Consider the following 71,722-nt stretch of genomic DNA (forward strand, 5'->3'; position numbering starts at 1 on the left):
TGAAATCAATGCACATTCGGAGCGACTTGTCCTTCTTAGGAACCATGACGACATTAGCGAGCCACTCGGAGTGGTATATCTCTCGGATAAATCCTGCCGCCAACAGTCGAGCCACTTCTTCACCGATGGCCTTTCTCTTCTGGACGGCGGACCGCCGAAGATGCTCTTTGACTGGTTTTGCAGACGAGTCGACTCTTAGGCGATGCTCAGCCAGTCCCCTGGGAACACCTGGCATGTCAGCGGGCTTCCATGCAAAAATGTCCCAGTTCTCACGGAGGAACTGGATGAGCGCTTCTTCCTATTTTGGGTCGAGTGTTGTGGAGATGCGGGTCGGAGCTGCTTCGGGGTCGGTCGGGTGAATGTGAACAGGCTTCGTCTCACCGGACGACTGGAATGCAGACTCTGTGGCGGGCTTCTTGGATCGCAGCAAGTCACTCGGATCTGCGTTTTGCTTGTATTCTTCGAACTCGACCGCTGTCACTTGGGAATCGGCAATCTTGGAGCCCTTCTGAAAGCACTCCTCTGCCTTTTTCCTATCACCGGTGACAGTGATCACACCTTTGGGACCGGGCATCTTCAATTTGAGGTACACGTAACATGGTCGAGCCATGAACCGTGCATAGGCTGGTCTCCCCAAAATGGCATGATATGCACTTTGAAAATCCACGACCTCAAACGTCAACTTTTCTTTGCGAAAATGCTTCGAATCACCAAACACCACGTCCAAAGCTATCTGGCCGAGTGACTCGGCCTTCTTCCCTGGTATAACTCCATGAAAGCTCATGTTACTAGTGCTCAGTCGGGACATCGGAATGCCCATACCTTTCAATGTGTCTGCATATAACAAGTTCAGCCCACTTCCACCATCCATCAGCACCTTTGTCAGTCGAGTGCCTTCGACAACTGGATCGACCACCAAAGCTTGCCTCCCAGGGGTGGCAATATGAGTCGGGTGATCAGATTGGTCGAATGTGATGGGTGTTTGAGACCACTTCAGATAATTTGCCTTTGCTGGGGCAACCATGTTCACCTCTCGGTTAATCACTTTCAGTCGACTTCTGCTTTCCACATCTGCAAAGATCATCAGAGTGGAGTTGATATGCGGATATCCTCCCTCACTGTCCTCTTTGTCTTCGGCCTTGTCCGACTCCTTCTCCTTGTCCTTAGACTGTTTTCCCTGAAACTGCTGGATCAGGAGTCGACATTGGCGAGTGGTGTGCTTTGGGTAAATGATATTCCCCTCTTCGTCTTTCTTCGTGTGAATGTGACATGGCATATCCAACACGTCGTTCCCTTCTTTATCCTTTACCTTCTTGGGGTTCCAGGATCCTTTTGGTTTCCCCTTAAACTTTCCTTGAGTCACGGCCAGAGCCTCTCCAGGAGCTGCCGGTTCAGCCTTCCGCTTCTGTTTCCGACTGGTGTTTCCCTTTTCCGACTGACTCGGCTTGTGCTTGCCGCTTCGGAGTCGGTCTTCTTCTTCGCCGTTGGCGTACTTGGTAGCAATCTCCATCATCCGACTCAAGGTCATGTCACCGGTTCGACCAAATTTCAAACTCAGTTCTCTGTTCTTGACGCCGTCTTTGAAGGCGCAGACTGCCTGATGATCAGAGACATTTTCCACAGTGTGGTGCAAAGTGATCCACCTCTGAATATACTCTCTGAGAGTCTCATTAGCTTTCTGCACGCAGACTTGCAACTCTGTCAATCCAGCTGGTCGCTTGCAAGTCCCTTCAAACGTTCTGACGAACACTCGGGACAGATCTTCCCAAGTGTAAATGCTGCTAGGAGGTAATTGAGTCAACCATGCCCTGGCAGAACCTTCCAACATGAGGGGCAAATGCTTCATGGCCACCTCGTCGTTCCCACCACCAATCTGAACTGCCACTCGGTAGTCTTCAAGCCAAGTTTCAGGCTTAGACTCACCAGTGAACTTGCTGACTCCTGTTGCCAACCTGAAATTGGGGGGGATAACTGCGGCTCTGATAGCTCTGCTGAAACATTCAGGACCAGAAACATGCACTCGACTGCTTGTGGGTACATCTCTGTCGAGTGCGCCTCGATGGGCTCTGTTCCGGTCGACCAACCCTTGCACGATAATGGATCGCGCGTCGAAGCCTGGCTCTCTGGGGTCAACTGGAACCCTACGCCCTGTACTGTACTGACGCCTATCATCTGGCTGCCGAGGAGCGTAAGACCCACCCCTCGGAGGGGAATAGGGCACTCGACGCCTATCATCTCGGTCGAGTCTGTCGCCATATTGATCTCGCCGATTCTCACGCCCTTCGCGCCGCGGAGGCGATCTGGGGCTGTGAGCCGACTGAACCGTATTCACAGTGACGGATCGACTGTGAATTCTGTTGCGCGACTGAGACACGGCTGAATTCTGATCTCCTGCTGCCCGGAGCAGATCCCTGATCTGCAGCAAACCTCTGCCAGCTTCCGACTGCGAAGGCTGAATGGACTCTGCTATACGGGTCGCAGCTGCTAAATTCTGAATTGGGGTTCGATATACCTGAGTCGGCGGGAAGAGTTGACGTCGACTGGTGTCGGGAACTCGTTGCCGCGCGCGCTCGTCGAGTGCTCGCTGAAGGTTCTCCAGTCGAGTGCGCTCGGCCAAATTGGCCAGACGCGCCTCCTCCAAGGCACGAGCCTCGGGGGTTTCTCCTGCGATGGGAATACGCAGGGGATCCTCGTTCCTGCGGCGAAGTTCCTCTCTTTGCAGAGAGTCGAGTGGCTCGGGCTGGTACTCTTCGTAGCCTCGTGCAGGGTCGCCGCCGTCACCTGCTCCACCACCACGGGCGAAGCCAGGAGGGACTGTGGGGCCCATCGACCATCAAGATTTCCGCCGCTGGATCACTGCTTCCGCACTCGGATGCAGTCTCTACGGAGCCAGTCGACTGATCGAACAAGCCGTAGAGAGATTCGTTGGGCTCGATTGCCGCAACTTGGGTAGTGGCCGATTGGCGAGCCACCGCGTGACTCACCCATCGCTGAAGCCTCGACCGGCCTGAGCGCTTGCGCTGGCGGGAGACCGGGAGGGTGGACGATGGAGGAGCCGACCGATACTGGGTCGACGGTTGCCGCAGCAGAACGCCGCGGACACATGCGCGAAAATGCGTCGCACCGCGGACGGGGAGCGCATCTACGTCGAGTGGAGCCTCCTGGAGCCATGCGGAGTCGTCGGCGATGAAGGTGAGAGTGCCGAGACGGATCTCTTGACCCTCGACCAAAACTCCAGCAGACACCATGATGAAAGTACTCGGAAGAATCGCAACTTCTCCACAAAATCGCTAAAACACCTGCCCCACGGTGGGCGCCAACTGTCGTGGTTCTAAGCCTGACAGTAGAGTGGGGGTAGGTATGGAGAGGCAAGGTCCTAGCTATGGAGAGGTTGTAAGCACAAAGGATGTACGAGTTCAGGCCCTTCTCGGAAGAAGTAACAGCCCTACGTCTCGGAGCCCGGAGGCGGTCGAGTGGATTATGAGTGTATGACTACAAGGTGCCGAACCCTTCTGCCTGTGGAGGGGGGTGGCTTATATAGAGTGCGCCAGGACCCCAGCCAGCCCACGTAGGAGAGGGTTTAAGGTGAGTTAAGTCTGGGGCGTTACTGGTAACGCCCCACATAAAGTGTCTTTACTGTCATAAAGCCTACTTGATTACAGGCCGTTGCAGTGCAGAGTGCCTCTTGACCTCCTGGTGGTCGAGTGAGTCTTCGTGGTCGAGTCCTTCCGTCAGTCGAGTGAATCCTCGTTGGTCGACTGGAAGGCGACCTCTTCTAAGGATGTCCTGGGGTAAGTTACTTGGATCAGGTCCATGACCCTACCCTAGGTACATAACCCCATCACCCTCTACCATCGAGATTGGTGTTAAACCTGAATAATTGTTATTTGGTGTTTGCGTTGAGCATAGACATGATTGGATTATGACTATCACAATACGGTTATTCATTTAAAGAGAATAATAGTTACTCTATTTATTTGAATAATACCTTCAATGGTCTTGCACCTAAAATGAATGGTTTATTGAATCTCGATCGTAGTGATACACATGTACATGCCAAAAGATATAAGATAGTAATGATAGTACCACCTACTTGTGGCACTGCCACGTAAGTCATATCGGTATAAAACGCATGAAGAAGCTCCATGTTGATGGATCTTTGGGCTCACTCGTTTTGAAAAGTTTGAGACATGCGAACCATGTCTATTGGTGTATATGCATGAAGAAACTCCATGCAAATGGACCGTTTGGACTCACTTGATTTTGAATCACTTGAGACATGCAAATCATACAACATGGGCAAGATGACTGAAAGCCTCGGTTTCAGTAAAATGGAACTAGAAAGCAACTTGTTGGAAGTAATACATTTTGATGTGTGCAGTCCAATGAGTGCTGAGGCATGTAGTGGATATCGTTATGCTCTTACTTCACAGATGATTTGAGTAGATGTTGAGTATATTTACTTGATGAATCACGTGTCTGAATTATTGAAAGGTTCAAGTAATTTCAGGGTGAAGTTGAAAGATCGTCGTGACAAGAGGATAAAATATCTATGATATGATCATAGAGATGAATATCTGAATTACGAGTTTGGCACAGAATTAAGACATTGTGGAAATTGTTTCACAACTGATACAGCCTGGAACACCATAGTGTGATGGTGTGTCCGAACATCATAACTGCACCCTATTGGATATGATGCATACCATGATGTCTCTTATCGAATTACCACGATAGTTTATGGGTTAGGCATTAGAGACAACCACATTCACTTTAAATAGGGCACCACGTAATTCCGATGAGATGACACCGTATGAACTATGGTTTAGAGAAACCTAAGCTGTCATTTCTTAAAAGTTTGGGGCTGCGACGCTTATGTGAAAAATTTCAGGCTGATAAGCTCGAACCCAAAGTGGATAAATGCATCTTCATAGGACACCCAAAACAGTTGGGTATACCTCCTGTCTCAGATTCAAAAGCAATAAAGGATTGTTTCTAGAATCGGGTCCTTTCTCAAGGAAAAGTTTCTCTCGAAAGAATTGAGTGGGAGGATGGTGGAGACTTGATGAGGTTATTAAACCGTCTCTTCAACTAGTGTGTGGCAGGGCACAGGAAGTTATTTCTGTGGCACCTACACCAATTGAAGTGGAAGCTTATGATAGTGATCATGAAACTTCAGATCAAGTCACTATCAAACCTCATAGGATGACAAGGATGCGTACTACTTCAGAGTGGTACGTAATCCTGTCTTGGAAGTCATGTTGCCAGACAACAATGAACCTACGAGCTATGGAGAAGCGATGGTGGGCCCGGATTCCGATAAATGGCTCGAGGCCATAAAATCCGAGAGAGGATCCATGTATGAAAACAAAGTGTAGACTTTGGCAGAACGGCTCGATGGTCGTAAGGCTGTTGAGTATAGATGGATTTTAAAAGGAAGACGGACAATGATGGTAAGTATCACCATTAAGAAAGCTCGACTTGTCATTAAGATGTTTTCCGACAAGTTCAAGGAGTGTACTACGACGAGACTTTCTCACTCGTAGCGATGCTAACAGTCTGTTGGAATTATATTAGCGATTACTGCATTATTAATGAAATCTTGCAGATAGGATGTCAAAACATTGTTTCCTCGACGATTTTTGCGGAAAGGTTGTATGTGATACAACCAGAAGGTTTTGTCAATCCTGAAAGATGCTAACAAGTATGCAAAGCTCCAGCAATCCTTCTAAGGACTGGAGTAAGCATCTCGGAGTTGGAATGTATGCTTTGATGAGATGATCAAAGTTTTTGGGTGTATGCAAAGTTTATGAGAAACTTGTATTTCCAAAGAAGTGAGTGGGAGCACTATATAATTTCTGATGAGTATATGTTGTTGACATATTGTTGATCAGAAATGACGTAGAATTTCTGGAAAGCATATAGGGTTATTTGGAAAGTGTTTTTCAATGGAAAGCCTGGATTAAGCTACTTGAACATTGAGCATCAAGATCTATAAGGATATATCAAAACGCTTAATAGTACTTTCAAATGAGCACATACCTTGACATGATCTTGAAGGTGTTCAAGATGGATCAGTCAAAGAAGGAGTTCTTGCCTGAGTTGTAAGGTATGAAGTTAAGACTTAAAGCTCGACCATGACAGAATAGAGAAAGGACGAAGGTCGTCCCCTATGCTTAAGACATAGGCTCTACAGTATGCTATGCTGTGTACCGCACCTGAAATGTGCCTTGCCATGAGTCAGTCAAGGGGTACAAGAGTGATCCAAGAATGGATCACAGGACAGCGGTCAAAGTTATCCTTAGTAACTAGTGGACTAAGGAATTTTCTCGATTATGGAGGTGGTAAAAGAGTTCGTCGTAAAGGGTTACGCCAACGCAAACTTTAACACTAATCCAGATTATTCTGAGTAGTAAACTAGATTCGTATAGTAGAACAGTTATTTGGAATAGCTCCAAATAGAACGTGGTAGCTGCATCTACAAGATGACATAGAGATTTGCGAAGTACATACGGATCTGAATGTTGCAGACCCGTTGACTAAAACCTCTCTCACAAGCATAACATGATCAAACCCAGAACTCATCGAGTGTTAATCACATGGTAATGTGAACTAGATTATTGACTCTAGTAAACTCTTTGGGTATTAGTCACATGGGGATGTAACCTTGAGTGTTAGTCACATAGCGATGTGAACTGGATTATTGACTCTAGTGCAAGTGGGAGACTGTTGGAAATATGCCCTAGAGGCAATAATAAATTGATTATTATTATATTTCCTTGTTCATGATAATCGTTTATTATCCATGCTAGAATTGTATTGATAGGAAACTCAGATACATGTATGGATACATAGACAACACCATGTCCCTAGTAAGCCTCTAGTTGACTAGCTCGTTGATCAATAGATGGTCACGGTTTCCTGACCATAGACATTGGATGTCGTTGATAACGGGATCACATCATTAGGAGAATGATGTGATGGACAAGACCCAATCCTAAGCCTAGCACAAGATCATGTAGTTCGTATGCTAAAGCTTTTCTAATGTCAAGTATCATTTCCTTAGACCATGAGATTGTGCAACTCCCAGATACTGTAGGAATACTTTGGGTGTGCCAAACGTCACAACGTAACTGGGTGACTATAAAGGTGCACTACGGGTATCTCCGAAAGTGTCTGTTGGGTTGGCACGAATCGAGACTGGGATTTGTCACTCCGTATAAACGGAGAGGTATCTCTGGGCCCACTCGGTAGGACATCATCATAATGTGCACAATATGATCAAGGAGTTGATCACGGGATGATGTGTTACGGAACGAGTAAAGAGACTTGCCGGTAATGAGATTGAACAAGGTATCGGGATACCGACGATCGAATCTCGGGCAAGTATCGTACCGCTAGACAAAGGGAATTGTATACGGGATTGATTAAGTCCTTGACATCGTGGTTCATCCGATGAGATCATCGTGGAGCATGTGGGATCCAACATGGGTATCCAGATCCCGCTATTGGTTATTGACCGGAGAACGTCTCGGTCATGTCTGCATGGTTCCCGAACCCGTAGGGTCTACACACTTAAGGTTCGATGACGCTAGGGTTATAAAGGAAGTTTGTATGTGGTAACCGAATGTTGTTCGGAGTCCCGGATGAGATCCCGGGCATCACGAGGAGTTCCGGAATGGTCCGGAGGTAAAGATTTATATATGGGAAGTCCTATTTTGGTCACCGGAAAAGTTTCGGGTTTTATCGGTATTGTACCGGGACCACCGAAGGGGTTCCGGGGGTCCACCAAAGGGGTCCACCTGCCCCGGGGGGCCACATGGGCTGTAGGGGTGTGCGCCTTGGCCTATATGGGCCAAGGGCACCAGCCCCAAGAGGCCCATGCGCCAAGAGATAAGGGAAAGGAAGAGTCCTAAAGGGGGAAGACACCTCCTAGGTGCCTTGGGGAGGATGGACTCCTCCCTGGCCGCACCCTTCCTTGGAGGAAGGGCCAAGGCTGCGCCCCCCCTCTCCCTTGCCCCTATATATATGTGGGGGTGGGAGGGCAGCCGGACCAATGTTCTGGCGCAGCCCTCCCCCTCTCCCAAGTCCTTCTCCTCTCCCGTGGTGCTTGGTGAAGCCCTGCAGGATTGCCATGCTCCTCCACCACCACCACGCCGTTGTGCTGCTGCTGGATGGAGTCTTCCTCAACCTCTCCCTCTCTCCTTGCTGGATCAAGGCATGGGAGACGTCACCGGGCTGTACGTGTGTTGAACGCGGAGGTGCTGTCCGTTCGGCACTAGGATCTTCGGTGATTTGGATCACGTCGAGTACGACTCCTTCAACCCCGTTCTCTTGAACGCTTCCGCATAGCGATCTACAAGGGTATGTAGATGCACTCTCCTTCCCCTCGTTGCTGGTTTCTCCATAGATAGATCTTGGTGACACGTAGGAAAATTTTGAATTTCTGCTATGTTCCCCAACATTCTGGGCTTTGGCCTTGGCAGACTTGGCATCTTCAATGGCCGCCATGAGCTCAGACTCTCGCATCTTCGAGTCAAGCTCCAAACTCTCATGTTTTTTCATGAGAGCCTGGAGCTCTTGCCGCACCTTGCCAACCTGCGTCTCATGCTTCTCCCGCTCGATGCGCTCCGTAGCCGCCCTCTTTTCGGCCTCAGACAACGCTTGCTTAAGGGTCGCCACCTCAGTTGTGGCCCCTACAATAGCCGCGTTAATCCTGTCACTTTTTGCAATTGCACCTTTCACATATTTCAATAAGGTATTTCTTACCTTCCTTCTCCTCGAGCTGCTGCTTGGCTAGGCCGAGCTCTTGCTCGGACTGCTCGAGGTTCTGCTTCAGCGTATCCACCTCCGCAGTCAGTGCGGCGGAGGCCAGTAGCGAAGCCTGCATACGCATATTGACTTGATTATGTTAGACTCCTGCGATTGTTAGATCCTCTATTCGGCTTTTCTTTCTGAACGCCGAACAGAGCATCAGGGGCTACTGTCTATGCGGTAATATTTTTACATATTCTTTACTTACCTCAAAGCCTGTTAGAAGGCTGGCACAGGCTTCAGTCAGTCCGCTCTTGGCGGACTGAACCTTCTGGATCACCGCACTCATAATAGTGCGGTGCCCCTCGTTGATGGAGGCGCCGTTAAGCGTCTCCAGCAAATTGTCCGGTGCCTCCAGTTGGACGGAGGTCACCGGCTCGGTAGGCTTGCTCCTCTTGGAAGGAGGCTGCCTACCGGAGTCCGAAACCGTTGAAGGTTCCGACGCGATGTCCGGCTCAAGGCCGGACTTGGAGCCCTTGGGGTTTCTATCCCCTTTACGCCTGGAGTCTGGTAGGTTGCCTTGCGGCGCCTCCAGGACCACCTCCTCCTGGCTTTGAACCTGTTGGGACGCCACCTCGGCGCCGTCCGTGGTGGGGGGAGGAAGTCGTCGGAAGCGAATTCACATCCGACGAATCCAGGGAGCCGCTCGACGACTCGTCGAGCCCGGCCTTGGGCGGACTGCACAATCATGTTCGACGTAAGGAAAAGTTGTGCAATGGGGGAATACTATGAATCACTCGGGTATCCGGATACTTCCGATCTCGCCAGGGGCTTGGCCCTGTGAGGCCACTCCTCTTCGCCGTCGTCGGCGTTGGTGGAGTAGTCCGGAGGAGGGGTCTTCCCCCTCTTGGACCCTTCAGCCTCCCCGGTTGGGGCGGCCTTCCTTTTCTTCCCTCCCCCCGCTGGAGGGGGAGAGGTCTCTTCTTCCTCCTCCTCGTCTTCATGGGAGGAGTGCGCCTTGGAGTCGTCGGATGGTGAATCCGACACCTCCTGGCGCCGGGCGCTCTTTCGAGTCCCCATGGCCTTCTTCTTGGCCTTCTTCTCTGGCACCACGTAAGGTGCCGGAGCCAGCAGCTTCGCCAAGCGAGTGTCCGTTGGGCCTTCGGGCAAATGAGCCGGACAGTTGATCTGTCCGGGCGTCTCCTGCCAATCCTGTCAAAGGTAAGGGAACTTAGATCCCGCATGGAGTCACACTATGAAAAACTAAATACCCTGTAAAAGGTGAAAACAGCTTACCGCACGAGCGTGACGCTGCGTGCTGAATCCGCGATCCTCGGTAGCGGACGCGGGGGCCTCGGCGCCCTTGAAAAGCACCTTCCGGGCATCTTCGTACGTCGTGTCGAAGAGCCTGCTCAGAGTTCGGTGCCGCGCCGGGTCGAATTCCCACAGGTTGAAAGCCCGTTGTTCACACGGGAGGATCCGGCGGATGAGCATAACCTGGACTACGTTGACAAGTTTGAGATTCATGTCCACCAGGGTTTGGACGCATGTTTGGAGTCCGGTTAGCTCTCCTTTTTTACCCCACGACAGGCCCGTCTCTTTCCAGGAGGCGAGCTGCGTAGGGGGTCCGGATCGGAACTTAGGGGCTGCGACCCATTCAGGGTCGTGTGGCTCGGTGATGTAAAACCACCCCGACTGCCCCCCCTTTAGGGACTCCACGAAGGAGCCCTCGAACCATAGGACGTTGGGAATCTTGCCCACCATGGCGCCTCCGCACTCCGCTTGGGTGCCGTGCACCACCTTCGGCTTAACATTGAAAGTCTTGAGCCATAGGCCGAAATGGGGGCGGATGCGGAAGAAAGCCTCGCACATGATGATAAACACCGAGATGTTGAGGACAAAATTCGGGGCCAGATCCTGGAAATCCAGGCCATAGTAGAACATGAGCCCCCAGACAAATGGGTGGAGAGGGAAGCCCAGTCCACGAAGGAAATGGAGGAGGAACACCACCCTCTCATGGGGCCTAGGGGTGGGGATGAGCTGCCCCTCTTCGGGAAGCCGGTGCGCAATGTCGTTAGACAAGTATCCGGCCTTCCTCAGTCTTTTGATGTGTCCCTCCATGACGGAGAAGACCATCCACTTGCCTCCCGCTCCGGACATGGCTGGAGAAGGTTGAGGTGGGGTGTGCAGACTTGGGCACTAGAGCTCGAGTGTGCGGAAATGGATAGGCAAATGAGGAAGAAGGCGTGGATGAAAAGGTGGATCCTTATCCCCTTATATGGGCGGACGCGACTATGCGCCCCCATCAGCCTGGTAAAACTCGCTTATCTCCCAAGCGCCGTAGTCAATGGCGCGGTTGGGTTACCCACACCCGTATTGATGAGAATCCCGGAATAAGGGGACACGATCTCTGCTTTAACAAGACGTGCCAAGGAAACCACCTCGCTAAACGCGCCAAGGTGGGACAGTAAAATGATTCGAATAAAGATTGGCCGTGGTGTGATGTCACGCTATGGAATACGTCAGCAGATTAGATTTGTGTAAATATTATTCTCTCTATGGCAATATGTGGAAACTTATTTTGCAGAGCCATACACTACCTTTGTGTTCAAAATCTTCTATGAAGTACTTGGAGGAGGAACCCGCCTTGCAATGCCGAAGACAATCTGCGCGCCGGACTCGTCGTCATTGAAGCCTGGTTCAGGGGCTACTGAGGGAGTCCTGGATTAGGGGGTGTCCGGATGGCCGGACTATACCTTCGACCGGACTCCTGGACTATGAAGATACAAGATTGAAGACTTCGTCCCGTGTCCGGAAGGGACTTTCCTTGGCGTGGAAGGCAAGCTTGGCGATACGGGTATGTAGATCTCCTACCATTGTAACTGACTCTGTGTAACCCTAGCCCTCTTCGGTGTCTATATAAACCGGAGAGTTTTAGTCCGTAGGATGAATGACAATCATACCATAGGCTAGCTTCTAGGGTTTAGCCTCTCTGATCTCGTGGTAGATCTACTATTGTATTACCCATATCATCAATATTAATCAAGCAGGACGTAGGGTTTTACCTCCATCAAGAGGGCCCGAACCTGGGTAAAACATCGTGTCCCCTGCCTCCTGTTACCATCCGACCTAGACGCACAGTTCGGGACCCCCTACCCGAGATCCACCGGTTTTGACACCGACAACGACCATTGGCCAGACGCTCAGGCCCAGGTGGACAAGTACCCGGGTGCTAGCCACAGCGGGTTCGACGACAGAGCCGAAGCGGAAATTAGTTACTTGAGGTGGACGCTCTGGCAAGAGCGGGAGCGAAACCGCCGGGGCCTCAAGTACTACATAGTCGCGCTCTTACTCATGCTGATCGCTCTTCTTTTCTACATCATGGTTTAGATAGAGATGATGAAACTTGTGTGTGTGCCATGACCATGCAGTGCACTTATTTGAGACATGACATGACTTGTGTATCGCTATTTTCGAGATGTGATGATATTTCTGTTGAATGATGATGATGGTATGACGGGACTACTGTATGTGTATGATATGATGAGAATAGTGTATGTTTATTATAATATGATGAAACTACTGCACAAATACATCACAAATACGTAAAGGAGGAATAAATTTGTGAAAGCGGGAATACTAACAGTAGCGCTGGAAGGCATCTAGCGGCAACGCTGAGTTATCAGCAGCGCTTGCTTTGCTGCAGCGCTACAAATAGTTAGCAGTAGCACTGGTCCTGACAGCGCTACTGCTAACCATACTTACCAGTAGCGCTGGTCAGGGCAGCGCTGCTGCTACAACTTAGCTGTAGCACGTTAGCAGTAACGCTGGACCCAGTGCTACTGCTATAGGTATTTCAAGCGCTACTAGTAGGCTTTCTCCTAGTAGTGGTGCCAATGTCTTTTCAAATCAATAAGCAACAACCGACCTATAAAAACATATCAATCCCACGCACCCTCCCACCACCTAGAAAAAAGAAGCGGCACCACGTGATATTGTAGCATCAATATAGTAGTACCTGCGACCACACACATCGAAATTTCCCCACATAAATATAGGTTGGTTAGTGGATAATTCAGAATCACACCACGAAAGACCCATCAAATCACCGCAATAAAAATAAAAATAAAACACACCCTATCATCTCCACCACCCGCCGAACTAAATATTTCATTTGTTCCAAAATATAAGGGGTATTAGTTTGGTAGAAAGTGAAATTTCTTCAACTTTGATCAAGTTCATAGCAAAAATATCGACATCCACAATATTAAACAAAAAAGTATGAAAATTTATTTCATGATAATTTTAAAAATATCGATTTTATATTGTGGATTTTGATATACTTGTCTACAAATTTTATTGAACTTTAAAGGTTTAACTTTTCAAAAAAGTAATACACCATAATATTGAAACAAAGTGATTTTTTTAAGAAACCCAACAACACTACTCAACCCTTCGAGTGATTTGAAAATTGCCACCTTTAACAATGTTCAGTGATTCCGAGCTAAACATTCGGAGGCTCCGAGTAGTGTTAAAGATATATATAAAGGTCAAATTTATAGTCCTTGGTATTTATGCCCCCATATATCTCTTCGAGGGGTACGCCAAGAGCGTACCTAAGCTTTATAGAAGAAGAAGGATATAATTACAAGAGGAGTTCTTGAGGCTCACACCACACGCTGGTGTAACCAAAACGCACACCTACTCCCAAAGTACTCTACTACTCACACAACTGTTGAACACTCTGGGCACCTGCCGCTAGCCATAGTCTTAGCTCCTGATGAATCCTAGTCGATAGCTCCCATTCATTGATAATGTCTCTACCTCTGAAGACTCGTCCGTTGCGTTGTTTCCAAATACTCCAACAGATCAACATGACTAGAGAATCAAACCCCTTCCTGATCCCTTTGGCATGTGTTTCCGGGATCTCGGCCACCAATCTTGCAGCTGCTCAGACACCAAAGGTAGAAGCTGCATATCTAAGTTGGCCCACCTAAAACATTGGAACCACAGTTGCCTCTAATAGACACACTGCAGCATAATATGCTCAACAGAATCCTCTTCCTGATCACACAGATAATAGACCGAAGTGGCATCTTGCAATCCATGCCGAAACCTTCTATCCGATGTCCATAGTCTACGCTGCAACGCCAACCAGCAACCACATGAACAAATGGCATGCCAGGGGGCCCAACACTTCCACAGTCCCTTCGCATAGCCAAAAATGATGGCCCCCTCATTCATGATCCGGTAGGCCGAGCCCGCCGAGTATTGGCCCGAGGCAGTCCACTTCCAGATTGCCTGATCTCTCACACTAGCGTCCAAGATTAGCTCGCTGAGTATCTCCCGGAGACGTATGAACTGCACCAATCCTTCAGTGGATAGCTCCCCTTTAATATCATTGATCCAATTGCTTAAGAGGAGTCCTTCCCTCGCCATTCTCCTATTAACTATCTGAGTCCTTACCTTCCCGAACACCAGCGGAGCAATCTCGGCAATCCTCAATCCACTAACCCATCTATCCTTCCAGAAGAGCACTCGATTCCCATCTCCAATTTTCCAATGAACCAAACTTGCAAAAGCCGTTTGCATCTCCTTGTCAACGGACATGGCCAGGCCCTGCCATGGTTTTGAGGGATCTGTACGCCTGAGCCATTCCCATCTAAGACGGAGAGCGATCCCCTGTGTTCTAAGATCAATGACGCCCAACCCTCCCAGCTCCTTCGGTCTACAGACCTCTTCCAAGCCACCAAACATTTGCCCCCATGTATCTCTTCCGAGCCAACCCAAAAGAAAGCCTTACAACCTCTATCAATGCTATCCAGCACCCATTTCGGCGCATCTGCCACAATCAGATGGTGAATTGGCCGCGCCCTCACCACGCTGTTGACAAGAATCAGTCTGCCCGGCCTGGTAATCATACCTCTCATCCATCCTGGCAAGAAGTTTAGCACCCCATCTACCAGCGGCTGCCATTGATTACGTGTAAGCTGCTTGATGGAAAGTTGTAGCCCAAGATATTTGCACGGGAAGCACTGAATCTTCCAAGGCAGGGCCACTGCAACCCTCTCCTTGTCGCCCTCTCCAGGTCTAATAAGAATCACCGAAGACTTTTGGTAGTTGATTTTCAGACCCGATGCTTCCCCAAAGATATGCATCCCCTCCTTCACAAAGGCCAGATCCAATGCAGTCGGCCTGATAAAAGGACCACATCGTCCGCATAGATAGATAACCGCTGTAGCGGCGAACACCCGGGCATCGGACTAAGCACTCCCAATTGCTGAGCACGAATGATAAGGGCCGAGAGCGCATCCATAGCAATCACGAAAAGGAGTGGCGAAATTGGATCGCCCTGCCTCAGACCACAAGCGTGCATAATTTTTGCTCCCACACTGCCATTTACTATCACTCTTGAACTTGCCGTTGAAAGCAGCGTAGCAATGAGCTCTCTCCATCGCACCGAAAAACCCTTAGCACGGAGCACCTCAAAGAGAAAAGGCCAAGAGAGTGAATCAAATGCTCTCGAGATATCCATCATAACCAGGACGCCTTTAGCTTTCCTCTTGTGCAAGTTCCTCGCCACTTGGCGCACCAGCATGAAATTATCATGGATGCATCTGCCCTTAATGAACGCAGATTGATTCATGTGCACCAGCTCTCCCATCCGACCACTCAACTTGCCCGCTAACAATTTAGCACTGATTTTGGGTATACTATGTAGCAGGCTAATTGGCCTGAAGTCCCCAATCTTCGAGGCATCCGTTTTTTTGGGATACGAGTGATCAATGCCTTGTTCAGCCTGCCAAACCCTCTCCCATCGCCAAGCAGGAACTTGTCAATGGCTGCAACAACATCATTTTTGATGATAGCCCAAGCTTTGTGGAAAAACAGACCAATGAATCCGTCAGGTCCTGGTGCCCTGTCCCCTGGCATGGCTTTGATAGCATCCCAGATTTCCTCCTCTGAAAATATGACATCTTGGTCCGAAAGATCAAGGGATTCCATATTCAGGAACTGCATATCCAGGGTGACATCCCTTGCTCGGGCTCTGCCCAGAAGGTCCTCATAGGCCTGGTGGAAGGCCTCCTCTTTCCCCTTCTGGTCAGTAATGATATGGCCACCATAGGAGATCGCTGGTATGTGATTTTTGGCCTCTCATTAGTTCACTCGTAGCAAAATCTGCTCTCATCATATTTTCTGGGAAAGAACACTACCTTCTTGTGGTGAGTTTAGCCATTGATCTCCAACCCCCTACTTTCTTTCCACTCCTACATCTTCAATCCAAAGACATATACTGAGAGAGTCTTGAATGTGTAAATTATAAAAAAATGGTTATGAATTTTAACAAAAACTTTATGGATTTTAAAAGTTTGCGGGTTCAAAAACTGTTAATGAGCCTGAAAAAATCTGCACAAAATTTTAAAATTGTTCATGAGTTTTAGAAAATCGTTCACAAAATGAAAAAAAACATTTATGAACTTGAAGGTATTCACAAATTTAAAGTATGTTTTTGAATTTTAACAAAATATTCATAAGTTTTAAAAAGAAAATAAATATAAGAAAACATGAAGTGAAAAATTGAAAATAAAAATAGAGATAAAAAAGAAAAGAAAAGACCAAACTAAACCCACACAAAATCAAAAGTACCCCGCAGGTGACAATAACACTTGGGCAGAAAGTAGAAGTAATTGCACAACTGAAGGACACAACAAAGCTCGCGTTTTCTTCTACTTATTTTTCACTTTCCATCAACACACTTCCTTAGCTCTCATTTCCCTTCTTCTACTTAAACTCTCGTTCCCTGATTAATCAGTGGATTTTTAGTCTCTTATCACTCAGGGCTTCTTTGATTTAAAGGAATTCTATAGAATTTCTGGAGGATTGAAATACTTATAATTTTTTTTCTATGTTGGCCCTTCGATTCATAGGATTAGATCCCATAGATTTTCTTCCTATGAAATCTTTTGTACTCCCTCCATTTACTTGTATAAGACCATTATGAAATATACATTTTGCATTTATACAAGACTGCTAACAGTAATTGATGCAAATATTAATGATGCTTTCTCGTGCTAGCAACTTGTTTAATACTTGCATGCATGTAGTCATAATGGCACTTAGCTACTTTTTCCACTCAGTTTTCTTGCATGCATGTAGTGTATTAGTGATCCCAGTAAATAAAAAGAAAAGCTAGATTGCAAAACACGTTTTAAATTTTACCTTGATACCTGTAATTTGACTTTGTGGCCTTTTATATAAAAATGGAGGGAGTATTACATTTTATAGGAAATCTAACGTCCACTGCAACATATTTTTACAATTTTCTTTGTTTTTTATGTGGCATCAAACACTCATTGCTAATCATATAGGCAGGGTCGTCTCCAGAAATTCGGGACCCCGGGGCGAAAATCAAAATAGGGCCTAAAATTATTTCAATTTTTTCACACGATAGAAGAACTAATATAACTAAAACAAATTCTCACTTTATTACCACTAATCACGAACAAATATAATTCCATACTATTGCTAACTTGGCTTTATTGACAAATAAATTCATGACAAAAATTCCATGGACAATTTCAATTTCATCCTAATTGGGTCTCTGTCAACCTAATTTAGTGCCAGTCTGGAGTACCAATACCTAGCCCCGTGGACAAATAATATTAACCTACTCATCTACTCCTAACTTAGCATCATGGAGATCAAAGAGAGGGATGGGCTTAAGCAGATGAGACATGCATACCTAGTAGACTAGTACTGAAGGACTGGGGGCAGCCATGGAGGGGGAAGGCAGTAGACGACGGCGTCCTGGCCGATCCGTGGAAGGCAGTCAACAGACGACGGCGTCCTGGGCGATTGGCGGAAGCAAGCTGATCGGTGTGTTGTGTTTAGGGTTAGCGATTGATGACGCAAACATGCCTGGTCGATAGATGTATGAGGACCCGTTGACTGACTTTGCTGCTGAGTGGACTCTCTATACGCTTTTCCTAGGCCTTTGCTTAAATCATGTAAGCCTAATACTTGATAATTTGGGGGCCTCAAATTTTGAGGGGCCCTGTGCGGTCGTCCACCTTGGCCCCCTTCATCAACGAGGCTGCGTATAGGATTTAAATTGACATGCCACTCTAATCCTATACTTTTTTATTTCTACATTTTCAAAACCCTGCGAATCAAAGTGGCCCTCAACTTTCATTTTCCATCTTTAACTCCCACGAACCAGTTTAAAGAAAAAGATCCCACGAAACAAATGTAGTCTCTTCTTCTCCCTCACGCCTCGGACCCGTCTCCCTCACAGCTTTTCTTTTGCGCCCCACCTCTCCTTTCTCTCACCGGCGTGGACGCGCAGGACTACACGAACGCGCCACCGGATAACCCCGCGGCCCACCGCCGGAATACAGCTCCGTCGCTGTACCTCGCCAAGACGCCGCGTCTGCACCATAGGCTCGAGGCCTAACCCTATCCCGCCCCCCCTACACCCGGAGGAGGCCGCGACGGCGGCGGCGGCGGCGCGATGCTGTTCCAGGTGGGAGGGCAGGGCGCACGGCCCACCTTCTTCGAGATGTCCGCGGCGCAGCAGCTCCCGGCCAGCCTCCGCGCGGCGCTCTCCTACTCGTTCGGGGTAAGTGAAACACCGCCTCCTTTCCGATGCGATCATGCCCATCGATCCGGTTTGGTTGACTAGCTGCGTCTATTAGTATTGGGTGCTTATGACTGTTCGAATAATGTCTGTTCGTCCGTTACATTGTAGTGGATGACTGAGAGTGCGAGTTCTGCTTGTGTTTTATTTGCTTGGATTGAATATATGCTAGGTTTGATTGGTGAGGCCACGAAATGTAGTTAGCCAGGGAAGACAGTAATACACAATATTTGCAGCTGGAAAAGTTGCTTCTGCTGCCGCTGAAAGCCAGTATTTCGTCTTTTTAGGTTGTTTGATTAGCTGCAATGACTTGGGTAAATTAATTGCTACGTGAGAAATAGTGAAATTGGATTCACGTATTCTTTTTAGAGGGATATTGAGTTCATTTGTTGCTGAGCTGTATGCTAGGGGAACATTGCTGGGTTGTGATGTACTGTATATGTTTGACGATGAAGGGAACATCCGAACATATAACATTGTACCTGAATAATCGACTTGATAACTCAAACTAGCATGCTTGTTAATTCGAGTTAGCCACCCTGAAATCTTAGCCTTTTCTCCCATCAGAATTCTCACTCATGGATCCCTACTGTTATGCAATGAGCTGAGATATACTGGCAAATAAATCCAGGTAACAATGTAGATGGTACTTAGTATAATGGCAATCTGAAAAACACCCAAGATTACCACTCGCAACAGAACTTTGAAAACGAATACATGCCGAGGCAAAGTACCAGTATCCTCTGTGCTTGTTTTCAGTTGCAGGCTCCAGGATGCACACAACTGATGGATGTGCCTATGTTTGAGAAAGTCAATTACAATTTTACTTTTGATCTTAGAAGCTAAAAATCGCATCCTTTTTCCCTCCTTTTCTGGTCACAAGAAGTTATTTTAGGATGGATTGCACATAACAAGGCAGAAAATTTGCCTTGCAAAAGATACCCTCCAAAAGCTCAAGAGACAATTTTGTTATATCAACAATACGGGTGTTTCTCAGGCAGTTAAGTGATCTTGTACCGAGGGCTGTTTGTTAGAAAGGTGCCTAGGTATTGGAACACGACAAGTGCTATGTTTTACAAGATTTTCGTTAAAGGAACAAAGTTTTGAGTTATGACCTGTTTAGTACTTTTTTCTTAGCCAAACTTATTACTGTCTGCGTATTTGATTTTAGTTTATCATGCACCCTCTTTACAATGCTAATTAGTTGATACTATATGCAGGTTTTTGCACTAAGGAGGCCATCCTTGCATAAAGTTTTAGATTATGAAGATGAATTCTTTGCTTTGTTAATGTCTGTTCTTGAGTCCCATAGTCTACGAACAACAGGTTCGTTGTCTCTGTAGCAGAACTCCCTTATCTGTTGAAAAGGAACTTTGTTTACAACCTTCATATTTGAACAATGGAATGGTAATATAGGAATATCACGGGAAAAATGTATTATTATGTATTTAGTTTGGTGCTAATCTTCAGCTATTTATTTCTCTGCATGGTGCGCATCATTGAGAAAGAAATTACACACCACTCTCTGATAGCTGTTTAAATAAGGCTACCCACCGATCTGTTAATTCAGCCTTACATTAACCTCATCATCTCAAATCCTACTTGCAGGGTAGGTTCTTACCACTACTTTTGTTATCTAGTGTGACTATGTGGCAGAGAAGTAAACTTTTAATTCGATTAGTAGCTTCATCGTGGAGTCACCCAATCCTAGTATCGCAGAAGAATTTATTTTTGGTTGTGGAATAGAACCATGGATACAACATATTAAGGTAGAAGAATGGAGTGACTCCACCTTAAGCCTTAGCACTAACTCATTCCACAATGAAAGAAATAACTAGGACTATGCTATTTTAACCTACTTTAGCCTAGTTGTGGTAGTGCAATTGTATGATTGATAAAACAAGTCTGACAAGTTATCAACAAACAAGTAATTATATTACCAGCTTTTGCCATTAGTGATTGTGTTTGATTACAACTTTCCTGCATATATCTTTCAGATGGTTCCTTTTCAGAGTCGTTATATGGTCTCAGGCGGAGGCCTGTTAACGTTTCTGTGAACAGAAGTAGTCCTGGTGCAGAATCTAATGTCAAAGTCTATGACTCTGCACTAAGGAAGCGCCAGAAAACCCTCTCTGTTATATTTTTGGTAATGATGTCCCCTGGCAGAGATTAATTTGAAGTATTATCTTATGTTGGCTTTGCTACGTTCTGGATTTTAATAGTTTTAGTTATGCTGAATTTTGCGCTGCTACCTGTGAGCAACAAACCACCCAAGCCCTACTAAAGTGATTTCTTTTATTGAATGCATTCATTTTTTTATCTGGGATCTCATCATGTTAACACTTACAGACAAAACTCACCACATGTTAACCTCTCGTGTGATCTTGCAATGTGTATCCATAGCTGACTTGCTCACCAGGACTCCAGCAGACATCACTACCCGAGTTACTTTACCTCACTAGCAGGTCTACGACGTGAATATCCATGTGTCCTCTGCTTTAGTTACTGTCCTATGAAGACATGTACTCCCTCCGATCCAACATAAGTGTCGTGGTTTTAGTTCAAATTTGAACTAGAATCTTACTTACGAAACCTTTTATCCCAAACAAGTTGGGGTAGGCTAGATATGAAACCCTTTCACGAGGACTTCCCAGGAGGTCACCCATCCTAGTACTACTCTCGCCCAAATGGGTTTCATACCCAAAAGACTGGCTAGTTTTTACGTTGGCTCGCCAAGCCTATCACAACCCTTAGATATGAAACCCTTTCACGAGGACTTCCTAGGAGGTCACCCATCCTAGTACTATTCTCGCTCAAATGGGTTTCATACCTATGGGACTGGCTAGTTTTTACGTTGGCTCGCCAAGCCTATCACAACCCTCCTCCTTTACCCGGGCTTGGGACCGGCTATGCCTAGAAGACATAGGCGGAGTTAAATTTGAACTAGAATCACGACACTTATTTTGGATCGGAGGGAGTAATATTTAATCTGCATCTATAATACGCTGCGCTGCTGATAGTCTGCCCATGCCTGAATTGCAAGCATATTGAGCCCCAATTGCTTAATGTACTTGTTCTCAATCTGCTTGGTGTGCAACTTTATTTACTTTAGCATCTCAATGTTGAAATGTGATACTCCCTCTGATCCAAAATAAGTGTCACAGTTTTGAACTAAGGTTAGTTCAAAACTGCGACACTTATTTTGGATCTTTGGGAGTACATGCTTTACTCAAGCTCTTGTGCTATTTGAAGCTGTGATTTTCTGCTTTTACAATACAGTTCGCAAGTTTCTTCAATAGGCTATGCACATCTTCATAGATTCTGCAGTTGACAAATTTAATCATCTAGTTTTAAATTTTGTCTCGTTAAGATAAGATTGTAAATTGATCTATGAAATATGTAATGTAGTGCAATGATGAAAGTCATGAAACAGCTCTGTTTTGGACAAATTCTGCTATTAACCTGCTCCAAATATCTGTATAGGTTGTTTTACCGTATTTCAAGTCAAAGTTGCAGTCTGTATATAACAAAGAAAGAGAAGCAAGATTGCAGGCAAGCCTATGGGATCAGGGTGAGGTTAGATTCGACGAAGCTGGCTTTGTATCAGATCAACAAGGGGAGACTTCTCAAGCACAAGTTGGGACTACAGCTGGAGAAGTGTCACATCTCACACGCCTTAGGACCAATTTTGCAGCACTAATAGGTGTTTGTTATCCATGGATTCATGCGACTCATGAAGGTTGATCCACTACTCATATATATGAACATCTTGTATAAATCCTAACTTGTTTAAAGCCTTTTCTGTAGCTGATAATTTTGGAAAGCTCATTTCATCTATATTTCTCTTATATAAGACCATTAAAAGATGCCTATGAGTTTCAGTTTTGCGATTTGTTTTGTTAGTTTTGGATGACCTGCCTTTTCTTGGGTCAATCTATAACTTTGCAATGCTTGTAGACTTTATTAGTTTATCCCTTTTTTATACATTTGATGATGCGAAGTAATTGTGCATCGCTGCTCTGTCTGTTTCATTACATGGGCAACATAAATTAACTTATGGTCCTATATTGATTTGCAGGCCTTTCATTTGCTTACCAGTTGCTGTATTTGTTGGATGCTACTGCATTTTACAGTCCAGGACTTCATGTGCTTGGGCTTCATGTTTGTCGTGCTACTGGACAAGAGCTGGTATAGTACTTACCAATTTCCATTAGAGCGTATATTACTGGTTAGCATGTAGCGCAACATATACGGAACCATACTTCTGAGCTTATTATCATGATTCATACATTATGTCTAATCTTTTGCATTGAATTTTCCTTACCGATAACAGCCTTTTTTAAAATCAAAACAGCATTTACCATTCCATATTAAGAGATGACAGAAGCATTTACTGTTTCCATATTAGGAGATGACAAAATCTCATGAGATGAAAAAAACATTTACTGTTTCCATATTAGGAGACGACAAAATCTCATGAGATGAAAACAGCATTTACTGTTTCCATATTAACACATGGTTATTCTGCTGAGATGCTTCCTCTTGCCTTTTCTTGACAAAGTAGATGGATTCATCTTCTAGGATATCAAGAATTAGAAGTCGTGAACTCGAGAGACTTCGTGGTCCTCCATGGTTAAAGGTAGGAAATGACAGACACTACTCAATAGCGGGATTTTCTTACAAGTATGAATTGTCTAGTCATAATTTATAACAAGATTATTTTTATATGATCTCTGCAGACTGTCCAGAGGGTGCTCCTTAATTGTACGTACACGACTCTAGATTATGCACAAACTGGTTTAATTGCTGCGGTCTTCTTTTTCAAGGTCAGTTCAAACTTCTTCCCTAGGAATTCAAGAGGTTAAAAAATCTTTCAAGGTTCTGTCACTCGTATAAACTTTCTTTACAGGCGGACAGTTTAGGTAGAATGGAATAGTAGTCCTGGCATGTGGTTTCTCTTAACGTCTTTTAATGTGTAATTTCATGTTCTTCCTGCGGTAGATGCATTGTGATGCTACTGCATTTTACAGTCCAGGGCCGCACTAAATGTTCTCTTTCTGGTGATCTTATCTAGATGATGGAGTGGTGGTATCAATCTGCTGAAGAAAGAATGTCAGCTCCGACTGTATACCCCCCACCTCCTCCGCCGCCGCTACCAAAGGTATATGTGGTATATACTTGTAAATGTTTGCAAGAAAGCTACTACCATTCTCTGGCATCGACACCAACTTTTGATCTGAACCATGGATGCCATCATAAGTCTTAGTTTTGCAACTATGCTGTTGCCTGTTGTCTGTGTAGTACACTTGTAATTATTTACGGCAGCAGTTTGATATCGTGCTCTTATAACTTTCATCAGGTTGCTAAAGATGGACTTCCCTTGCCAACTGACAGGACGCTGTGCCCTCTGTGCTGCCAAAAGCGCAACAACCCGTCTGTTCTTTCTGTTTCTGGTTTTGTGTTCTGCTACAGTTGCATATTCAAGTCTGTCTCTCAGGTAGATATTCTCCTAAACCAGCCATTAGAAGCTGTCATTTTTTATGTGTTCCAAATCTGTAATGTGACATTGTCGGTTGTTTTACTTCAGCATAAAAGATGTCCCGTGACGTTGATGCCTGCCACTGTTGAGCAAATCAGGCGCCTCTTCCATGATTTATAGCTTGAATAGGCGCAGTTCAACTAAAGGAAGTAGCTTATATGGGCTCAAGGCTGCTAGGGACTCTGGGGCGAGAAGAAGCTTTTCCCGCATTCCTGTTGATGCAGAGATCACACGAGATACAGTTTCTGCTTCACGTAATATCCATATAGCTCTTGTGCCATTTTTGTTGCTTGTTGGAACTTCAACAGAGATTTAGACCATGTAATAATTACTGTACGTGATTATTGAGTTGATTTAGTGGGGGGGGGGGGGGGGGGGGGGTATTGAATTGGTCCTTGTTCATTTCCGGGCAGTTTGAATTTGTGCAAATATCATATCTGCCATCTAATTTCTGTTAAAATTGGCTGTTATTTGATACAAATGTGTGTCAAACCGCGACTCAGTGTCTCTGTCAAGTTCTAATTTGACCAATAGTAGCTTTGTGTGTCATCGGAACTTTTATTTAAATTTCACGAGTTTACTCTTGGAGTTGTAAGTTTCAGTCTGTTTTGAAAGTTTGCAGGTTCTAGTTCGAATTTTGCAAGGCAGGCGTTTAAGAAAGATCACAGAAAAATGACGACGGAACAAAAGGCAGATTTGCTAGTTCGGTCTCTCGGAGATGCACAAGGGTAAGGTGTGCGTATGTCTGTTCAAGGGGCAAGTGTGCGTGCTTGTATGCATGTGCATCTATGTTTGTATACTATGTTTATACTCTCTCCGTTTTAAAATACTTGACTCAACTTTATACTAAAGTTAGTATAAAGTTAGTATAAAATTGGTCATCTATTTTGGAATGGAGGTCAAGCAATAGGTTAGGATCATTGCCTCTCATATGTTAATATACTAAGTGATGTAAGCGGGTTTGCATGGAAAATGAATATCTATCTACGAATGTTAGCTCTTTTTCATACAAGTTTAGACTATGTGAAATATATGATGCCTAAATATAACTATGGCAAGCCTAGAACTAATGGAGATTATGACCAAGGACGGTGAGTATGTGGGCAATGCAGCAGTCATCATTGATGATTGTTACCACTTGGCATGTGAGTTTAGTTCAATTCGGTTTGAATTCTGTCCTAGAGAAGCAAACACTGTTGCTCATGAATTAGCTAGTGTAGCTAGATCTAAATTCTGCAGTGAGTGGATTGAAATGGCTCCTAATGAGCTTCTTCCTCTTATACTTAAAGATGTAAGTGTTATCACCAATGAATAAAGAGGGAACTTTAGTTGTCAAAAAAAATGACAAGCACAATATATATATGAGCGGCTTGCAATGTGAAGGGACCAAAGTAAAACTCAATTGCGCATGGAATATAATTAACCGAAAGCATGTGAGCTCAGAATAGAATAAACTAGAAGCACATGGAAACTAAGATATATCCCGATGTTCTTTCTCCTTGAGAGGTGGTAATCATCGTTTGGAAATATGTGACACCACCAAAGTTTCTTGACACTTGCAAGGTAAGGGACAAAAGTAAAGTAATTGAACTTAGAATAGAAAAGCGAAAGCACGCGTAGACCAAGATATATCTCAATGTTCACTTCCATTGAAGGAAGCTAAATACTGTTTGGAGAGGTGCGAGACCACATGGTTTCTTGACACCAACATGGTTCACCTTCTCTCCTTGAATCTTCCCCACAAAGGCGAAGCCCAGCTACTCATGGTAGACTTTGAGACATCCTCCAAACCTTTATAAACAACGTTGTAAATCATAATTTGATTCTTCACCGGTGACTCCTGTTCTCTAGGAGTTTCGACCCCTCAAGAGTGACAAGATTGAAGGGGAAAGCTTGAAACTTCTCAAATCAAGAAAGCGGTTGGTCAAAAGAGAGAATAAGAACGATCTCGAATAGGGTTAGACCATCTCTCAAATCTCTCGCAAGTCTATCGAGGAATCGAAGAATTATGGTTCAAAGAGCGCGAGAAGAGTTCTTGCTCATGTCCTAAATGTTTGGAATGAGTGTAGGGTGACTTGTATAGTTGTTTTGAGGTTGAGATCACATAGCTGGACAACCCACTTGAAAGGGCACAGACAGTTTGCCTGCCTTCACACACATGAGCAACATTCCAATGCAATGCAGCTTATGTTGTGGCAAGGATGTGAGACACTCAAGACATATTCAACGAGATCAACAACAACAAAAGAAGCACATATAGCAAAATAAGACCACTCAAATACTCAAGCATAAATGAGATTGATCATTTTTCCAATTTTTGTTTTTCCGATTTGTATTCTTCTGTCATTTCCTTTTCCTTTTCTCTCATTTTTCTTTATTTTATTTTCTTTTATCTTCTATAAACGATGTCTAAAGAACCCTCTTAGCTGGTGAACGTTCGTTGGGAGGGTTGGCATTTGTGAATGTTTTGACGACAGTTTTACTTGTATGTTTTTTTTTCAGAGAACGGTATTTCTATCTCGCTTCACAACTAAAGAGACCGCTAAAACCGGTGGACAAAGGGCCAATTTCGTTACACTTGTTCAGCCCACAAAAGATCAGACACAAACTGGGTAAGAAGCCCAGGTAAGACCCACACGGCTCATACCACCCCTCTGCCCCCTTCCTTTCCCTTCGGCGGCTGCTCCTCTCTCTCTCTCTCTCTCTCTCTCTCGCTGCGGCTCATCCTCCCCATCCCAAAACCCTCGGAAAGCAAAGGCGGCGGCGCGACATGGCAGAGGTCGAAGCTGCGCTCCCGGTGGCGGCGACAGAGACCCCGGAGGTCGCGGCCGAGAGCGACGCCGGTGCGGCCGAGGCGAAGGGGCCGCACAAGCTGCAGCGGCAGTGGACCTTCTGGTACGACATCCAGACCAAGCCCAAGCCCGGCGCCGCCTGGGGCACCTCGCTCAAAAAGGGCTACACCTTCGACACCGTCGAAGAGTTCTGGTGGTACGTGCGCGCGCTCCTCTCGCGCTTCCTCACCCGATCCGCTCAGATCTGATCTAGTCATCTACATGCTCTGCTGGTTCCTATCCTTAGCGGTTATGTGATGGGGATTTTTAGCCGACGATATCGAGTGATATGCCCCCTTGCGCCAACAAATCCGAAAAGTATAATTTGTTAGGTTATTCTGGAGATATCTGCTGATTTTATGATTTCAGATGTTGTTACTGCTGTGGGTAGAGGTCGGATTGCTTTTGGACAGTGTTGTTTTGTTGTATGCCTAGCTCTCATATCTAGGGAGGGTCCTGTGGGGGCGTTTTTAGCATTGGTTAGAACTTTGTTGTATGCTGGAATGATGCATGTATGATACTATTTGGTACTCTAGCTGATAAAGGATTATTTCGTTGCTATCAACAGTCCCATTGACTTTTAACATTTTATATACACGTTGAATTTTTTCTACGTAGTTTCAATTTAAATCAACTTAGGCACTTCTATTCGTATATTCCTGCTTGAGCATGACTAGTTTTATCTATAGTTTCTTCTCCAACTTCCTCCTGAGTGTTGTGGAAGGAAAATCTTCCTATGAGTAAGAATGATATGGTTCTGTTTGGCAAATAAGAATTCTCAACATATGTACACGAGATTTCGGTGTTGTTTATATCAAGTTTGCACGTGTCATTATTTGTATGTTGTGATAAACAAACCTTTGCTATTTTTAATTCAATATGGATAAAGATTCCTAGATTTTTTCTGATAGTTGGGCACCATTGCTTGAGCTCAGTCTCCGGCTCTCCGCCATTTCATTGTTTCTTTTTTGTTTCTTAATTCGTTCCTTTAGGCACCATTTACTCGTTGGTGCTTCCTTTATGGGAATAAGGGAAAACCCTATATTACTAAATAGCAATAATAATCTTACAGTACAAAACACATTTTGGTTTGTTTATGGACCAAACCATCGCAGCATATATTTTCAGATACAAACATGACCATAAGACCAGTAATGTATAATCATATTTGAGGAGTAGCAGTATCAAATGCACGTGATATGTTGTGCAGGAAAGTGAAATCAAAATTCTGTTTTCTGTTATGCTAAACTTCTACTGCGGCATTTCTTCCTATTTTCTCTTGGGCAGTTTGACTATGATTATGCTATATGTTTCTATATTCTAAAATTCCTTTTTTAACTTACGCCTTCCTAGTTTCTTCGGCAGCTTGTATGATCAGATTTTCCGTCCGAGTAAGCTGGTAGGAAGTGCTGATTTTCATTTATTCAAGGCTGGGGTAGAACCAAAGTGGGAAGATCCAGAGTGTGCAAATGGGGGCAAATGGACTGTGATATCTAGCAGGAAGGCCAATCTTGATACCATGTGGCTTGAAACGGTAAATTTCTGTAATATTAATATTTTATTTTTCTGAGGTGCTTAGATCTACCATAGCATCTCACTCTTTATCTGGGTTCCAAAGTTCCTACCAGCGGAATCCTTTTGACTAACTTTGTAAACATGCAGTGTATGGCTCTGATTGGAGAGCAGTTCGATGAGAGCCAGGAAATTTGTGGTGTTGTCGCTAGTGTTCGCCAGAGACAGGATAAGCTTTCATTATGGACTAAGACTGCCAGTAACGAAGCTGTTCAGGTTTGTTTTGGGAACAAAAACATTTTGCAAATCAGCCTCACTGATGGTTGTATTTTTTTGTACATTTTAATGTATTGGTTGAAATGTTGACTGGGATAGTAGCCCAGTGCTTCCTCGCTTCTTCTAGAGTCCACAATCAACATGCATCTAGTTTTGTGGATTAATTTAGGGAAATTTTTGAACAAACGAGCACTCTACAGACCACAGCTCTGATGCATTTAATTACAAATTCTAAATAACCCACTATATGGCAAAGCAAAGTATCGATTGGACAACCAACTTTACTGGTCCATGAAGCAGAAAAAGCCTTCTATTCAATTGACAAGAGGCCCCTCTCCATATCTCTTGAAGTGAAAACAATTTATTTGCGAAGGAAAAAAGGAACTATATTATTCTACTCAATGCTGTTTAGCTGCAGCCTGCAGGGATGGTACCAGTCAATTGTGTTGACAAGGCTAGTCTTTGTGGTGCTGCACTGATGTTACCTGTGTCTCTGTCATGCAATGTGTTTAGAAGTAGTTACTGTACATTGAAACACTGTAGACTATAGAATGTATGTATAACGTGAACATGCATCCTCTATTCATATATGTATGAGAATTGGAAGAAGATGCTCTTAAGTTTTTTTTTTCAGTAGGAAAAGAACTAAAGGAAACATTTGGTGTTAACTAATGTACTTAATAAATTTGTTTCGTATTTAGCATCAGTTTTACAAATCCCTATTTTTTACTTGTGCGTTTATTGAAGGACGTTGCCATGTGGGCATTTTCCATCTGTTTTGTAGTCCCTCTGTCTCAAAATGTAAGATGTTTTTTGACACTATTATAGTATCAAAAAACGCCTTACATTTTGAGACAGGGAGTACAATATAACTAGACCAAGCTTTAGAGATTCTCTTTCTTTCCAATGCATGCATATATAGATAGTAATATTGGGTCACCCTTCCATTTATACAGTTTGGGCCATTTGCCATGAATAACACCAAGCCCCAGACTGCAACTTATATGTTGCTGTTTAATCATGTTGAGATGGTTGTAATGTGTTCACCCCTTCTTTCGTCATACTACAGGTGGACATTGGCAAGAAATGGAAGGAGGTTATTGACTACAATGATAAGATGGTCTACAGCTTCCACGTATGCCTCTGTTTTTGTTGCCCAAAATTGTGCACTATAGGCACTCATAGATAAGAAACATTCTATGTCGGCTGCTGACTCTGTTTTGGTGTGACTCAAATGCAGGATGACTCGAGAAGTCAGAAACCAAGCAGAGGTGGACGATACACCGTGTAAGGCTGCACGCATGATGAAGACCGCAGCTCAGAAAGTGGCCTTGTAGTGTTTGACCGAGATTCGAACCGCCTCAGCTAATGTTGTTTGAGGCAATTTTCCAATCTATTATTATGTCGTTTTGCTCTCTGATAGCTTGTGGTATACAGAGATGTTGTATGCACTCATTTTTCCTCGCAATATCCCTTGATTACAACAACCCAGAGGAGGAACTCCATCTCGTGTGGGAAGTGGGATGCATCATCACTGTTTTAAGTATATGTTTGCCTTTGTGCAAGACTTGGTATTGGCTGTTTAGTCCACTTTTGTGGGCTTTGAAAAGCTTGCATGGAAAAAAAGATGAGTTTTGTGGTTCTTAATAGATGGGACTAATGTTTTGTGGTTCCCTTCCTCTCTACTTTCCTACCAATATCGCCTGCTTAGATCGAAACATGTTTCATTACCTTTGATCTGTGCCCAACGATACCTTTTACTCGCTCCGTATGATTTAACTTTGTATTAATTTTAATACAACGCTAGTACAAAGTTGGATCATCTATTTTGAAACGGAGGGAGTACGTTCGAGCAAGTGGAAGAGCACTAGTTCTTGCTTCCCCTCTCTAGATAGATGGACACTGCGTCGGTGTGCTCCTACGCTCGGCGGCCCATGGGACAAGAAGTTTGTTCTTGGTTACCACTCACAAGTTCCATCTCCCGAGCATGGTTCTCCTACCATGCATGCCCCATTTATACACGCACTGACTTGAAGCTCACTCACTCACGTACGGCTTCACCCTGGCACAAGGAACACCGATAGATGGGTCACCGCGAACCACCCCTACGTGGACGTCTCAATTCACCGCTTGCTTCACCCACGGCCTTGTTCCCACAGCACCACGTTCCTGTCCAGCATTTCCTTCTCCTTTTCCGCATTTTCCATCCATCACACAAGTCCTTTTTGCTTCAACAAGACTGCGGCATTTTCCATCGCACCTAAACAAAGAAAGAACACACCAGACGCAGGCCTTGCTACGCAAGCGACCGATCCACGCTGTGCTTGTCATGCATCTTTCCGCCTTGCCTTGGCTTGTGCTCTAATCAAGCCCGGACTCTCCACCCCACGGTTGGTGCCGGACGCCGCCCTGCCACCTTACCGCGCCATCTCACGCACCCAAGCAAGCTATATCACCTGCTAGCCTCCTCCTCCATGTCCCTTCACCGATACCTCACCCCTCCACCACCAGATCATCATCACCGCCACCGCCACCGCCACCTTGCGCGGCACCGTCGCAGTGTCGCGCACCAGCCATGGACACCGGCGAGCCCAAGGCCAAGGCCGCCAAGGTGTGCCGCGCGTGCGGCGACGATGTCGGGGCGCGGGAGGACGGCAGCCCCTTCGTGGCGTGCGCCGAGTGCGGGTTCCCCGTGTGCCGGCCCTGCTACGAGTACGAGCGCAGCGACGGCACGCAGTGCTGCCCCCAGTGCAACACCCGCTACAAGCGCCACAAAGGTACCCACCCACATTGGTTCAGAAGCAGACAGTTAGAGATGCCACGGTTCATCACAACTGGGCACATTTTGACGGAATCTACTGTCGCAGGGTGCCCGAGGGTGGAGGGGGACGAAGAGGACGGCGACATGGACGACTTAGAAGACGAGTTCCAGGTCAAGAGCCCCAAGAAGCCTCACGAGCCTGTTCCCTTCGACGTCTACTCGGTGAGATCGGCGTGCAATGTTTCCATTTTTGAAACATCCAACCGAAGCAAACCATCTTTGTGAACTGACGCGACGCTTGCCTTGCAGGAGAACGGCGAGCAGCCGCCGCAGAAGTGGCGCCCCGGTGGCCCGGCGATGTCCTCCTTCGGCGGAAGCGGTCAGTGCACAACACAACTCCTCTTTTTTTTTTTTCGTGTTGTTGCTGCATGAGAGTGATCTGAAGAACTGAAGAGGAGTTCGTGTGGTGCGTGTTGATTTTGCAGTTGCTGGCAAGGAGCTTGAGGCGGAGCGGGAGATGGAGGGGAGCATGGAGTGGAAGGAGAGGATCGACAAGTGGAAGACCAAGCAGGAGAAGAGGGGCAAGCTCAACCGCGACAACAGCGACGACGACGACGACGACAAGAACGACGACGAGTACATGCTGTAAGCCCCGCCTTCCTCGCCAAAATTCAGTTCGAATTTGCTAACCAACGTACGTACTGTACGTGGTACTCATTGCGCGCCTAAATGAAATGGAAGGCTGGCGGAGGCGCGTCAGCCGCTGTGGCGCAAGCTGCCGGTGCCGTCGAGCCAGATCAACCCGTACCGCATCGTCATCGTGCTCCGCCTGGTGGTGCTCTGCTTCTTCCTCCGCTTCCGGATCATGACGCCGGCCAACGACGCCATCCCGCTGTGGCTGGTGTCCGTCATCTGCGAGCTCTGGTTCGCGCTCTCCTGGATCCTGGACCAGCTGCCCAAGTGGTCGCCGGTGACCCGGGAGACGTACCTGGACCGCCTCGCCCTCCGGTACGACCGCGAGGGCGAGCCGTCCCGGCTGTCCCCCATCGACTTCTTCGTCAGTACGGTGGACCCGCTCAAGGAGCCCCCCATCATCACCGCCAACACCGTGCTCTCCATCCTCGCCGTGGACTACCCCGTGGACCGCAACAGCTGCTACGTCTCCGACGACGGCGCCTCCATGCTCTGCTTCGACACCCTCTCCGAGACGGCCGAGTTCGCGCGCCGCTGGGTGCCCTTCTGCAAGAAGTTCGCCATCGAGCCCCGGGCCCCGGAGTTCTACTTCTCCCAGAAGATCGACTACCTCAAGGACAAGGTGCAGCCGACGTTCGTCAAGGAGCGGCGCGCCATGAAGCGCGAGTACGAGGAGTTCAAGGTGCGGATCAACGGCCTGGTGGCCAAGGCCGAGAAGAAGCCCGAGGAAGGGTGGGTGATGCAGGACGGCACGCCGTGGCCCGGGAACAACACCAGGGACCACCCCGGCATGATCCAGGTGTACCTGGGCAGCCAGGGCGCGCTGGACGTGGAGGGCCACGAGCTGCCCCGGCTGGTGTACGTGTCCCGTGAGAAGCGGCCGGGGCACAACCACCACAAGAAGGCCGGCGCCATGAACGCGCTGGTGCGGGTGTCGGCGGTGCTCACCAACGCGCCCTTCATCCTCAACCTCGACTGCGACCACTACGTGAACAACAGCAAGGCCGTCCGCGAGGCCATGTGCTTCCTCATGGACCCGCAGCTCGGCAAGAAGCTCTGCTACGTCCAGTTCCCCCAGCGCTTCGACGGCATCGACCTCCACGACCGCTACGCCAACCGCAACGTCGTCTTCTTCGACGTAAGCCCCCCCATCCTCTCACACCTTCTGTTTCACTTTCATTCCGAAGCGTTGGCCCGAGCTGATGAATGCTGTGGCGTGGCGTTGTGGTTGTTGCAGATCAACATGAAGGGGCTGGACGGCATCCAGGGGCCGGTGTACGTGGGCACGGGGTGCGTGTTCAACAGGCAGGCGCTGTACGGGTACGACCCGCCGCGGCCGGAGAAGAGGCCCAAGATGACGTGCGACTGCTGGCCCTCGTGGTGCTGCTGCTGCTGCTGCTTCGGCGGCGGGAAGCACCGCAAGTCGGACAAGGACAAGAAGGGCGGCGACGACGAGCCGCGCCGCGGGCTCCTCGGGTTCTACAAGAAGCGGGGCAAGAAGGACAAGCTCGGCGGCGGGCCGAAGAAGGGGTCGTACAGGAAGCAGCAGCGCGGGTACGAGCTGGAGGAGATCGAGGAGGGCATCGAGGGGTACGACGAGCTGGAGCGCTCCTCGCTCATGTCGCAGAAGAGCTTCCAGAAGAGGTTCGGGCAGTCGCCGGTGTTCATCGCCTCCACGCTCGTCGAGGACGGCGGGCTGCCGCAGGGCGCCGCCGCCGACCCCGCCGGACTCATCAAGGAGGCCATCCACGTCATCAGCTGCGGGTACGAGGAGAAGACCGAGTGGGGCAAAGAGGTAAATCATTCAGTTGCTTATTACTGTAAAATTTCTTCAGATAGAAAAAAAAAATGCACCAGCCGGGAATCGAACCCGGGTCTGTACCGTGGCAGGGTACTATTCTACCACTAGACCACTGGTGCTTGGATGAGCTTCTGCCATTCGTGGAGCTTCCCATTCGTGATTTTTGACTAACAATCCATTTTGATTTGATTTCTGGCTTGAAAATTATGCAGATTGGGTGGATCTACGGGTCAGTGACAGAGGACATCCTGACGGGGTTCAAGATGCACTGCCGTGGGTGGAAGTCCGTCTACTGCACGCCTACGCGCCCAGCGTTCAAGGGGTCGGCGCCCATCAACTTGTCGGACAGGCTTCACCAGGTGCTCCGGTGGGCGCTGGGTTCCGTCGAGATCTTCATGAGTCGCCACTGCCCGCTCTGGTACGCCTACGGCGGCCGTCTCAAGTGGCTCGAGCGCTTCGCCTACACCAACACCATCGTCTACCCCTTCACCTCCATTCCCCTCATCGCCTACTGCACCATCCCCGCCGTCTGCCTCCTCACCGGCAAGTTCATCATCCCCACGGTAAGCGTTCACCACTTCTTTCAACCAAGCTGGTCTGCCTGCGTTGGCAAGCAAGTGATCGGTAGGTGACCGTGCGTGGGTGCTGTGCAGCTCAACAACCTGGCGAGCATCTGGTTCATCGCCCTGTTCATGTCCATCATCGCGACGGGGGTGCTGGAGCTGCGGTGGAGCGGGGTGAGCATCGAGGACTGGTGGCGTAACGAGCAGTTCTGGGTCATCGGCGGCGTGTCGGCGCATCTGTTCGCCGTCTTCCAGGGCTTCCTCAAGGTGCTGGGCGGCGTGGACACCAACTTCACCGTCACCTCCAAGGCGGGCGCCGACGAGGCCGACGCCTTCGGCGACCTCTACCTCTTCAAGTGGACGACCCTGCTGATCCCACCCACCACGCTCATCATCATCAACATGGTCGGCATCGTCGCCGGCGTCTCCGACGCCGTCAACAACGGCTACGGGTCCTGGGGCCCGCTCTTCGGGAAGCTCTTCTTCTCCTTCTGGGTCATCGTCCACCTCTACCCGTTCCTCAAGGGGCTCATGGGGAGGCAGAACCGGACGCCCACCATCGTCGTGCTCTGGTCTGTCCTGCTCGCCTCCATCTTCTCCCTTGTGTGGGTCAGGATCGACCCCTTCATTGCCAAGCCCAAGGGGCCCATCCTTAAGCCGTGTGGAGTACAGTGCTGATTGACCTTAGCTGTCAATGGCTCGCACGCATTGCACTTTTGGGGCGGTTCATATTTGACTTGCTTATTTTGTACAAGTTTTGCAAGCGAGATAAAGTGTTGATTCAGGGGGTTTCAAGTTGTAAGAATTTGTTCAGGACATTATATTCGAATGGAAAGACACTGTTTCTGCATTTCTGTCGTTACATTTTTGTGTTCGCAACTTGGCATACACCACCACATCAAATACCCCCTCTGTAAACTAATATAAAATCTTCTTTTTTATAAAAGAGAGATCGCCTCTCCGATTTTCATTACTAGAAATCACCAAGTCTTACAAAAACAAAATAGGAAACCGAGTCTTAACTACGCATCTCAACCTACTACAGAGAGAAGAGAGAAGGAGCCATCCCTCCCTCCCTCACAACTTTCTCTCTAGCATCCAAGATCTAAAGCCTGAGCTCATATATTGATCCAGCACCAGCAAACAAGTATAACAGAGTATAAACAGCAAAGACGTAGTTCCTTCATCTTTGTATTACATCATAACATTGAGCTAAAGCGGGGCCGTAGAGAAATGGCAGAGAAAACAACGCAGCGTAGGTTTGTCCAAGAGGAAGTCGGCCTTCCAGAGAGCAGAACTCCAACCAATCTTTATCCGCTGTGATTCTTCTCGCTCCCAGACGCCAACCATGCGCCGCCTTGAACACCTCTTCTGCAACTCTTCCAACCTGCTTCACTCCATCCGCCACCAGCTCACTTCTTGCGGGTTTTCTGCAAAATATTCCAATCATGAAGCCATTTCAAAAAAAGATTCACTGGAATACAAGGGTCATCCGCCTTGTTATTTTCAAAAATCAGTCCATTACATAATCTCCAAAGGGTCCAACAAATGTCAGAAATCCCTACCATCACTATACCTCTTTCCGCCCTCCCAAATTTTTAACCCCAAAATCTCATCGCAGAATCTAGGTTTCCAGGAATGTCTCCCAAGTTGAAAGCACATTACAAAACGTTCCACGGTAGGCGAGCTACTGAGGAGGTGAGGAAAAGATGATCAATAGTTTCATCATGTCCACAGAAGGGACATTTTTTGTCCCCTTTCCACCCTCTGCGTAGTAGGTTATCTTTTGTGAGAATGCTTTTCCTAAGAGCCAGCCACATAAACACTTTAATCCTAGGCGGCATTTTAATTTTCCACATGAAGAAATGTGGAACTTTGATCCCATTCTCAATTAGATGTCTGTAGAAGGATTTAACAGAGTAAATCCTATTTTCTGTAAGGGTCCATTTAATGTCATCTTTTCTGTCATTTAAGGTAAAGGAAGCACACCCCCCTTTTATGTGTTCCCACAATTCAAGGGAGTCACCAGTCAGGGTTCTTCTAAAATGAATCGTGTCAATTCCTTTCCGTATGACTTATCTAACAGTTTTGTTTTTATCAAAACAAATATTGTATAATCTAGGGAAACTTCTTTTCAAAGTTGTGGATCCTATCCACCAGTCTTCCCAAAATCAAACATCGTTTCCATCACCCGTAGTAAATTTATGTTGGAAATATGCCCTAGAGGCAATAATAAAATGGTTATTATTATATTTCTTTGTTCATGATAATTGTCTATTGTTCATGCTATAATTGTGTTATCCGGAAATCGTAATACATGTGTGAATACATAGACCACAACACGTCCCTAGTGAGCCTCTAGTTGACTAGCTCATTGATCAAAAGATAGTCATGGTTTCCTGACTATGGACATTGGATGTCATTGATAACGGGATCACATCATTAGGAGAATGATGTGATGGACAAGACCCAATCCTAAGCATAGCTCTAAGATCGTGTAGTTCGTTTGCTATATCTTTTCCGAATGTCAAGTATCATTTCCTTAGACCATGAGATTGTGCAACTCCCGGATACCGTAGGAGTGCTTTGGGTGTGCCAAACGTCACAACGTAACTGGGTGACTATAAAGGTACACTACAGGTATCTCCGAAAGTGTCTATTGGGTTGGCACGAATCGAGACTGGGATTTGTCACTCCGTATGACAGAGAGGTATCTCTGGGCCCACTCGGTAATGCATCATCATAATGAGCTCAATGTGACCAAGTGGTTGATCACAGGATCATGCATTACGGTACGAGTAAAGTGACTTGCCAGTAACGAGATTGAACGAGGTATTGGGATACCGACGATCGAGTCTCGGGCAAGTAACATACCGATTGACAAAGGGAACTGTACACGAGATTGATTGAATCCTCAACATCGTGGTTCATCCGATGAGATCATCGAGGAGAATGTGGGAGCCAACCTAGGTATCCAGATCCCGCTGTTGGTTATTAATCGGAGAGTCGTCTCGGTCATGTCTGCGTGTCTTCCGAACCCGTAGGGTCTACACACTTAAGGTTCGGTGACACTAGGGTTGTTGAGATATTAGCATACGGTAACCCGAAAGTTGTTCGGAGTCCCGGATGAGATCCCGGACGTCACGAGGAGTTCCGGAATGGTCCAGAGGTGAAGATTTATATATAGGAAGTCAAGTTTCGGCCATCGGGAAAGTTTCGGGGATAATCGGTATTGTACCGGAACCACCGGAAGTGTCCCGGGGGTCCACCGGGTGGGGCCACCTATCCTAGGGGGCCCCATGGGCTAAAGTGGGAGGGGAACCAGCCCCTAGTGGGCTGGTGCACCCCCCTTGGGCCTCCCCCTCCGCCTAGGGTTGGAAACCCTAGGGATGGGGGGCGCCCCACTTGGCTTGGGGGGCACTCCACCCCCTTGGCCGCCGCCCCCCTTGGAGATTCAATCTCCTAGGGCCGGCGCCCCCCCAGGGGTCCTATATATAGTGGGGGGGAGGGAGGGCAGCCGCACCTTAGCCCCTGGCCTCTCCCTCTCCCTCCCGTGACACTCCTCCCTCTCCCTGAGCTTGGCGAAGCCCTGCTGAGATCACCGTTGCTTCCACCACCACGCCGTCGTGCTGCTGGATCTTCATCAACCTCTCCTTCCCCTTTGCTGGATCAAGTTGGAGGAGATGTCTTCCCAACCGTACGTGTGTTGAACGCGGAGGTGCCGTCCGTTCGGCGCTAGGTCATCGGTGATTTGGATCACGACGAGTACGACTCCATCAACCCGTTCTCTTGAACGCTTCCGCGCGCGATCTACAAGGGTATGTAGATGCACTCTTCTCTCCCTCGTTGCTAGATGACTCCATAGATTGATCTTGGTGATGCATAGAAAATTTTAAAATTCTGCTACATTCCCCAACAATGGTATCAGAGCTAGGTCTATGCGTAGTTTCTATGCATGAGTAGAACACAAAGCAGTTGTGGGCGTGGATATTATCGATTTGCTTGCCGTTACTAGTCTTATCTTGATTCGGCGGCATCATGGGATGAAGCGGCCCGGACCAACCTTACACGTACGCTTACGTGAGACTGGTTCCACCGATTGACATGCACTAGTTGCATAAGGTGGCTAGCGGGTGTCTGTCTCTCCCACTTTAGTCGGATCGGATTTGATGAAAAGGGTACTTATGAAGGGTAAATAGAAATTGGCATATCACATTGTGGTTTTGGCGTAGGTAAGAAACGTTCTTGCTAGAAACCTATAGCAGCCATGTAAAAACTTGCAACAACAATTAGAGGACGTCTAACTTGTTTTTGCAGCATGTGCCGTGTGATGTGATATGGCCAAAAGGATGTGATGAATGATATATGTGATGTATGAGATTGATCATGTTCTTGTAATAGGAATCACGACTTGCATGTCGATGAGTATGACAACCGGCAGGAGCCATAGGAGTTGTCTTAATTTATTTATGACCTGCGTGTCAATATAAACGTCATGTAATTACTTTATTTTATTGCTAAAGCGTTAGCCATAGTAGTAGAAGTAATGGATGACGAGACAACTTCAAGAAGACACGATGATGGAGATCATGGTGTCATGCCGGTGACAACGATGATCATGAAGCCATGAAGATGGAGATCAAAAGGAGCAAATGATATTGGCCATATCATGTCACTATTTGATTGCATGTGATGTTTATCATGTTTTACATCTTATTTGCTTAGAACGACGGTAGCTTAAATAAGATGATCCCTCGTAATAATTTCAAGAAAGTGTTCCCCCTAACTGTGCACCGTTGCGAAGGTTCGTTGTTTCGAAGCACCACGTGATGATCGGGTGTGATAGATTCTAACGTTCGAATACAATGGGTGTAAGCCAGATTTACACACGCAATACACTTAGGTTGACTTGACGAGCCTAGCATATACAGACATGGCCTCGGAACACGAAAAACCGAAAGGTCGAGCATGAGTCGTATAGAAGATACGATCAACATGAAGATGTTCACCGATGTTGACTAGTCCGTCTCACGTGATGATCAGACACGACCTAGTTAACTCGGATCATGTTACATTTCGATGACTAGAGGGATGTCTATCTGAGCGGGAGTTCATTGAATAATTTGATTAGATGAACTTAATTATCATGAACTTAGTCTAAAAATCTTTACACTATGTCTTGTAGATCAAATGGCCCACGCTAATGTTGCCCTCAACTTCAATGCATTCCTAGAGAAAACCAAGCTGAAAGATGATGGCAACAACTATACGGACTGGGTCCAGAACCTGAGGATCATCCTTATAGCTGCCAAGAAAGATTATGTCCTAGAAGCACCGCTAGGTGACGCACCCATCCCAGAGAACCAAGACGTTATGAACGCTTGGCAGTCACGTGCTGATGATTACTCCCTCTTCAGTGCGGCATGCTTTACAGCTTAGAACCAGGGCTCCAAAAGCGTTTTGAGCGACACGCAGCATATGAGATGTTCGAAGAGCTGAAAATGGTTTTCCAAGATCATGCCCGAGTCGAGAGATATGAAGTCTCCGACAAGTTCTTCAGTTGTAAGATGGAGGAAAATAGTTCTGTCAGTGAGCACATACTCAAAATGTCTGGGTTGCATAACCGCTTGACTCAGCTGGGAGTTAATCTCCCGGATGACGCGGTCATTGACAGAATCCTTCAGTCGCTTCCACCGAGCTACAAGAGCTTTGTGATGAACTTCAATATGCAGGGGATGGAAAATACCATTCATGGGGTATATTCAATGCTGAAATCAGCGGAGGTGGAAATCAAAAAGGAACATCAAGTGTTGATGGTGAATAAAACCACTAAGTTCAAGAAAGGCAAGGGTAAAAAGAACTTCAAGAAGGACGACAAGGGAGTTGCCGCGCCCGGTAAGCAAGCTGCCGGGAAGAATTCAAAGAATGGATCCAAGCCTGAGACTGAGTGTTTTTATTGCAAGGGAAGTGGTCACTGGAAGCGGAACTGCCCCAAATACTTAGCGGACAAGAAGGCCGGCAACACTAAAGGTATATGTGATATACATGTAATTGATGTGTACCTTACCAGTACTCGTAGTAGCTCCTGTGTATTTGATACCGGTGCGGTTGCTCACATTTATAACTCAAAGCAGGAGCTGTGGAATAAGCGGAGACTGGCGAAGGACGAGGTGACGATGCGCGTCGGGAATGGTTCCAAGGTCGATGTGATCGCCGTCGGCACGCTGCCTCTACATTTACCTACGGGATTAGTTTTAAACCTCAATAATTGTTATTTAGTGCCAGCTTTGAGCATGAACATTGTATCAGGATCTCGTTTAATTTGAGATGGCTACTCATTTAAATCCGAGAATAATGGTTGTTCTATTTATATGAGAGATATGTTTTATGGTCATGCTCCGCTAGTGAATGGTTTATTCTTAATGAATCTCGAGCGTAATGTTACACATATTCATAGTGTGAATACCAAACAATGTAAGGTTGATAATGATAGTCCCACTTACTTGTGGCACTGCCGCCTTGGTCACATAGGTGTCAAACGCATGAAGAAGTCTATGCAGATGGACTTTTGAAGTCTCTTGATTACGAATCATTTGTCACGTGCGAACCATGCCTCATGGGTAAAATGACACATGCGAACCATGCCTCATGACCAAGACTCCGTTCTTAGGAACAATGGAGCGAGCAACCAACTTATTGGAAATCATACATACTGATGTGTGCGGTCCAATGAGTGTTGAGGCTCGCGGTGGCTATCGTTACGTTCTCACCCTCACTGATGACTTGAGTAGATATGGGTATGTGATACAGACATGAAACCACAACGCATATTTTCAGATGATAGTGCTACGTCAGAAGAATCTGTTAAGCAGATTAGACGGCCACAACGACTACACAAAGATAGAGATGGAATAATACGTGAGTTATGTGGGCCTGGGATTAGTATCGCGCCAAAATATTCAATGTCTTTTACAAAACATATGTCTGAAGTTACACGACAACACAAAGCTATTTGGCGTGGCAAAAGATGTACTGGTGTAGCATGTCCTGCTTGTTTGGAATCAAGAATCCATGGAAGGTTCGGATCCAGTACGAAGGAACAATATCCTCTTGATTTATTTAAAAGGAAACAACCTTGCCAAGTAATGCATGTACGCTTTGGTAAGACAAAGGAGATCAAGAAGGATTATGCACATGCCAAAGTGGAGCCAAAGTTCAGAACGCCACCTTGACAGATACGCACTGGAGATATACCAACAAATATTTGATTTTGTTTGCTGGTCATTAGTCAGTTTAGATTCCGTATTATTAGGTGGTCTGGTTTAACTTTTGGTTAATCCCAAGTTGTACTCACCTGAACTATCAACGTGAGAAACAAGTTGTACTAGTATAGGTGTTGTGGGCCTTAGGCCAAGCGCGTGCGTGAGTCTGGCTATATAACAGCCAAGGGATTTGTATGTGATGGAGGAGTTTTTGGAGTTTTATTTCGATTATGAGATATACAGAAAAACGTCTGAGTTACGGGCGGCCATATTTTGTGTATTATTTGTGATTTTCCCATCGTGGAAATTTACTAGCGCCGGAGGGTTGATCATCACATCGACGCCTACGTGCTGATCCGAGGGGGTCATTATTTTCGTTTGTGTATTTTCGTACACAGGTGAAAATTATCTTGAAGGTTGCAAGGAAGAACAAGGGGACGAACTGTTGATTAAGCATCACCGTGAAAGATCGGGCCATCTACACACGCGAATTAGCATCTCGCTAGTTTGTGCTTCATCAAGTGGTATTCAGAGCTAAGGTTAGTCACGGCGATTCAGTTTGCTATATCATCTACGGAGGCAAGCATCAACATGTTAAGCAGGAACATATTGATGGAGGAGGAAGGCATCGGCGAGGTTGTTCTTTTTCACACTCGCTGCGTGGTGAAGGAGCGGCGTGTCAATTTAACGATTGATGAAGGTTCTACGGTCAACATGGCGAGCATCGAGGTAGTGGAAAAGTTGGGGCTGAATATGGCGCCTCTTGAAAGACCGTATACACTGAAGTGGTTCAAAGGTGAAATCAAAATTACGCATCGGATTTTAGTAATTTTTGATTTGGGAAAATATTGTTGCGCGGAACTTTTCACGTTTGTCCAGTGCCCATGGTGTCTTGTCACCTGCTACTCGGGAACCCATGGTGCACGCGCGTCGGGGCTGTTCGAAACGTCAGGAAAAATACTTACTCTCTATCATGGAAGGGTCAACGAGTATGTTTTACTCCAATGCCAACGGATGTATTTGTTGCAGATTGGAGAAGTCGTTTAATGAAAAGAAGAGAAGATCAAGAAGAAATAAAGGAAGAAATCGATGCACCATTAGAGGGGCTGAATCTTTTGGTGGAGAAGGTGAAAGATGATTGCGGTGCAAAGGGACAGCGGTGGAGTGTTTTTAAAACACAGTGCAAGATCAAGGACCGTGCATGCAAGATGATAATTGATGGTGGAAGTTTTACCAATGCCATTAGCAAAGATCTTGTAAAAGAATTGGGTTTGTCTATGTGGAAGCACCCTCAACCGCACCACGTGGAGTGGCTATACAACTGCGGTAAATTAAAGATTACACACAAGGTACGTGTAACTTTCGCGGTTGGAGATTATATTGACAAGGTAGACTGTGATGTCATGTCGATGGATGCTTGTCAGTTGTTATTGGGAAGACCGTGGCAGTTCGATCATGATGCAGTGCATGCCGGAAGATCTAACACCTACACATTCATGCATATTGGGAGGAAGCATGTGCTAAAGCCCATGGCGGATACTGCAATCACTAGAAAACAACAAGTTCTGGAGAAGAAGGCCGTGTTAAAAATAGACTTGAAACCGAGGACGGTTTCCCTTCAAGGAAGGGAGGATGATACAGACATGAAACCACAACGCATATTTTCAGATGATAGTGCTACGTCAGAAGAATCTGTTAAGCAGATTAGACGGCCACAACGACTACACAAAGATAGAGATGGAATAATACATGAGTTATGTGGGCCTGGGATTAGTATCGCGCCAAAATATTCAATGTCTTTTACAAAACATATGTCTGAAGTTACACGACAACACAAAGCTATTTGGCGTGGCAAAAGATGTACTGGTGTAGCATGTCCTGATTGTTTGGAATCAAGAATCCATGGAAGGTTCGGATCCAGTACGAAGGAACAATATCCTCTTGATTTATTTAAAAGGAAACAACCTGGCCAAGTAATGCATGTATGCTTTGGTAAGACAAAGGAGATCAAGAAGGATTATGCACATGCCAAAGTGGAGCCAAAGTTCAGAACGCCACCTCGACAGATACGCACTGGAGATATACCAACAAATATTTGATTTTGTTTGCTGGTCATTAGTCAGTTTAGATTCCGTATTATTAGGTGGTCTGGTTTAACTTTTGGTTAATCCCAAGTTGTACTCACCTGAACTATCAACGTGAGAAACAAGTTGTACTAGTATAGGTGTTGTGGGCCTTAGGCCAAGCGCGTGCGTGAGTCTGGCTATATAACAACCAAGGGATTTGTACGTGATGGAGGAGTTTTTGGAGTTTTATTTCGAGTATGAGATATACAGAAAAACGTCCGAGTTACGGGCGGCCATATCTTGTGTATTATTTGTGATTTTTCCATCGTGGAAATTTACTAGCGCCGGAGGGTTGATCATCACATCGACGCCTACGTGCTGATCCGAGGGGGTCATTATTTTCATTTGTGTATTTTCGTACACAGGTGAAAATTATCTTGAAGGTTGCAAGGAAGAACAAGGGGACGAACTGTTGATTAAGCATCACCGTGAAAGATCGGGCCATCTACACACGCGAATTAGCATCTCGCTAGTTTGTGCTTCATCAGTATGTCTACTTAATGAAACACAAGTCTGAGACCTTTAAAAAGTTCAAGGAATTTCAGAGTGAGGTTGAGAATCAACGTGACAAGAAAATCAAGTTCTTGTGATCAGATCATGGGGGAGAATACTTGAGTCACGAATTTGGCACACATTTAAGGAAATATGGAATAGTTTCACAACTCACGCCGCCTGGAACACCTCAGCGTAATGGTGTGTCCGAATGTCGTAATCGCACTCTATTGGATATGGTGCGATCTATGATGTCTCTTACCGATTTTTCGCTGTCATTTTGGGGCTATGCTTTAGAGACTGCCACATTCACTTTAAATAGGGCTCCGTCGAAATCCGTTGAGACAACACCGTATGAATTATGGTTTGGGAAGAAACCTAAGCTGTCGTTTCTAAAAGTTTGGGGATGCGATGCTTATGTCAAGAAACTTCAACCTGAAAAGCTCGAACCCAAGTCAGAAAAATGCGTCTTCATAGGATACCCTAAAGAAACTATTGGGTATACCTTCTATCTCAGATCCGAAGGCAAGATCTTTGTTGCCAAGAATGGATCCTTTCTAGAGAAAGAGTTTCTCTCGAAAGAAATAAGTGGGAGGAAAGTAGAACTCGATGAAGTATTACCTCTTGAACTGGTAAGTGGCGCAACTCAAGAAAATGTTCCTGAGGTGCCTGCACCGACTAGATAGGAAGTTAATGATGATGATCATGAAACTTCAGATCAAGTTGCTACTGAACTTCGTAGGTCCACAATGACACGTTCCGCACCAGAGTGGTACGGCAACCCTGTCTTGGAAGTCATGTTGTTAGACAAGGGTGAACCTTCGAACTATGAAGAAGCGATGGCGGGCCCAGATTCCGACAAATGGCTGGAAGCCATGAAATCCGAGATAGGATCCATGTATGAAAACGAAGTATGGACTTTGACTGACTTGCCCGATGATCGGTGAGCCATAGAAAATAAATGAATCTTTAAGAAGAAGACAGACGCGGATGGTAATGTAACCATCTATAAAGCTCGGCTTGTCGCTAAGGGTTATCGACAAGTTCAAGGGGTTGACTACGATGAGACTTTCTCACCCGTAGCGAAGCTGAAGTCCGTCCGAATCATGTTAGCAATTGCCAAATCCTTAATATTTCTTTATTTTGGGAAAGTCATTTTATTCCCCCTCTCATATTTTTGTAAAAGAAATAATTGATGATAAAATAAATAAAATCAAATGATCCTTTTCTCAAAATTTGAGAGAACTCAAATATGAAAATAACGAAATCCCCAACTCTCTCCGTGAGTCATTGAGTTGCGTAGAATTTCTAGGATCAACCAAAATGCAAAATAAAATATGATATGCATGATGATCTAGTGTATAACATTCAAAATTGAAAATTTGGGATGTTACAAACCTACCCCCCTTAAGATGAATCTCGCCCTCGAGATTCGGGTTGGCTAGAAAATAGGTGAGGGTGGTCTTTGAGCAAATCTTCCTCTCGCTCCCAGGTGGCTTCATCCTCCGTGTGGTGGCTCCACTGAACTTTGCAAAACTTAATAACCTTGCTGCGAGTAACTCGGCTGGCAAACTCGAGGATCTTAATTGGTTTCTCCTCGTAGGTCAAATCGTTATCCAACTGAATATTTTCCAAAGGCACTGTATCTCTCAACGGTATGTCAGCCATCTCCGCGTGACATTTCTTTAACTGAGAAAGGTGGAACACATCATGTACTCCTGACAATCCTTCGGGCAATTCCAACTTGTAGGCCACTTCTCCCATACGTTCCAAAACTCGATATGGTCCTACAAATCGTGGTGCTAACTTCCCTTTAACTCCAAAATGCTTTGTTCCCCGAAGTGGTGATACTCGAAGATAAGCTCTATCTCCAACTTCGTAAACTGTCTCCTTGCGTTTAGAATCCGCATAACTCTTCTGTCTGGACTGGGCTACCTTGAGCCTATCGCGAATCAACTTCACCTTCTGTTCAGACTCTTTAATCAAGTCAGGTCCAAACAACTGGCGGTCTCCAACTTCGTCCCATGACAACGGTGTCCTGCACCTCCTTCCGTACAAAGCTTCGAAAGGGGCCATCTTCAAACTGGTTTGGTAACTGTTGTTGTAAAAACTCTGCATATGGCAAATTATCGTCCCAACTAGATCCGTAATCTAGCGCACAAGCTCTCAGCGTATCCTCCAAAATCTGATTGACTCTCTCGGTCTGTCCATCTGTCTGTGGATGAAAAGCTGTACTGAATTCTAGCCTGGTACCCAAAGTTTCGTGCAACTGCTTCCAGAACTTTGAGGTAAACTGGGTTCCTCTATCCGATACGATACTCCTTGGAACTCCATGCAGACATACGATCCTAGTCATGTATATCTTTGCCAACTTAGCACTGGTATAAGTGGTCTTTACTGGGATGAAATGATCTACTTTCGTCAATCGATCAACTACAACCCAAATCGAGTCATAGCCTAAACGAGTCATAGGCAATCCCGTGATAAAATCCATGCCTAGCTTATCCCACTTCCATTCGGGTATCGGCAATGGTTGTAATAGTCCTGCTGGCTTCTGATGCTCTGCCTTTACTCTCTGACATACATCACAAACTGCTACATACTCCACACTATCCTTCTTCATTCCGGTCCACCAGAAAATATCCTTCAAATCCAGATACATCTTGGTATTTCCTGGGTGAATTGAATATGGTGAGTCGTGTGCCTCTTGCAGTATCAACTTCCTGATCTCCGGGTCATTGGGCACGTAAACACGGTCTTCAAACCATAGGGTTTCGTGCTCATCCTCACGAAATCCTTTAGCTTTTCCTTTGCTCAGTTTCTCCTTTATAGCGGCAATCTCTTTGTCAGCTTTCTGAGCTTCTCTGATTCTATCCATCAAAGTTGACTAAATCTCCAATGCTGCTACATAGCCTCTCGGAACTATTTGCAAACATAGTTCACGAAGATTTTCTGCTAACTCCTTGGGTATTTCTCCCGTCATTAATTTATTGACATGGCTCTTACAGCTTAATGCGTCAGCTACTACATTAGCCTTTCCAGGATGATAATGCAATTTCATATCATAATCCTTGATAAGCTCCAACCATCTCCTTTGTCTGAGATTCAACTTCTATGTGAAAATGTACTTCAAACTCTTATGATCCGTGTACACCTCACAATGGTTTCCAATGAGAAAATGTCTCCTTGTCTTCAATGCATGCACTACGGCTGCTAACTCCAAATCAAGCGTGGCATAATTCAACTCATGAGGCTTCAGTTGTCTTGAGGCATATGAAACAACTCTCCCTTCCTGCATAAGCACTGCTCTAAGTCCTCGACGTGAAGCGTCGCAATACACCTCATAATCCTTGGTGTGGTCTGGCAAAATCAACACTGGTGAGGTAACAAAACGTTTCTTCAACTCCTGAAAACTAGCCTCATATTCCTCTGTCCATATGAACTTGGTATCCTTCTTTAGCAACTCAGTCATAGGCTTCGCAATCTTTGAGAAATTCTCAATAAATCTCCGATAGTATCTTGCAAGTCCAAGAAAACTCCGGATCTCTCCAACTGTTGTTGGGGCTTCCCACTTGGTCACGGTTTCAACTTTAGCGGGATCTACTACTATACCTTCTCCAGATATAACATGTCTGAGGAATCCTACTTCCTTCAACCAAAAGTCACATTTGCTGAACTTGGCATATAGTTGATGTTCTCTGAGCTTTCCAAGTACCAAACGCAAATGCTCCTTATGCTCCTCTTCATTCTTCGAATAAACCAGGATATCATCAATGAACACTACGACAACTTATCCAAAAACTCCATAAACACTTTGTTCATCATGTTCATAAAATAGGCAGGTGCGTTAGTCAGACCAATTGACATAATGGTATACTCATACAGCCCATACCTGGTGGTAAAAGCTGTCTTTGGAATATCCTATTCTCGAATCTTCAACTAGTGGTATCCTGATCGCAGATCGATCTTGGAAAATACCTTAGCTCCTTGCAATCGATCAAACAGATCATTGATCATTGGTAGTGGGTACTTGTTTTTGATTGTTACTTCATTCAATCCTCGATAATCAGCAACCATCCTTAACGATCCATCCTTCTTCTCCACTAGAAGTACTGGCGATCCCCAAGGTGAAGAACTTGGGCGAATATATCCCTTATCCAGTAACTCCTTAATCTACTTCTTAATTTCCACCAAATCCTTTGCTGGCATCCTATATGGTCTCTTTGATATTGGCCTTGTGCCTGGCAATAGCTCAATCAAAAACTCAATATCTCTATCCGGTGGCATGCCTGGCAACTCCTCTGGGAATACATCAGGGAAATCCCTTACCACTGGTACTTCCTCCTGTACAACTCCTGTTAGGCAATTTACTTGAGTCCTCTTTGGCACATGTCGGGATACATACTTGATCCTTCTCCCTTCTAGGGTGGTAAGCAAAATTGTCTTACTAGCACATTCAATATTCCCTTCATACTTTGATAACCAATCCATGCCTAATATCACATCCAATCCTTGAGATTCCAATACTATTAGGTCTGAGGGAAAAACATAGTTACCAATCCTTAATGGTAACCGATCACACCATAGACTAGCCACATACTCTGCTCCGGGCGATATTACTAACATGGGTGACCTAAGGGCTTGGGTTGATAGGTTATACTTATCCACAAATCCCCTTGAGATGTATGAATGCGATGCACCAGTATCAAAAAGAACGAGTGCAGTAAATGACTTAACCAAAAACTTACCTATTACTGCATCGGGCTGAGCTTCAACCTCCTCTACGCTAACGTGGTTCACCTGTCCCCTATTGAAAGGGTTCGGCTTCTTCCCAGAACTTCCATTGCTATTTCCATTTTGTAATTCAGGACATTCATTGGCATAATGTCCTGTCTTCGAACACTTAAAGCAAGTGACTTGGCTCAAGTCCTTCTTGGCTGGGGTTGAGGGGTTGGTGCGGTTCTGGCCATTGCTTCCTCCATTGCCATTTCCACTCTTGGTGCCATTGTGATTGTGCGAGCTACCTCCTCCATGGGTATGCTGAAAATGTCCTCCCGGTCTAGGGGTAAAACGTGGCTTCTGCTGAGCTCCTGAATTGTATTTTCCTTGTCCATACTTCCTCTTGCGATTCTCAATTTGCTGCTGCTTCCCTTCAATCATAAGAGCATGATCTACCAACTCCTGGTAGTTGTTGAAGGTTGCTACCATCAACTGCATGCTCAACTCATCATTCAGTCCTTCCAAAAACTTCTCCTGCTTAGCTGCATCCGTAGCGACGTCATCTGGGGCATAACGTGCTAGCTTACTAAATTCCTCCACATACTGGCCAACTGTCCGTCCTCCTTGGCGCAAGTTGCGAAACTCATGCTTCTTCATGGACATAGCTCCCGCTGAAACATGGGCAGTACGAAAAGCCTGCTGAAACTGGTCCCATGTGACAGTGTCGACTAGGAAAGTGGCTGTGAAATTCTCCCACCATGATGCTGCGGGTCCTTCTAACTGATGTGCGGCAAACTTCACCTTCTCCGCATCTGTGCATCCTGCTGTGGTCAACTCCCTAGCTGTCTTGCGGAGCCAATCATCTGCTACTATCGGCTCGGTGCTACTGGAAAACACCGGCGGATTCAGCCTAAGAAAACGGGCTAAGTGGTCAACAGGTGTGGTGGTGGTGGTGGGTTGTTGTTGTTGTTCCCCTGATTCTGATTCTGGACTAGCAACTGCATCAATGTGTTCTGCTGCTGGATCAACTGGGTGAGCTCCGGTGGAAAGGCAAATCCGGGGTCACGTCTCGGAGGCATATGAGGGTTTAGAAAAGATGAGATATAAGAATAGAGGGGGTCTAAAGAGAAAACACTACCCATATGCACAAGAGGCAAAACAAACAATTCACTTCAATCAATCAAACAAGGGCATACAATCGATCTAACTATCGCAAAAGTGCTCGGGCTACTATATTTACATGGTGGACTACTACTACTGATGAGGTGGTCTACTAGAAATATTCTTCGGTCGTTGACTCCATAGTATCTGCTCCAGCTTCATCAACATTGTCATCATCGCTACTATCTGCTTCCCAGTCGGTGCCGTCGATGATGATGTAGTCTTCCGGGCTAATTTCCTGGGGTTCTTCGTCTTCATCTACTGGCGTAGGGCCTCCCATAAATACTGCTAGCTTCATAGTTAGGTCGGCATTCTTATCCACCAATACTTCAATTTCTTCTTCATAATCTTCACGTGTAGCCTTGAGTTCTTACTCCAGTTCCTTGATTCTAGTCTTAGCCTTCTTCAGATCTATCATGTCGGCGCACATCTGGTTCTCCTGTCATCAAATGTGCTGGTTTAACTCCTGGATAAAAGCTGCGATTGATCTATCCTTCCTGGTGCTGATCATCTCCCAGTGCTCATCTCGGCGCCCACAAATCTGGTAGATAGTATCCTTGAGATCCTTGCGGTAGACTTCTCCAATGCGTCCCATGGCGATGTGAGCTGCCATGCTCTTTCCTAGACTCCAAGTTGGTGCATCAAAAGAAAACTCTATGGGCTCAGTGACTGGCATGAACGTCCTTCCTGGAACTTGAACTTGAATCATCCAGTGCTCTTCTTCAGGTAAAGTGGCGTTGTAGGTTCCGGTGAAGCTTGGTACTCCTATGTTCAGGTATCTAGTGACTTCCTTCAAGTGTCGTCCAAAGGGTGTATCTTCATCCGGTTGCGTGAACTTGTTCCTTGCATCCGCCATCCTAAAGAATAGAAAAGATGAGAGGTCAGAAGAGAAGAGAGTGAATAGTGTTCTAGGTCTTGTGCTTAGTGGTCGTGTTCTACAGTCAGTGTGTGCTCTGATACCATCTCTGTAGCGACCAGACCTCAAACAGTCTGATCTCTGTGCTCCTGTGTCATCCCTGGATCAGTAATGCTGACACCACACAGTACTCGAAGGATTTATAGCAGAGTAGCAATCACACACTTATTACATCGAGTGTCTCATAAGAGAACTTATTACAATAAATATGGCTAAGGCCATCTAATAACTATAACAGCGGAAGGCTTGGAAGATAAGTGAGTCCATCAACTCCAACGGCATCACTCAGTATAGAACCACGACCTAAAAACTCCTTAATCGTCGTCTGAAAAGTCTACAACATTAACGTTGCAGCCTGAAAACGGGTCAGCACATGGAATATGCTGGCAAGGTAACACATAAAGAGTAATGGAATGAAACAGCTATACTATATGCATATTTGGCTGGTGGAAAGCTCTATGGTTACAGTTTTGCGTAAAGCCAATTTTTCCCTACTTCAGAGGAATAAAATTTATTTATCTATCATGGTAGTTGTTAAACATTGAGAATGGTTGACAGCATTCTCAATCCCAATTAAACATCATCATTAAACATAACCCAACAAAATTAATTTAGAGTAGCATGTTAAGATTCATATGATAATCCAAGTACTAGATACTCAAGATGTCCATAACCGGGGACACGGCTAATCATGATTAGTTTATTACACTCTGCAGAGGTTTGCACACTTTTCCCCACAAGACTCGATCGCCTCCGTTTGGTTTCTCGCACTACAGGGTGTTTGAGAAGACAGATGACCGAGACATAGTCTTTCAGAAGCGCTAGCACCTTACGATCGGGTAGACCGTACCACCTACATCCCCTACATCTGCTAGTCTACCACTGTAAGAGTTCGCATGACTTAGTCAACTATGCTAGAGCCCATAATAGCTTGTGGCTGCACACGGAAGTTTCTAGTATGAATAGTCTCATGATCCCTTTGAGCCTGGGTGGCGGTCCAAAAGAAAACAGGCAAGTCCTGGAATACCCAGGTGCCTCAATCCACCCAGATGTGTGTTTAAGTTGCCACCTTAGATAAACCATCAATTAACAATCTCACATCTATCATGGATTTCACTCACCCAATCCACGTCTACTGGCATAGCATGGCATAATAAGCAAACGCAGAAGTAACTCCCAAAGGTTTGATAATAAACAGGTAATAGGTACTACCTCATCTGCTTCCCATCCCACAATTTAATTAGATCCTAATCATGCAATGTGTGAGGATTGATCTAATGCAATAAAACTGGGTAGTAGAAAAGTATGATCAAAGTGTTACTTGCCTTGCTGATGATCCAGGAAACCTAACGATTCGAAGTAACAGGCGGCACACTCCGGGTATTCTATCGCAGACAAACAAACAAGCATACAATAAGTACTCATCTAATGCACAGGTAAAACTCGAATAAGAGATCTAACCAGAAGGTTCAACTTAAGAACTCCGGTTGGCAAAAAGAATCAAATCAAACGAAGCAACGAAAGTCAAACGGCAAAAGAAAACAACTTTGTTCTAGTAATCTGGATCTAGGGCAAATTTTACAGTAGCAAAATCTTGTTTAAGTTGGTTGAACGGATAGAGGGTTTTGAGACGAAACTCTAGGCGCTTGAATCGCCTGATTTCGATAAACGAGTGAAAAGTTATACTAAAACGAAAATCGGATCAGAAATCGCGATCAGAAAAATCGCGGATTTAATCCGAGAAAAAGAAAAACGACGAACACCGATTTTCTCTCTCTTTTTTTTTACGACGGCACGGAAAACGAGGCGCGAGGAACCTCGGCGGCGGGATCCGGCGGCGGCGGCGGCTAGGGCGGGGTGGCGGCTGGGCTGGGGGCTGGCTAGGGTTTCCCTCGGGGTGGGCTGCCCCGGCTTATAAAGGCCCCCCCTCGGGCCGGAGTTCTAGTCGGACACGGCCCGTAGGTCGGTTTGTTTTTTTAATTCTGCTCGGAAGAAAAATAAAAAGAAATACTAAACGGACTCCAAAAATTCCGAAATAAATTTTCACGGGCTTCTAAAATCAAGCCGCACAAGGTGAACATTTATGTGGGACCTAAATGCAATTTTGAAAAACACACATTTTTCCTAAATTCAAATAAAACACCGAAAAACTCCGAAATAAATTCTTATTTGATTTTATTATTAAATCCTCAATATTTCTTTATTTTGGGAAAGTCATTTTATTCCCTCTCTCATATTTTTGTAATAGAAATAATTGATGATAAAATAAATAAAATCAAATGATCCTTTTCTCAAAATTTGAGAGAACTCAAATATGAAAATAACGACATCCCCAACTCTCTCCGTGGGTCATTGAGTTGCGTAGAATTTCTAGGATCAACCAAAATGCAAAATAAAATATGATATGCATGATGATCTAGTGTATAACATTCCAAATTGAAAGTTTGGGATGTTACAGACACAGATCTGGATGACTCTAAGTCACAAACCGGATACGTGTATATTTTGAATGGTGGGGCAGTAAGCTGGTGCAGTTGCAAGCAAAGCATTGTGGCGGGATCTACCTGTGAAGCGGAGTACATGGCAGCCTCGGAGGCAGCACAAGAGGCAATCTGGGTGAAGGAGTTCATTACCGACCTAGGAGTCATACCCAATGCTTCGGGCCCGATGACTCTCTTCTGTGATAACACTGGAGTTATTGCCCTTGCCAAGGAGCCCAGGTTTCACAGGAAGACCAGGCATATCAAGCATCACTTCAACTCCATTCGTGAAAGTGTTCAAAATGGAGACATAGATATTGGTAAAGTACATAGGGACCTGAATGTGGCAGATCCGTTGACTAAACCTCTCCCTAGAGCAAAACACGATCAACACCAGAACTGCATGGGTGTTCGATTCATCACAATGTAACTAGACTATTGACTCTAGTGCAAGTGGGAGACTATTGGAAATATGCCCTAGAGGCAATAATAAAATGGTTATTATTATATTTCTTTGTTCATGATAATTGTCTATTGTTCATGCTATAATTGTGTTATCCGGAAATCGTAATACATGTGTGAATACATAGACCACAACACGTCCCTAGTGATCCTCTAGTTGACTAGCTCGTTGATCAAAAGATAGTCATGGTTTCCTGACTATGGACATTGGATGTCATTGATAATGGGATCACATCATTAGGAGAATGATGTGATGGACAAGACCCAATCCTAAGCATAGCTCTAAGATTGTGTAGTTCGTTTGCTATAGCTTTTCCGAATGTCAAGTATCATTTCCTTAGACCATGAGATTGTGCAACTCCCGGATACCATAGGAGTGCTTTGGGTGTGCCAAACGTCACAATGTAACTGGGTGACTATAAAGGTACACTACAGGTATCTCCGAAAGTCTCTGTTGGGTTTGCACGAATCGAGACTGGGATTTGTCACTCTGTATGACGGAGAGGTATCTCTGGGCCCACTCGGCAATGCATCATCATAATGAGCTCAATGTGACCAAGTGGTTGATCACGGGATCATGCATTACGGTACGAGTAAAGTGACTTGCCAGTAACGAGATTGAACGAGGTATTGGGATACCGACGATCGAGTCTCGGGCAAGTAACGTACCGATTGACAAAGGGAATTGTATACGGGATTGATTGAATCCTCGACATCGTGGTTCATCAAATGAGATCATCGAGGAGCATGTGGGAGCCAACATGGGTATCCAGATCCCGCTATTGGTTATTGACCAGAGAGTCGTCTCGGCCATGTCTGCGTGTCTCCCGAACCCGTAGGGTCTACACACTTAAGGTTCGGTGACGCTAGGGTTGTTGAGATATTAGCATACGATAACTCGAAAGTTGTTTGGAGTCCCGGATGAGATCTCGGACGTCACGAGGAGTTCCGTAGGAAGTCAAGTTTCGGCCATCGGGAAGGTTTCGGGGGTAATCGGTATTGTACCAGGACCACCGGAAGGGTCCCGGTGGTCCATCGGGTGGGGCCACCTATCCCGGAGGGCCCCATGGGCTAAAGTGGGAGGGGAACTAGCCCCTAGTGGGCTGGTGCGCCCCTCTTGGGCCTCCCCCTGCGCCTAGGGTTGGAAACCCTAGGGGTGGGGGGCGCTCCACTTGGCTTGGGGGACACTCAACCCCCTTGGCCGCCGCCCCCCCCTTGGAGATTCAATCTCCTAGGGCCAGCGCCCCCCTAGGGGTCCTATATATAGTGGGGGGGGGGGGAGGGAGGGCAGCCGCACCCTAGCCCCTGGCCTCTCCCTCTCCCTCCCGTGACACTCCTCCCTCTCCCTGAACTTGGCGAAGCCCTGCCGAGATCACCGTTGCTTCCACCACCACGCCGTTGTGCTGCTGGATCTTCATCAACCTCTCCTTCCCCCTTGCTGGATCAAGTTGGAGGAGATGTCTTCCCAACCGTACGTGTGTTGAACGCGGAGGTGCCGTCCGTTCAGCGCTAGGTCATCGGTGATTTGGATCACAACGAGTACGACACCATCAACCCGTTCTCTTGAACGCTTCCACGCGCGATCTACAAGGGTATGTAGATGCACTCCTCTCTCCCTCGTTGCTAGATGACTCCATAGATTGATCTTGGCGATGCATAGAAAATTTTAAAATTCTGCTACGTTCCCCAACAATTTACGCAGGGATAAGAAATGCTCTTTGTGTTTCAAAAGTTCACCCCAAAATAGTGAGTCTCCCTGCCTGGCTGTTATTATACTCAAGGTCCATTTTTTATGATATTTACTAAGTATGATTTCTTGCCATAAGCTTGCTGAAGCAAAGAAACGGGCAGTGATAACTTCACATCATAATTTCTTGGTACTTTATCTGGTGGTATAGATTTTGACTGGCCTTGTCTACCTCCAAGGGGACAATCCGGAGGGATTTTACTTGGGGTTAAGTGTGAAGCATTAGAGGTGATGAATTTGTCCACGAAGACTATGTTGTGAAGTTTTGCATTGAGTCAAAACTCGACAGGTTTTAGGTGGGCCTTGGTGTCTGTATATGGTGTAGCAACCGGAGTTCAAACCAGATTTCCTTGCTGATCTTGTGAGAATTTGTGGGGATGAAAGGTTACCAATACTTGTGGGAGGAGATTTTTAATATCATAAGGAGAAAAGAAGAAAAGAATAATGACAACTTTGATGGAATGTGGTCATTCATGTTTAATACGATTATTGAGAGCCTTAATCTGAGGGAGATCGAATTATCAGGTAGACAGTTCACTTGGGCGAATACGTTACCAAATCCCACATACACTAGTATAGCGAGCTGCTACACAAACGATTTTTAACCCCTTTCCGCAATGACATTTTAAACCATCACCTTGTCTATGTGTGGATAGCTGGGGGGGATCCTTCCGTCGGGGATAGGGAGCCATGATGCAGACGCGTTGCCAAATGTAATCATATGCGATGTAGCAACATATCGCACACACCACATTCTGGCACACGTGTGGGATTGGTGATCAAACGTTTATAATGACGCAGTGAAACCAAATGGTGTTTCATAATGTATTGTTTGTGAAACAATATCTAAGGCACACGGGCCAGCATAGAAACTGTGTGCGATATGTGCCCCATCGCACACGAGTATTATGCAGAAATCGTCTGCCAGCATGACACCATCACACACGTTTTGCGAGCAATTACTGTGTGCGATAATGTGCGATCACAAACAGTTCAAGAGCCCCTTCGCAGACATACAAGTGCCGCCGATTGTCTGCGATTTGTTGTGTATCACCGATGGTTGCGGTACGACTGATGCTTTCCGTTTGGCATCGCACACGTTTCCTGAAAAATTTATGAGTGAGATTGCATTTTGCATTGGGCACGGTTTACTATAAGCTCCTGTGTGTGTGATAATGTGCTATCACAAACCGTTCGAGAGCCCCTACGCACACGTAGAAGTACTGCAAATCGTCTGCGGTCTACTGTGTATCACCGACGGTTCCGCTACGATTGACATGTGCTTTCCGTTCCGAATCGCACACACTCATTTAGTTTAACCATGTGCACATCAATGGCTAGGTTAAAGAAAAAATATCGCATTTGAATCGGCATGCAGAAAGCAAATTCTCCACATTATGCAATTGAACAAATAGTGTCCACAGGATGAACATTCATCAGAATTCACAACAATTGCAATTGAACAAATTGTAGCTAAATTCCAATGATTTGTCGACATATGCAGTACATAATTAATCATAGTGTATGAAATACGAAGACATCATCACATGGAAAACAATGGATCCATGTGTATATGTTTAGCAGCTAACTCTTACTCATTGTTTCAGGAGAAGGCATGCTGAAATCTTCATTATCACCAGTGGGCTTGATGTAGTGATTCAGGAAGAAGTTGCTGATAAATATCCTAACCATCAGCAATTCACCAACGGGGAGCGGTTCAGGGGTCCTTAGTTCAAAGATGAGCTGCATGAATTTAAGATCAGAACATGCCATATGAGTGGAGTAGAAGATATTAATTAAGATAGCCTTACTGATACTAATCCGCGAGCATCTTCACACCAATCAGCAAATTTGCAGATGGAGATCATGTTGCTGAGGAAAGGTTGGTCCCTGCTTGTTGCCGAGGAAACTGAAATTATTTGTACAAAATTAGTCATGTATTTGCCCTACTAGGAACAACCTAACCAGTGTTAGATGTATTTTTTCTTTGGACAGAAATAGAAAGATGCTTATTTAGAAACTTGAACATTTGACTAGCGTAAGAAAAGGTATTTGCAAACTATTGGATACATTTTCTGAAAATAACGGATTTCAGTGTCTTACCGGAGAAACGATCTCGTGCTGTAGAGGTAGTTCCCTTTTGAACAAGTTCCCTTGTTTAGTTTTCACAATGCCAACACACTGCAAATGAAGATGAATTTTCACATACTCAATTCTTGAACCAGACATGAATGCAAATTAATTTCAACATCATAAATTGAATACCTATCCATGAATTGTTGAAGATGCGTTAGATCCTGAGGCTTTATTGACTCTCTGAGAGAATCCAGGTAGTAAACTATGTTCTTGTTTGGAACAATGAATACCAAGATCTAGTGATTACTACAGAGTAAGAAAACCATGAACTTACAAAGTGTGTTAGAATCTGAAAGACAATCAGTGTATGCATGGTTGTTTATTTGACTTACCCTTCATGATATGACCAAAGAAATGATTCTACATGGGACATGTTTTTGAAGATACGAGCGACCTTGTTAATGGCCCACACCCATTCATCCTTATCACGTAATAATGTGTCATTTGCTAATGCACGATCTATGAAATACACACTCTCCCTTTTTCTTCTCTGCGCGATCAATCCCCTGAGAGGAACAAAAAATACAGTTAGCTGTGTATCGTTTACAGCCTTGTATGGAGAAGTTGATTAGAGTTTGTTAAGTACTTAAAAAATCAGGCATCTAACAAGAATGGCATCGAGCACGTTGAAGTTGAAGAAGAGATGTAAGTCCTCGAAACCCACACTGATGGAACCCGGATCGTGTAGGAAATGATCTCTGTTGCAGTAGAGTAGCAGGACATGATGATCCGTTGACATTTGATCCATGCAATATTTTTGTAATGTGCGGCAACTGGAAATGCACTCATCAAAGTATTCGACACCAATAAATGGCTGGCCATGGACGTAATTGCGTGCTTCAAGTACATCTGCTTTATTTTTAACAAGCATCACATTGAATTCTGCATCGTCCATGTTGTCACAAACAATATTACTCTCCCATTCGAACAACTTGCTGGTAATTTGGTTCTGGGCGATGGGTGCCACAAATGAACATGAATTTTCACATACTCAATTCTTGAACCAGACATGAATGCAAATTAATTTCAACATCATAAATTGAATACCTATCCATGAATTGCTGAAGATGCGTTAGATCCTGAGGCTTTATTGACTCTCTGAGAGAATCCAGGTAGTAAACTATGTTCTTGTTTGGAACAATGAATACCAAGATCTAGTGATTACTACAGAGTAAGAAAGCCATGAACTTACAAAGTGTGTTAGAATCTAAAAGACAATCAATGTATGCATGGTTGTTTATTTGACTTACCTTTCATGATATGACCAAAGAAATGATTCTACATGGGACATGTTTTTGAAGATACGGGCGACCTTGTTAATGGCCCACACCCACTCATCCTTATCACGTAATAATGTGCCATTTTCTAATGCACGATCTATGAAATACACACTCTCCCTTTTTCTTCTCTGCGCGATCAATCCCTTGAGAGGAACAAAAAATACAGTTAGCTGTGTATCGTTTACATCCTTGTATGGAGAAGTTGATCAGAGTTTGTTAAGTACTTACAAAATCAGGCATCTAACAAGAATGGCATCGAGCACGTTGAAGTTGAAGAAGAGATGTAAGTCCTCGAAACCCACACTGATGGAACCCGGATCGTCTAGGAAATGATCTCTGTTGTAGTAGAGTAGCAGAACATGATGACCCGTTGATATTTGATCCATGCAATATTTTTGTAATGTGCGGCAACTGGAAATGCACTCATCAAAGTATTCGACACCAATAAATGGCTGGCCATGGACGTAATTGCGTGCTTCAAGTACATCTGCTTTATTTTTTAGCAAGCATGACATTGAATTCTGCATCGTCCATGTTGTCACAAACAATATTACTCTCCCATTCGAACAACTTGCTGGTAATTTGGTTCTGGGCGATGGGTGCCTTAAGTTAGAGGCTATCGTTCTCATTCCTCCTTGGTCTCGGGGCCCGCTTCCTCACGGGTGCAACCTTTTTGCCCACTTGCTTCTTGGTACTTGAAGCACTTCTGGTGCAAGGTCTGGATGGTTGAAAGACGGCTTGCCAAGCATACGGTGAAGCTACACCGGGCTGCTGAGTAGATGGTTTAGCTACGCCGGACTGCTGAGCAGGCGGTGCTGCTATGACGGACTGCTGGGCTGTAGGAGCAGAGGCATCAGACTGCTGACTAGGCGTTGAAGCTATGTCGGGTTTCCGCGCAGGTGGTGCCAACTTGTCGGTGTGCCGAGGAGGCTGTGCCAACACGTTGGTTTGCTAAGCAGGCAGTGCCGATGCATTGGTATGCTGATTATGCGGCTGCAGACCAACAGACTAGTCCAGGACACCGTCAAGGCGCCCGAATCGATCTGGTCCCCGTAGGTGAAGCAACGGATGATGGTGGTCTGATACGTCCATTTTGCATCATGTTTTCTTACTATTATTTATAATGTTTTTATCCATAATAATGCCTTTTGGAGTAATTCTAATGCCTTTTCTCTCATAATTGGCAAGGAACACACCAAGAGGGAGAATTCCGGCAGCTAGAAATCTGGACCTGGAAAAGTTACGTCAGGCCACCTATTTTGCACAACTCCAAATGAGCTAAAACTTCACAGAGATTTTTTTATGGATTATTTAAGAAATATTGGAGCCAATAAACACCAGAGGAGGGCCACCAGGTGGGCATAACCCACCTGGGCGCCCCAGGCCCCCCTGGCGCGCCCTGGTGGGTTGTGGCCTCCTCGACCCACCTCCGGTGCCCATCTTTTGGTATATAAGTCATCTTGACCTAGAAAAAAATAAGAGGGGGACTTTCGGGACGAAGCGCCGCCGCCTCAAGGCGGAACTTGGGCAGGAGAACTTTTGCCCTCTGGCGGAGTGATTCCGCCGGGGGAACTTCCCTCCTGGAGGGGGAAATCATCATCATCATCATCATCACCAATAACTCTCCCATCTTGGGGAGGGAAATCTCCATCAACATCTTCACCAACAGCATCTCATCTCAAACCCTAGTTCAGCTCTTGTATTCAATATTGTTACCGGAACTATAGATTGTTGCTAGGGGGCGACTAGTAGTGTTGATTACATCTTGTAGTTGATTACTATATGGTTTATTTGGTGGAAGATTATATGTTCAGATCCATGATGCATATTAATACCCCTTTGATCATGAGAATGTTTATTATTTGTGAGTAGTTACTTTTGTTCTTGAGGTCACGGGAGAAATCATGTTGCAAGTAATCATGTGAATTTGATATGTGTTCGATATTTTGATGGTATGTATGTTGTGATTCCCTTAGTGGTGTCATGTGAACGTCGACTACATGACACTTCACCATATTTGGGCCTAAGGGAATGCATTGTGGAGTAACAAATATATGGTGGGTTGCGAGAGTGACAGAAACTTAAACCCCAGTTTATGCACTATTCCGTAAGGGACCGATTGGATCCTAGAGTTTAATGCTATGGTTAGAATTTATTGTTAATACTTTTCTCATAGTTGCGGATGCTTGCGGGAGGGTTAATCATAAGTAGGAGGTTTGTTCAAGTAAGAACAACACCTAAGCACCGGTCCACCCACATATCAAATTATCAAAGTAGCAAACACAAATCAAACCAACATGATGAAAGTGACTAGACGAAATTCCCGTGTACCCTCAAGAATGCTTTGCTTATTATAAGAGACCGTTTTGGCCTGTCCTTTGCCTCAAAAGGATTGGGCTACCTTTCTTCATACTTGTTACTATTATCGTTACTTGCTCGTCACAAATTATCATGCTATCAAACTACTCGCTACTTACAATTTCAGCACTTGCGGACATTACCTTACTGAAAACTACTTGTCATTTCCTTCTGCTCCTCGTTGGGTTTGACACTCTTATTTATCGAAATGAGCTACAATTGACCCCCTATACTTGTGGGTCATCAAGGCTATTTTCTGGCGCCGTTGCTGGGGAGTGAAGCGCCTTTGGTAAGTGGAATTCGATAAGGAAACATTTACATAGTGTGCTGAAATTTATTGTCACTTGTTACTATGGAAAACAATCCTTTGAGGAGTTTGTTTGGGGTATCTTCACCTCGTCCAGAACCACAATTATCTACTCCTCAACCTACTACACCTACTAAAAATATTGAATATGAAATTCCTTCGGGTATGATAGAACAACTGCTAGCTAATCCTTATGCAGGAGATGGAACTGAATATCCTGATATGCACTTGATATTGTTGGGGAACGTAGTAATTTCAACATTTTCCTACGCACACGCAAGATCATGGTGATGCATAGCAACAAGAGGGGAGAGTGTTGTCTACGTACCCTCGTAGACTGGAAGCGGAAGCGTTATAACAACGCGGTTGATGTAGTCGTACGTCTTCACGGCCCGACCGATCAAGCACCGAAACTACGACACCTCCGAGTTTTTGCACACGTTCTGCTCGATGACGATCCTCAGACTCCGATCCAGCAAAGTGTCATGGAAGAGTTCCGTCAGCACGAAGGCGTGGTGACAATCTTGATGTTCTACCATCGCAGGGCTTCGCCTAAGCACCGCTACAATATTATCGAGGATTATGGTGGAGGGGGGCACCGCACACGGCTAAGAGAACGATCACGAAGATCAACTTGTGTCTCTAGAGGTGCCCCCTGCCCCCATATATAAAGGAGCAAGGGGGGGGGGCCCTTGGGGCGCGCCAAGGAGGGGGGAGTCCTCCTCCTAGTAGGAGCAGGACTCCCCTTTCCTAGTCCAACTAGGAAGAGAGAAGGGGGAAGGAAAGAGAGGGAGAGGGAGAGGGAAAGAGGGGCCGCGCCCCCCTCCCCTAGTCCAATTCGGACTCCTCATGGGAGGGGGGGGGCGCCACCTCCTGGGCTGCTGCCCTCTCTCTCCCCTCAGGCCCACTAAGGCCAAATACTTCCTCGGGGGGTTCCGATAACCCTTCCGGCACTCCGATTTTCTCCGAAATCACCCGAAACACTTCCGGTGTCCGAATATAGCCGTCCAATATATCGATCTTTATGTCTCGGCCATTTCGAGACTCCTCGTCATGTCTGTGATCATATCCGGGACTCCGAACAACCTTAGGTACATCAAAATATATAAACTCATAATGAAACTGTCATCGTAACGTTAAGCGTGCGGACCCTACGGGTTCGAGAACAATGTAGACATGACCGAGACACGTCTCCGGTCAATAACCAATAGCAGAACCTGGATGCTCATATTGGCTCCTACATATTCTATGAAGATCTTTATCGGTCAGACCGCATAACAACATACGTTGTTCCCTTTGTCATCGGTATGTTACTTGCCCGAGATTCGATCGTCGGTATCTCAATACCTAGTTCAATCTCGTTACCGGCAAGTCTCTTTACTCGTTCCGTAATACATCATCTTGCAACTAACTTATTAGTTGCATTGCTTGCAAAGCTTAAGTGATGTGCATTACCGAGAGGGCCCAGAGATACCTCTCCGACAATCGGAGCGACAAATCCTAATCTTGAAATACGCCAACCCAACATGTACCTTTGGAGACACCTGTAGAGCACCTTTATAATCACCCAGTTACGTTGTGACGTTTGGTAGCACACAAAGTGTTCCTCCGGTAAACGGGAGTTGCATAATCTCATAGTCATAGGAACATGTATAAGTCATGAAGAAAGCAATAGCAACATACTAAACGATCGGGTGCTAAGCTAATGGAATGGGTCATGTCAATCACATCATTCTCCTAATGATGTGATCCCGTTAATCAAATGACAACTCATGTCTATGGTTAGGAAACATAACCATCTTCGATTAACGAGCTAGTCAAGTAGAGGCATACTAGTGACACTTTGTTTGTCTATGTATTCACACAAGTATTACGTTTCCGGTTAATACAATTCTAGCATGAATAATAAACATTTATCATGATATAAGGAAATAAATAATAACTTTATTATTGCCTCTAGGGCATATTTCCTTCAGTCTCCCACTTGCACTAGAGTCAATAATCTAGTTCACATCACCATGTGATTTAATACCAATAGTTCACATCACTATGTGATTAACACCCATAGTTCACATCGACATGTGACCAATACCCAAAGGGTTTACTAGAGTCAATAATCTAGTTCACATCGCTATGTGATTAACACCCAAAGAGTACTAAGGTGTGATCATGTTTTGCTTGTGAGAGAAGTTTAGTTAACGGGTCTGCCATATTCAGATCCGTACGTATTTTGCAGATTTCTATGTCAACAATGCTCTGCACGGAGCTACTCTAGCTAATTGCTCCCACTTTTAATATGTATCCAGATTGAGACTTAGAGTCATCTAGATTAGTGTCAAAACTTGCATCGACGTAACCCTTTACGATGAACCTTTTGTCACCTCCATAATCGAGAAACATATCCTTATTCCACTAAGGATAATTTTGACCAATGTCCAGTGATCTACTCCTAGATCACTATTGTACTCCCTTGCCAAACTCAGGGTAGGGTATACAATAGGTCTGGTACACAACATGGCATACTTTATAGAACCTATGGCTGAGGCATAGGGAATGACTTTCATTCTCTCTCTATCTTCTACCATGGTCGGGCTTTGAGTCTTACTCAATTTCACACCTTGTAACACAGGCAAGAACTCTTTCTTTGACTGTTCCATTTTGAACTACTTCAAAAACTTGTCAAGGTTTGTACTCATTGAAAACTATCAAGCGTCTTGATCTATCTCTATAGATCTTGATGCTCAATATGTAAGCAGCTTCACCGAGGTCTTTCTTTGAAAAACTCCTTTCAAACACTCCTTTATGCTTTGCAGAATAATTCTACATTATTTCCGATTAACAATATGTCATACACATATACTTATCAGAAATGTTGTAGTGCTCCCACTCACTTTCTTGTAAATATAGGCTTCACCGCAAGTCTGTATAAAACTATATGCTTTGATTAACTTATCAAAGCGTATATTCCAACTCCGAGATGCTTGCACCAGTCCATAGATGGATCGCTGGAGCTTGCATATTTTGTTAGTACCTTTAGGATTGACAAAACCTTCTGGTTGCATTATATACAACTCTTCTTTAATAAATCCATTAAGGAATGCAGTTTTGTTTATCCATTTGCCAGATTTCATAAAATGCGGCAATTACTAACATGATTCGGACAGACTTAAGCATAGATACGAGTGAGAAACTCTCATCGTAGTCAACACCTTGAACTTGTCGAAAACCTTCTGCGACAATTCTAGCTTTGTAGATAGTAACACTACTATCAACGTCCGTCTTCCTCTTGAAGATCCATTTAATCTCAATGACTCGCCGATCATTGGGCAAGTCAATCAAAGTCCATACTTTGTTCTCATACATGGATCTCATCTCAGATTTCATGGCCTCAAACCATTTCGTGGAATCTGGGCTCATCATCGCTTCCTCATAGTTTGCAAGTTCGTCATGGTCTAGTAACATGACTTCCAGAACAGGATTACCGTACTACTATGGTGCAGATCTCACTCTGGTTTACCTACGAGGTTTGGTAGTAACTTGATCTGAAGTTACATGATCATCATCATTAGCTTCCTCACTAATTAGTGTAGTAGTCACAGGAACAGATTTCTATGATGAACTACTTTCCAATAAGGGAGCAGGTACAGTTACCTCATCAAGTTCTACTTTCCTCCCACTCACTTCTTTCAAGAGAAACTCCTTCTCTAGAAAGGATCCATTCTCAGCAATGAATAACTTGCCTTCGGATCTGTGATAGAAGGTGTACCCAACAGTTTCTTTTGGGTATCCTATGAAGATTTACTTCTCCGATTTGGGTTCGAGCTTATCATGTTGAAACTTTTTCACATAAGCATCGCAGTCCCAAACTTTAAGAAAACGACAGCTTAGGTTTCTCGCCAAACCATAGTTCATACGGTGTCATCTCCACGGATTTAGATGGTGCCCTATTAACATGAATGTAGCTGTCTCTAATGCATAACCCATAAACGATAGTGGTAGATCGGTAAGAGACATCATAGATCGCACCATATATAATAAAGTACGGTTATGACATTCGGACACACCATTACACTGTGGTGTTCCAGGTGGCGTGAGTAGTGAAACTATTTCACATTGTTTTAACTGAAGGCCAAACTCTTAACTCAAATATTTTACCTCTGCAATCATATCGTAGAAACTTTTATTTTCTTGTTACGATGATTCTCCACTTCACTCTGAAATTCTTTGAACTTTTCAAATGTTTCAGACTTGTGTTTCATTAAGTAGATATACCCATATCTGCTCAAATCATCTGTGAAGGTCAGAAAATAACGATACTTGCCGTGAGCCTTAACACTCATCGGACCGCATACATCAGTATGTATTATTTCCAATAAGTCATTTGCTCGCTCCATTGTTCCGGAGAATGGAGTCTAAGTCATCTTGCCCATGAGGCATGGTTCGCAAGCATCAAGTGATTCATAATCAAGTGATTCCAAAAGTCCATCAGCATGGAGTTTCTTCATGCGCTTTACACCAATATGACCTAAATGGCAGTGCCACAAATAAGTTGCACTATCATTATTAACTTTGCATCTTTTGGTTCCAATATTATGAATATTTGTATCACTAGGATCGAGATCCAACGAACCATTTTCATTGGGTGTGTAACCATATAAGGTTTTATTCATGTAAACAGAACAACAATTTATTCTCTTACTTAAATGAATAACCGTATTGCAATAAACATGATCAAATCATATTCATGCTCAATGCAAACACCAAATAACACTTATTTAGGTTCAACACTAACCCCGAAAGTATAGGGAGTGTGCGATGATGATCATATAAATCTTGGAACCACTTCCAACACACATCGTCACTTCACCCTTAACTAGTCTCTATTCATTCTGCAACTCCCGTTTCGAGTTACTACTCTTAGCAACCGAACCAGTATCAAATACCGAGGGGTTGCTACTAACACTAGTAAAATACACATCAATAATCTTTATATCAAATATACCTTTGTTCACTTTGCCATCCTTCTTATCCGCCAAATACTTGGGGCAGTTCCACTTCCAGTGACAAGTCCCTTTGCAGTAGAAGCACTTAGTCTCAGGCTTAGGACTAGACTTGGGCTTCTTCACTTGAGTAGCAACTTGCTTGCCGTTCTTCTTGAAGTTCCCTTTCTTTCCCTTTGCCCTTTTCTTGAAACTAGTGGTCTTATTAATCATCAACACTTGATGCTCTTTCTTGATTTCTACCTTCATTGATTTCATCATCATGAAAATCTCGGGAATCGTTTTCATCATCCCTTGCATATCATAGTTCATCACGAAGTTCTACTAACTTGGTGATGGTGACTAGAGAATTCTGTCAATCACTATTTTATCTGGAAGATTAACTCCCACTTGATTCAAGCGATTGTAGTACCCAGACAATCTGAACACATGCTCACTGCTTGAGCTATTCTCCTCCATCTTTTAGCTATAGAACTTGTTGGAGACTTCATATCTCTCAACTCGGGTATTAGCTTGAAATATTAACTTCAACTCTAGAACATCCATATGATCCATGACGTTCAAAATGTCTTTGAAGTCCCGATTCTAAGCCGTTTAAGCATGGTGCACTAAACTATCAAGTAGTCATCATATTAAGCTAGCCAAACGTTCATAACGTCTGCATCTGCTCCTGCAATAGGTCTGTCACCTAGCGGTGCATTAAGGACATAATTCTTCTGTGCAGCAATGAGGATAATCCTCAGATCACGGATCCAATCCGCATCATTGCTACTAACATTTTTCAACATAATTTTTCTCTAGGAACATATCAAAAATAAAACAGGGGAGCTAAGCGCGAGCTATTGATCTACAACATAGATATGCTAATACTACCAGGACTAAGTTCATGATAAATTAAAGTTCAATTAATCATATTACTTAAGAACTCCCACTTAGAAAGACATCCCTCTAATCTTCTAAGTGATCATGTGATCCAAATCAACTAAACCATAACCGATCATCACGTGAAATGGAGTAGTTTTCAATGGTGAACATCACTATGTTGATCATATCTACTATATGATTCACACTCGACCTTTCGGTCTCAGTGTCCCGAGGCCATATCTGCATATGCTAGGCTCGTCAAGTTTAACCTGAGTATTCTGCATGTGCAAAACTGGCTTGCACCCGTTGTAGATGGACGTGGAGCTTATCACACTTGGGTACGTTTACGAGGATCAAGCTAACGTCAACTCATAGAACTTTGCAGGCAAGATGACCATACCCTCGAAATCACTTCTATCTTTGCTTGCTAGATTCTCGCTCTATTGCTATGCCTATGCTACGATACCTACCACTTGCTTATCATGCCTCCCATATTGCCATGTCAAACCTCTAACCCACCTTGTCCTAGCAAACCGTTGTTTGGCTATGTTACCGCTTTGCTCAGCCCCTCTTATATCGTTGCTAGTTGCAGGTGAAGATTAGAGTTTGTTCCTTGTTGGGACATGTTTATTGTTGGGATATCATTATTATATCTTGTCTATTTTAATGCATCTATACACTTGGTAAAGGGTGGAAGGCTCGGCCTTATGCCTAGTGTTTTGTTCCACTCTTGCCGCCCTAGTTTCCGTCATATCGGTGTTATGTTCCTTGATTTTGCGTTCCTTACACGGTTGGGTTATAATGGGAACCCCTTGACAGTTCGCCTCGAATAAAACTCCTCCAGCAAGGCCCAACCTTGGTTTTACCATTTGCCACCTAGCCTTTTCCCTTGGGTTTCGCGGACTCAAGGGTCATCTTTATTTTAAACCCCCGGGCCAGTGCTCCTCTGAGTGTTGGTCCAAAACAGAGCCACTTGCAGCGCCACCTCGGGGAAACCTAAGGGTTGGTTTTAGTTGTACGTAGTGTTCATCCGGTGTGCCCTGAGAACGAGATATGTGCAGCTCCTATCGGGATTTGTCAGCACAGCGGGTGGTCTTGCTGGACTTGTTTTACCATTGTCAAGATGTCTTGTAACCGGGATTTCGAGTCTAATCGGATTGTCTTGGGAGAAGGAATATCCTTCGTTGACCGTGAGAGCTTGTGATGGGCTAAGTTGGGACACCCCTGCAGGGATTTGAACTTTCAAAAGCCCTGCCTGCGGTTATGGGCAGATGGGAATTTGTTAATGTCCGGTTGTAGAAAACCTTAAACTTAACTTAATTAAAATGAATCAACAGAGTGTGTGGCCGTGATGGTCTCTTTTTGGCTGAGTCCGTGAAGAGAACACGGTCTCGTGTTATGCTTGAACGTAGGTTGTTCTAGGATCACTTCTTGATCATAGTTTATCGATCGTGCCTTTGCTTTCTCTTCTCGCTCTCATTTGCGTATGTTAGCCACCATATATGCTAGTGCTTGCTGCAGCTCCACCTCATACCTTTTACCCTACCTATAAGCTTAAATAGTCTTGATCGCGAGGGTGTGAGATTGCTGAGTCCCCGTGACTCACAGATTACTTCAAAACCAGATGCAGGGACCGATGATTCCGCTCCAGGAGATTCGACTGAGCTCAAGTGGGAGTTCGATGAGGACTCAGGACGATACTATGTTTCCTTTCGAGACGATCAGTAGTGGAGCCCAGTTGGGGCGATCGGGGACATTATGCATTTGGGGTTGTCTTTATTTTGGTTCCGTAGTCGGACCTTGATTGTATCTAGATGAATGTAATGTTATTTATGCTATTTGTGTGACGTGGCGATTGTAAGCCAACTATGTATCTCTTTCCTTTATTCAATACATGGGTTGTGTGAAGATTACCCCACTTGCGACATTGCTTACAATGCGGTTATGCCTCTAAGTCGTGCTTCGACACGTGGGAGATATAGCCGTATCGTGGGCGTTACACGTTGCCATTGCAAAAACTGCACGCGTGTCTCTCTTCGAGTCACCCAATGAGAACATCACCGCGAAGTGCCTCATGGCTAAAGCCACCAACAAGGTAACCCCCAACATCAAAACTACCATCATTAATAATCCTTCCTTGACGTATTGCATTGATGAATATGAGGGATCGAATGTGGAGGAAAATGAGTTTGAGTCCTTTATGGGTAAACTCAAGGGTAAATCCAAGAAGCATTTTGTTGCTCTCTTGGAACAACTTGGTGAAGCCAATGACATGATCGAGGCTCACGAAGATACTATCTCCAAGATGGAGGGGCATAGTCGTGACTATGCCGATGAGATTTCGGATCTTTCCAATGCTCTTGAGGAAGAGCGTGGTCTTCGTTTGGCTCTTGAGGAGTCATGCAACGTTGATCACGCTAAGTTAAAGAAAGATTTTGATCATGCTCTTGTTATCTCTCGTGTTCTAAACTCCGAGAAGGCCAAGCTTGGGGTTGATCTTGTTAGACTCAACGAGGAGTTTGATCTACTTGACAAGGCTCACAAGGTCTTGAAGGGTGCTCATGCTAGCCTCAAAGAGTCTCATGATCAACTTCAAGTAAAGCTAACCAAGGATAAAGCCACTTTTCCTCGTATGATGTTAATTGATAATGCAAATGCTACTAACCCATGTTGTGAGCATGTGCATCTTGTTGAGGAGAACGCTAAGCTAAAGGAGCAACTTGAGAAAGGTCTTGTGTCTTGCACACAAGGCTAGAAGAACCTCAACGACCTTTTGACCAACCAAAAGGGAGTTGTGGCCAAGGAAGGGATTGGGTACATGCCCAAGTCTAAGAACAAGAATAAGAATGACAAGGCCAAACGACCTCCTCCTCTCAAGCAAACTTTTGTGAAGGAGGGAGAGGGTGCTACTAAGGAGAAGGAGAAGAACTCCGTGAGGGGTAGTGATGCCAAGAAAGGCAACACTTCCATTCCCAACAAAGCCGGCGACTTTAACCCTTCTTATGTGTTGTGTCGTGCTAGAGATGGGCATGTTTATGCCAAATTTGTTGGTTCTCCTTATGAGTACATTGAATGGTCTATTTTGGTTCCTAAGACCCTTGTTACTAACATCAAAGGACCCATTACAAAATGGGTACCTAAAACCAAGCATTGATCTCTTGTAGGTGTTTGCTTCCGGTGGGGGATCATGATTGCTCAATAGTGGAGCTACTAATCATATGACCGGAAGCAAGGACTTGGTGGTGGACGTGCAAAAGATTCCATCCATACCCACCAAAGTCAAGTGGGGTGACGCCTCGTCCTCTAAGGTATTGGGACTTGGCAAAGTTGTCATTTCTCATGATCTTATGATCGAGAAGGTCATGCTTGTTGAGTCTCTTGCATACAATTTACTTTCCGTTCGTCAACTAGCACTTATGGGCTTTTCCACTTTCTTTGATATTGATACCGTGGCCCTCTTGTGGAGCATGACTCTTAAATTAGCCTTTGTTGGGCATGTCGAGAACGGTCTCTATGTGATTAACTTTTCAGAGCGACCCACTAAGACCGCGACATGCCTAATGGCTAAGGTTGACGTGGGATGGCTTTGGCATCGCCGTTTAGCCCACGTCAATATGAGATCTTTGCAAAGTCTTCTCAAGGGGGACCATGTCTGTGGACTAACAAATGTTAGTTTTTCCAAAGACCGTGCTTGTAGTGCTTGTATCAAAGGAAAGCTACATGAGAAGGCTCACCCTCCCACGAATATCATCTACTCGAAGAGGCCTTTGGAGCTCCTTCATTTGTATCTCTTCGGGCCTCCATCCTTTGATAGTCTTGGCGGTAGAAAGTATTGCTTGGTGATTGTGGATGACTATTCAAGATACACTTGGGTATATTTCTTCAAGAGCAAGAGCGAGACCCAACAAAGCGTCATCGACTTTGCAAATGAAGATCAACGACAACACAATACAAAGATCTTGACTATAAGAAGTGACAACGCCTCCGAGTTCAAGAACTACACCTTGGATGAGTTTTTGAGTGATGAGGGAATCAAGTATCAATA

At 45.2% G+C, this 71,722-nt stretch overlaps 3 protein-coding genes and 1 non-coding gene across 6 annotated transcripts; 3 read left to right on the top strand and 1 right to left on the bottom strand.

Annotated features, from left to right (window-relative positions):
• The first annotated feature begins 17,988 nt into the window (after positions 1-17,988).
• Positions 17,989-24,921, top strand: LOC123045054 (peroxisome biogenesis protein 12). Its single transcript, XM_044467973.1, has 10 exons — positions 17,989-18,373; positions 19,612-19,717; positions 20,389-20,537; positions 21,875-22,130; positions 22,470-22,579; positions 22,956-23,030; positions 23,131-23,217; positions 23,466-23,552; positions 23,751-23,888; positions 23,979-24,921. Exons 1-10 carry the CDS (start codon positions 18,266-18,268, stop codon positions 24,048-24,050), a joined length of 1,188 nt encoding a protein of 395 aa, XP_044323908.1. The 5' UTR covers positions 17,989-18,265; the 3' UTR covers positions 24,051-24,921.
• A 1,631-nt stretch (positions 24,922-26,552) lies between these two features.
• LOC100037545 (eukaryotic translation initiation factor-like) lies at positions 26,553-30,196 on the top strand. Of its 2 annotated transcripts, none has more exons than XM_044467989.1 (5): positions 26,553-26,918; positions 28,127-28,295; positions 28,424-28,549; positions 29,619-29,684; positions 29,790-30,196. In XM_044467989.1, the coding sequence occupies exons 1-5, from the start codon at positions 26,701-26,703 to the stop codon at positions 29,838-29,840; spliced, it is 630 nt and encodes a 209-aa protein (XP_044323924.1). In that variant the 5' UTR covers positions 26,553-26,700; the 3' UTR covers positions 29,841-30,196. The 2 variants fall into 2 exon arrangements, with proteins under 2 accessions (XP_044323924.1, XP_044323917.1); XM_044467982.1 differs by having other exon boundaries at positions 26,568-26,918; positions 28,115-28,295.
• An 825-nt stretch (positions 30,197-31,021) lies between these two features.
• LOC123045072 (cellulose synthase A catalytic subunit 7 [UDP-forming]) lies at positions 31,022-35,217 on the top strand. 2 transcript variants are annotated; one of them, XM_044468007.1, is made up of 8 exons: positions 31,023-31,326; positions 31,417-31,532; positions 31,620-31,689; positions 31,796-31,955; positions 32,052-33,141; positions 33,241-33,798; positions 34,017-34,367; positions 34,458-35,217. In XM_044468007.1, exons 1-8 carry the CDS (start codon positions 31,125-31,127, stop codon positions 35,043-35,045), a joined length of 3,135 nt encoding a protein of 1,044 aa, XP_044323942.1. In that variant the 5' UTR covers positions 31,023-31,124; the 3' UTR covers positions 35,046-35,217. The 2 variants fall into 2 exon arrangements, with proteins under 2 accessions (XP_044323934.1, XP_044323942.1); XM_044467999.1 differs by having other exon boundaries at positions 31,022-31,532.
• TRNAG-GCC (transfer RNA glycine (anticodon GCC)) lies at positions 33,853-33,923 on the bottom strand. Its single transcript has one exon. It is a non-coding gene; the product is annotated as a tRNA-Gly (tRNA).
• Positions 35,218-71,722: the final 36,505 nt, after the last annotated feature.

Source organism: Triticum aestivum, chromosome 1A (genome assembly GCF_018294505.1).
Source record: "Triticum aestivum cultivar Chinese Spring chromosome 1A, IWGSC CS RefSeq v2.1, whole genome shotgun sequence".
In the NCBI taxonomy this organism is placed as follows: Eukaryota; Viridiplantae; Streptophyta; class Magnoliopsida; order Poales; family Poaceae; genus Triticum; species Triticum aestivum.

Coding starts and splice junctions, on each gene's coding strand:
- LOC123045054 (XM_044467973.1), top strand. CDS start 18,266: ATGCTGTTCCAGGTGGGAGGGCAGGGCGCACGGCCCACCTTCTTCGAG. Junction 22,131..22,469: donor GATTCATGCGACTCATGAAG/GTTGATCCACTA, acceptor ATTGATTTGCAG/GCCTTTCATTTGCTTACCAG. Junction 23,031..23,130: donor GTGGTCCTCCATGGTTAAAG/GTAGGAAATGAC, acceptor TGATCTCTGCAG/ACTGTCCAGAGGGTGCTCCT.
- LOC100037545 (XM_044467982.1), top strand. CDS start 26,701: ATGGCAGAGGTCGAAGCTGCGCTCCCGGTGGCGGCGACAGAGACCCCG. Junction 28,296..28,423: donor ATACCATGTGGCTTGAAACG/GTAAATTTCTGT, acceptor GTAAACATGCAG/TGTATGGCTCTGATTGGAGA. Junction 28,550..29,618: donor CCAGTAACGAAGCTGTTCAG/GTTTGTTTTGGG, acceptor GTCATACTACAG/GTGGACATTGGCAAGAAATG.
- LOC123045072 (XM_044467999.1), top strand. CDS start 31,125: ATGGACACCGGCGAGCCCAAGGCCAAGGCCGCCAAGGTGTGCCGCGCG. Junction 31,956..32,051: donor AACGACGACGAGTACATGCT/GTAAGCCCCGCC, acceptor ATGAAATGGAAG/GCTGGCGGAGGCGCGTCAGC. Junction 33,799..34,016: donor AGACCGAGTGGGGCAAAGAG/GTAAATCATTCA, acceptor AAAATTATGCAG/ATTGGGTGGATCTACGGGTC.